We start from the raw sequence: 72,089 nt of genomic DNA on the forward strand, positions 1-72,089 counted from the left end.
AAATTATGGGGTTTTATGTATACGTTTATATGACTAAATACATTATAACCATTATTCATTTATAGTATTTACTGAAAATTATAATAACAAACATACATTATATCATCTGTATTAATTTTTAGTAAAAAAAAAGTTTCTTAAATTTAGTAGTATGTTTAACAAAGAAAAAAAAAAGACAGTATGGTTTTTCAAACTCAAAAAACGAGTTTTCGGTTGGAAATAAGGTTATTTATTTATTTCAATAGCCTATTGGATCAAATAAGGTTTGATGACCGTAGAACCCTATTGTGCAGGCTTTCTAAATATTGATTGTAAAATTACAAGGTTATGCATCGAGTTTTTTCATATTTTTATAAATATTATATTCATATGTTTTATAAATTTTTATTGGTAAGATTATAATTTATAAATAAGTTTTGTAAAAAAATCCCTAACTGTTGATGTTTGGTTAGCCTTCTGGTTTGTAGGCATGTCAAATGTCAAATGTCAATTGTGTGACCAAAAACTTATTCAGAAAACTTCCTGTTGTGGATATTTGTTAATATTTTAGTTATTCAAGTTAATTATGTTTAAGCATGAAGTTAGGTAGAACTATATGCTTTGAAGATCCTTCATAGACCAAATAATTTTTGAGCGTACGTATGAATTACGTTAGCCCGATCACAAAGTAACAAAGAACATGTTTGATGTTCCTGTCCATTCTTAAAAAAAGCAAGCATAAAAATTTTATATAGTAACCAAATTTTCCTAGTAATTATAAAAATGATAACAAACTTTCGTTAATTAAAACAAAGCACATGATATGTGTCTTTTTTTTAAATCATGGAGTGGATTATGAATCCAATTGTGATAAACATACCAAATCTCCTCTCTCTGTTCTAATAAAAGAATAGGTTTAATCTCCTATTGACAAATGTCATACAATTAGAACACCTCATTAATGTTATATATTCATTATCATGCCACTTGTCAACCTATTAATTATTAATTTCAAATTTCAAATTTTAAATTTTTTCACTCTAATTATATTAAACTAATAATTGATTCTTTTATTTAAATTTCAAATTTTAAATTTTCCCACTCTAATTATATTAAATTAATAACATTAGATTGAAAAATAAAATAAATTTAATACATATTATAAGTTGATATAACTTCATGTATTTATTTAAATCAACGATTATAATTTTATATAACTAGAAAAATTTCTCTTAAATAATAATTTATTTAAAATAATTAATTAAATTTTGACTTTTTATATGAAAGTTTAATTAATTTTATAACCGTGGTTCTCACGGGTTATAAACTAGTATTAAATAAATAAATAAATAACCTTGTTTCGATGAAGCATTTTAATTGGTTTGGAAAATTAAATTAAATAAACTCTCAATCAAATTTGATCTTGACAAACATTGTATAGATTTGGATACCCTTTAGTGTGTTGTTTTAAAATCACTTAAGGATGACTACCTTTCATAAAAAGTGTTTTGAGGCTGTGAATCTTACGATTTTTTGGACGATTTGAAAGTTTTACGACATAATTTTTGAAATGACTAAACGAGAAAATACAACGATTTTTTATCTACAATTACGTATTCTTATTTTGGTTTTACAGCAGGAGTAACAATTTAGACTCAAAATTAATTGGGTATGGCTTCAAAACTTAATATTATTATAAGTTTTATGTAATTATCATGTTGTGCCTATCATCTTGCTAGGCTTTTAATGTAATTATATTGTGCCTAATGCCTATCATCTTGCTATGCTTTTAATGTAACTCTCCTGTTCCAAAAAAACTAAAAAAAGTATGCATTAATGTTTTGAGCTTTTTCTAGAATATGAAACTACATTATTTTTTGTGACATTCATTAAATAACTATATCTTGTAACACTATATCAGAAAATAACCATATTTTTTTATAACATAAATGGCCACCAAATTGGACAATATGAGTTGTCAAACTCAATTATTATTTTCACAATTCAACCACAATTTTGGAAATCTTGTTCCAAATTTCTTTGTGTATTCCATGTAAACTCTTCTCATACAAATGACATGTTGCCCTCGATGGGAATCTAATTATACCTTTGAATAAGACAAAACTGTAAAATTGGTCCCTTTGGTATTCAAAAATCTTTGGATATGGTCCAAAAAGCTTTCAACTTGCATGGATGGTCCAAAATCAAGAGTTTGCTTTGGTTTTGGTCCCAAAATCATGAATTTCCTGTGAATTTGGTCCATAAAGCACTTGTAATGACCGTTTTGCCCTTCTAATTTCTTTTTGTATTTTTCCATATTTATTTTTATACTTTAATTGAAAATAAAAAATGCTCACACACACATACACACACTCTCTCTCTCTCTCTCACACACACTCTCTCTCTCTCTCTCTCCCAATCGGATTTGGTCCCAACCCCATCTCTCATCATCTCCATTCACCGCACCTCCATTTTTCCAGTAACACCACAACCACCACCGATTATCACCTCTTGTACATTTCAAAGACAAATCTGGGTTTACCAACAATTCTTCCTATAACACCCCCCTTAAATTCAGGAATCACCAATCAAGACATGCTCAAGATAACACAATAATAGGTGATTCCAGGGAGGAATCATCAATTTCTGAAAAAATCCTAGGTGGGGAAAATGAAATTGAAACATAAATGAAAGGGCAGAGTAAGGAGAACGGGTGTAGATCAAATAAACAAATGACCAATGATCTAGAGTTTACCAGAGCTTCAATCGATGTCAGAGTACTTGAATCGGCGGCAGAGGAACTTTTTGTTAGGCTTAAGCAGCCTCTGAATCGGCTTTGTTGGTTATGGTTTCAAGAATCATCGATAAATAAGGCCCAGGTAAGATTTTAACAGTGACAGAACATAGAAATGCTTTGTGTGGATCTGATCGTTAAGGTTAGGAAGATACGGAGAAGGAAGCAGAGAACGAGCTAAAGGGCATGGTGGTGAATAAGGGGATTCCAGAGGGTGTTTGGTTATCAACAATGGAGTCATACTTACAGGTAGTAGGCACTTCTGGGACAAAGACAACAATGGTTGTGTTTCTTAGACTTCTAGGGAGGTCACACGTCAGTGTTGCCGCAACAATTAGGGTAGTTCAGAGAGTGGTCTGTGATTGTGTAAACGGAGAAGGAGCTAGGGTTAGGAATGCTTCGTGTGGATGAGAGATAGATAGATAGAGAGAAGAGAGAGAGAGAGAGAGAGGTTGTGGGGTTTATTTTATTTTCTATTTTTCTATAATTATTAAAATACTAAAACAAATAAAAAAATATAAAAAATAATATTAAGGGCAAAATAGTCCTTTCAATTTTTGCAGGACCAAAACCAAAGGAAATTCTTGATTTTGGACCATCCATGCAAGTTGAAATTTTTTTGGACCCTATCCAAAGTTTTTTGAATACCACAGGGACCAATTTTGCAGTTTTGTCTTTGAATAACAAGCAAGCTAATTGTAGGAAAATATATTACTAATGCACAAAAACAAACTAGAGATTAGAAATTATAAAAACTTAAAAACTTACAGCACAACTGTACTGATGGTTTCAGGTTAATTGGTTGCAAGATTTGATCCTATTTAAAAACTTACCAACCATCAACAAAACGAAGAAGAAGAAAAAGAAAATTAAGATCTAGTACAGATGTCAGAAAAAGAAGCAATGCCAAATAAAAAAATAAAAATAAAAGCAAGCTTCTTTTTTGTCATTGCCTTGCTCTTATGCTGCTTTAGCTGTAATACAAGCAATCGAGAGCTTTGAAAGCAGACCACATAGTTGAAGATATGAACCAACTCCCTCACAGATCCTCATATGTGCAAATCCAGTTTCCTGCAATTTTTTATAATTAATAAATAACGTTTTTTAACTTTTTTTTATTATAAAATTAAAGTTGTTACCTTCATGAATTCCAGTTTCAGATACTCTGCCATGTCATAATTCTTTATGATTCTGAAAAGGGTAGTGATGATATCAGTTGGTGAATATCCCAAATCATAAAGCTGCTTCAGACCAGAACAAGCATCATCAAATTTCCCTTCTACAACATTCCGGACCATATTTTTCACATGCAAAGGATGAGGCTGATCACACACCTGAAAACCCAATAAAAAAAAAAGGCGTTATTTTTAATTGACATTTTTAAAAAGCAGCAATAAATCATTATTTGAATTTGTGACCTTAAAAACATTTTCTTGATTCACAAATCGAAATCCAGTATAAGTTGCTTGTAAATTATTCAAAGCCTGTCGCATATCACCATCAGCAGTAAAAATAATCGCTTCAAGCCCTTCTGGGACATATGCCACCTACATTAGTAAAGTGATGATATCAGTAGGGGTAGAATTGGAAAAGATTTTTAAAGTAATATAAAGGGTTACCTACCTTTTCTGCATCAACCACAACCATGAGCCGACCAAGGATTTCTTGATCAGATAACCTGGAAAATCGCACAAGGGCACATCTACTCTGAATGGGTTCAATTATTTTTGCTGATGTGTTGCATGCAAGGGCAAAACGGGTAGAGTTTGAATATATTTCCATTGTTCTCCTCAGCGCTTGTTGTGCTCCAGATGTCATGCTGAATCAATGATCCCCAAATCGAAGGTTAAAATGAAACTTATGAGAGAATAATATAAAAAATGATGTTGAAAGATGAAACCCTAGAACAAGATACCTGTCAGCTTCATCCAAAATGATTACTTTGTGCCTTCCAGGGGGTAGAGTGACTTTCTTCTGTGCAAACATCTTAATTTTGTTTCTCACAACATCAATACCTCTGAAAGGAAAAAATAGAAAAGAATGGTGAGATTGAAAGATAGGCAAACAGATTGAAAAATAGGGATGTAAACCAGAATTAGCACAAAATGCAGACCTGTCATCTGATGCATTAAGCTCTAAAACTCCCTCTTTGTAATTTGGTCCAAGTAACTCATGAGCAAGAGCTAATATGCTTGTGGTCTTACCTGTTCCAGGAGGACCCTGAAAATGCATAAACGGAGTAATGCTCAAGAAAGTATATTACTCAATCAAGATAAACTATGCATGTGTCCACACTACACTATGTACAAATCACTCTACTATCAATCGTTAATGATTGGGTTTAGATAAATATATGACTGAAAAATCAATGTGGTATACTTCATAGCAATTGATTGTTTAAGAGAATAAAGTATGGCAGAAGAAAACCAGTCCATTGAAGGATCTCATAAGCATTAATTTTAAGAAACGCTGTTACTTGGATCAAAAAAGACAGCTTCTTTACTGGAAACATGAAACAAAACCACCAGCTAGGCATTATGATTCCAAATATAATCCATTTTGATATATTAGATTCAAACATATACACCAATGTCAAATTCGCCTTAAGGAAACCAGAGGTGAGTTGAAAGATTGGAAAAGAGAAAACGAAACAAGTTGAGGTGATGATAGATCTTTGATAAAAGCCCTAAAAGTGAATGTAAAGCTACTTAAGCGGATCAGTTTAAAATTTGTTATAAAACTTAGTGAATGAGTTCAATATTCCTAGCAACATACAGAAAACAAAAGAAAATGTAAATCGATTTTAACAACTCTTTCGTTCATGTGCATCTGTAAATGAGTCCACTGCAATAAGCAATTTGACCATAAGATTAGGGTTTTCTTACTTACAGCTAAGATGAGATTTGGCATGTTACCATCGTGCGCAATTACTTGAAGCCTGGAGACGGCATCTTCGTTCCCAACAATGTCTGCCACTTTTGTAGGTCTGAACTTCTCAACCCATGGAATTTCGTAGCCATGGCTTGATGACAAGGAAGCTGATGAAGAAGCCATAGAAATCTGTGGTCAGGGAAATCGGACCTCACTACTGTAAGAAACCCTAGAGAGTTCAAAATGGAGGGAAAATGGCAAGGAGAGGAAGTATAATATACCCTAACTTTTCTCCCCTTTCCTATTGAAACTTTTTAAGTTTTGGCACTCGTATTACGGTTGTGTTCTTTCCACCCCCTAATTCGATTTTAACTAAAAAAATAATAAATTGCAGAAATGGTCCCTATGGTTTGGTCTAATTTCTTAATTTTGGTCCTTAAATTTAAATTTTGATAGGTAATGTTAAGGTTGTAAACGAACTGAACGTTCGGCGAACCGTTCATAAACATTTTGGCAGGAAGTTCGTTTATGTTCATTTATTTAAAAATGAACGAACATGAACACAAATTCTCGTTCGTTTAGTTAAATGAACGAACATGAACAACGGTTTCGTTCATTCATAAATATTTGTTTATGTTGTTCGTTTACGTTCCTTTATGTTTGTTTGTTTAAGTTTTTTTTTTAAGTTCATATATCTTCAATTGTTTTTTATTACATTACTGTATTATAGTTCGTTTATGTTCATATATGTTCAATTGTGTTTGTTTATTTTTGTTCGTTTATGTTCGTTTAGCATGTTCACGAACATAAACGAACGAACATGAACAAGAAAACTCCGTTCGTTTATTTGTTCGTGTTCGTTCATTTGTTCGGCTAACTTAAACGAACGAACATGAACAAGTCTTTGTTCGTGTTCGTTCGGCTCGTTTATAGCCCTAGGTTACATCAATGCGGTTTGTGAAAATTGCACTTTAGTTTCTTGGTAAAAAAATCATTATATAATTTAAACGAACAAAACATTAAAAAAAATATTTAAATAAAACTTCAAAAATATTAAAAGATTTTTAAACCATAAAAACAAAGATAAATAAGTAAAGCAAAAAATAAAGAATAATAATAGTGGTATGATTTTATATAATTTAGATAATTGATTTAAAAAATAGAAACTAATTTTATAAATAATATATAATAATTCAATTAAAATAAAGATAAAAACAATTATTTATATATATATATATATATATATATATATATTGTTAAAGGAAAAAGAAAAAAGAAGAAAGGGTAATTTGGTCTTTTTATATGGAATATGACCTAAAATGCAATTTTCACAAACCACATGAATTTAGCCTATCAAATTTTAAACTTAGAGACCAAAATTAAAAATTCGACAAAACCACAAGGACCGTTTCTTTAATTGACTCATAGAAAAATAGGAGGTGTTAGTGTTTGGTTATTCCATAAGATTTTAATTTTAGGGTAAATTGTAAGGAAGTATAATAAAATTTTGATTTTGATACCGAACTTTTAATTTTTACAATTATGTCATTATATTTATAATTTTGTTGCAATATTAACTAAATGACCGGTTCTCCTTGTTCTCCTAGTAATCACTTTTCCCAAATTGCAACAGAGTCACTAAGTTTACCAAAATTTCAATTTTGACACCGAGTTTCAAATTGCAAGAAAATCACTATATTACCACCAAATTTCAGTTTTGACACCGATATTTTTTTTTTCTCATTTATGTCATTACATTTACAATTTTGTTGCAGTGTCAACCAGTTGAGCGATTCAGGAGATGTTATTGTGGTTTAGAAGCTCAATTTGTACAACAAATATATGAAGGTCGATCCAGAAGTTCAACTTCACTTACAAGTCAGGGAAAATGGCATAATCAGTATTCCAGGAGATGTTATTATGGTTTAGAAGCTCGATTTGTACAACAAATAAATGAAGACTCCTATAAGGTCGATTTAGTGGTTCAAACTAACTAAACATCTCTTGGATCGACCTTGTATGGTCATCATTTACTTGTTGTACAGATCGAGCTTCTAAACCACAATAACATGTCCTAAAAGGTTTAGTACGCACTTTGCACTGACTTTTAAATGAGTTTGAACCACTAGATTGACCTTAAAGAAATACTATATCGAATAAAACATTAAACATTATAATAATGTCACTAAGATGGTATTATAGTCTAGCATGAAGCTATGCACATACCCTCACTATACCGAACCATGTATATACCAAACCATGTACATACTGGACCAAGTGTATACCAAACTAAGGCATGTGTACCGAACCACAGAAAGTAACAACTAAAGTACAAGGTGTCATTACAAAAGTATTAAAGGCTATTTGAACCTAGAGTAATATAACATGTACCACGACGTGTGACTGATGGACCCTTTTACTATCAATAAACAATTGTCAAACGGCTAGTAAGTACACAAGAGTGTACCTTCAGGTATATGACCATTAATGTGACACGATGGAAAATCTGCTCGGTACATAAAGAGGTTACCACCTCCTAATATCGACTATAAATAGGTAACCAATACCACTTTACAAGGTATATGATCATACGTACTCACTCTATTGAGCTCCACATAACTTACGACATATTTTCTTAAGGTATTCACTAACTTTATCATCGAAGCGTTGGTCCAAGATCCCCTCCCTGCCAATCATCTTACGAGTTGTTTGTTATCTCTATGTTTATTGATTGTGAAGGAATCGTTAACTCGTATAATAGATGAAAGGTGAACCTGGGGGTACAACAATCACTTAGGCTAAAAGGGTGATTATGCCATTTTCGCTGACTTTTAAGTAAGTCCGAACCACTAGATTGACCTAAAAAGATAAGTGAAATTGGGTTCAATGCAAACCTTATATTTCATATATCTTTTTAGGGCAACCAAATAAATGAGCTAAAAGAAGAAAGGCTACAACCAAATCAATGACATGACAATATTGTGATGTGGAAGTCACGTAAGATCTTATGTGGTAGGATTGAGTTTCAAATATATGGTTTTGTATTGAACGCAATTTCACATATCTTTTTAGGCCGATAAAGTGGTTCAAACTCACTTAAAAGTCAGCACAAAGGGCGTACTCACCCTTTTAGGTGACATTTTTTATTATAATGTTTAATGTTTAATTCTTGTTAGAGTATTTCTTTAGGAATGACATCTAAGATCAATTTAGTTGTTCAAACTCACTTAAAAGTCATTGAAAAATACATACTCATATTTTCAGGAGATGCTATTATGGTTTAGAAGCTCAATATGTACAACAAGTAAATGAAGACCCCTACAAGTTTGATCCAGGAGATGTTTAGTTAGGTTAAACCACTAAATTGACCTTGAAAGGGTCTTCATTTATTTGTTGTACAGATCGAGTTTCTAAACCACAATAACATCTCTTGAAATTATGACTATGTCATTTTCGATGATTTGTAAGTGAGTTTGAACCGTTGGACCAAACTTTCAAGTATTTGTTGTACAAATCGAGCTTCTAAACCATACTAACATCTACTGAATCGCTCAATTAGTTGACATTGCAACATACTTGTAAATGTAATGACACAAATGAGAAAAAAAAAATCCGATGTCCAAATTGAAATTTTGTGGTAATATAGTGATTTTCTTGAAATTTGAAACTCGGTGCCAAAATTGAAAATTTGGTAAACTTAATGACTTTGTTGCAATTCGAAAAAAATAGTTACCAGGTGAACAGAGAGAACGAGTCATTTGGTTGCTATTGCAACAAAATCGTAAATATAATGATATAATTGTGAAAGTTAAAAATTCGATGTCAAAATCAAAATCATCATACTATATTATAAATGAAGCATTTTTTCTTTCACCACATTCATTTGAAACTCTCATGCATTTTTTCTTTCACCGCATTCATTTGAAACTCTCATGCATTTTTTCTTTCACCGCATTCATTTGAAACTCTCATGATTTTTCAATTTCTTTTTAATAATGATTATAAGTTGGTTAATAAGATTAAATAAATATCAAACCTAAAGTGTAATGATATATAAACTAAATTTCAATATTAAAAGAATATCTTTACTTCTACTTATAAAGTTATGTTTTTTTAACTTTTTATATATTATACTTAATTTATTAGTTTTAATATATTGTTGGATGTAAATCGTTATCATTTTAAAGCTATAACTATTGAAAAATTTATATAAATTATTTAAATTATAAACTTAAATATAAAATTACAGGACCAACTTAAATATAAATTTTAGTTTAAATTAAACAACCTAAAAAATATTTTGTAAATAGTTAAAAGATAAATTGTAGTGTATTTCTAATAATGATTATAGTTTGGTTAACAAGGTTAAATAAATATCAAACCTAAAGTGTAATCATAAATAAACTAAATTTTAATATTAAAATAATATATTTATTTCTACTTATAAAGTTATGTATTTAACTTTTAAGATATTATACTTAATTTATTAGATTTAATATGTTGTTTATGTAAACCATTATCAATTTGAAGCTATAACTTTGGAATAGTTTGGACAAAATACTTAAACTGTTAATTTAAATATAACATTACATTGTCAACTTAAATATAAATTTCAGTTCCACATAAAAAAAACTCAATGAATATTATGTGAATAGTTAAAAGTGATAAATTGTAATGCTAAATGCAAAAACTAATTTATAATATCAATTTAACTAAAATATTTCCTAAATATATTTGTATAATTGTTAAAAGTTTTCAAATAAGTAGCTTAAAATAACTTACAATAACAATAGCTAAAAATAACTCTATATAAATGATTATATTGTTACATTTAAAATCAAAAAACAATGCCTAATGTTTTAAATAATTATAGTGATAGAAATTAAAACGTTAAGAAAATAAATTAACAATAAGTCATATATTATATTTAATTTTATTCATGAGTTACTCGCGGATAGAAGTCATTCAAACGGTTGAGATTATACAGTTATAATAGATGTATATATTATCATATAATTCAAAATAATCAATATATTATATCAATTTAGTATACAAATTATGACTTTAACTTTTTAACATATTATAGTTAATTTATTAGTTTAAGTATGTTGTCGTATGTGAGCAATTATCATTTTAAAGTTACAACATTTGTATAATTTATAAGTTGATGCAAAATAGTTAAATTATTAATTTCAATATAATATTAAACAATTAACGTAAATCAAAATTTCAGTTAAACTTTGAAAAAAAATCGAGAGACTATTTTCTAAATAGTTAAAGATTATAAATTATAGTGTTAAACCTAAATTGTAATCCTAAATTAAAAATAAAAAAAAAAAAAAAAAAAAAAAAAAAAAAAAAAACTATTTTTTGTAATCATTAACAATTTTTAAATAAATAGCTTAAAAACTACTTACAATAATAATAGTTAAAAGTAATATTATATAAAAAAAACTATAATATTTTCTTTAAAAACAAAAACAATGTTTTTTGTTTTAAATAACTAGAATCATAGAAACTAACAATATTCATCAAATAAATTTTAAAAACATTAAATTTATGAAACCAAATTAAAATAATCAAGAGTTTCAAAATACGTTAATTTAAATAACTTAGAACTACAATAGTTAAAAATAAAATTATATACAAAAGTTATATTGTTGTCTTTAAAAACAAAATAATGTTTGATATTTTAAATAATTACAGTGATAGAAATTAAAATCTTGAGCAAATAAACTTTTTAAAATTAATTAATCATAACAACAACTATAAATATCATTAAATCATATATTATATTTAATTTTATTCATAAGTAACCTACAATTAGACGTCATTAAGACACTTAGGATTATACGATTTTAAAAGATATTTACATTATATAATTCAAAACAAACAATGTTTATATAAACTTATTATAAAATTTATTATATAAAAATTAATAACAATTTCATTGATATATTTAAAAAGCATATATTTTTAAAATTTTCAAATATATTGTTGTATTCTGTGCAACGCACGAGTATTCGACTTGTTATTTGTCCTTGGGCCAAAAATTGGAAATTGATTGATTTGGAATTCCAAAAACTAAAATCATACCGTATATAGGTTTAAAAAATAGACAAAATTGAAAAAATAGTCCCTGTGGTATGCAGTTTTTTGGATTAGTGGTCCTTTTGGCCATGTTTGTACGTAAATTTGGTCCCTCGTAAAATTGAAATGACTGAAATGCCCTTCTGATATATTGTTTTATGTTTTTTTACCTAATTTAAATGAAAAAGAAATCAATTAATTAATTTGGGCCCACATCTCTCTCTCTCTCTCTCTCCCCTTTGTTCTAATCAACCCTCTCAAATAAACCACTAAAAACGGAATGTTTTTGATGATCTCCACCCTTAAATAACCCCTCATTGTCGACGATTCTTCCTCCCCCCCCCCCTCTCACCACATGACTTTCGTCTACTTCCTCCTCCCGCACCGTCGCCGCCTGCTCCTTCCCTTCTTTGCCCTAACCCGTTTTCCCTCTCATCTTCGCCAATAGGCCTTCTCCTTCCCTTCTTTTCCCTAAATCCTCACATGAACTCACCGATTTCTCTCCATCAGGCACCAATGACAAACTTTAGAAAGCACAATTATTTTTGCTTGGAATTCATCAATATAGCTCCCGCAACCCGGTTCGTGTTCTTAACTCTTGTAAACAAACCCCAAATCCACTGCAACCTGGAGAAGTTTTTTGTTACGTTTTTTAGAACTTGAACAGAGAAGGGGAATCGATGCTTGACCCAGGACGTTCGGTGGGAGCACGTGATGACGCCATTACGGGTGCAGGTGTTGGAGCATTGTGCTTCTTTGACCGGAGACTAACCAATGTGGGTGGGGAACTCACCGACTCTACAACAAGTTTCATTTTGATTTTAGGCTAGAGCTGTGATGTTTCCCCTTTTTGTATATGGAAAAATCAATCCCAAAAGTGGTTTGTACAGGGGTGGGGAACTGTTGAGAGATGAAGGTGAAAGAATGGTGTGATGTGTCTGATCGTAAGTGCAACAGGTCGGTCCGGTGTTTGATATTTGGTTTCATCAGCATATATGTGTATGTGTGTTGAATCAAGTTCACCAGTCTGTGAAACCTCATAACAAGTTGAATCGATGTGTGCAGTTTGTTGAACGATGTGTTGTGCGATGAATATGATTTTGAGATCTGAGAACTTAGGATTTTTTTTTTCAGGGTTCATCAATGTATGTGTGATCAATGTATGTATGCTGAATAATAGTTCATCTTTGTGTCTTTTTAATCATGGCTTTTTCCTTGATCAGATTTCGACACTACCTCATCAGATTTGGGTTCATCAGTGTGGGATGATAACGGAGAGAGAGAGAGAGAGAGAGAGAGAGGTGACCCCACTTTTTTAATTATTAAAATAAATAGAAAACAATTAGATTTTAAAAGAATGAAAGAAAAATGAAAAATAAATACCCCAAGGGCATTACAGTCATTTCAGTTTACTAAGGGACAAAAAATGCAACGAAACTACCTCAAAAGGACCACCAATCCAAAAAAGTCGTGGTTTGGACTAAAACTCCAAAAAAATGCATACCACATGAACCATTTTTGCAATTTTGTCTAAAAAATAAGATGCGCATTCAATGCAACTGATTATATAAGAGTGAAGCAGATTACAAATTTGTCCTAGATGGACATTCAATGCGACTGATTATATAAGAGTGAAGCAGATTACAAATTTGTCCTTGTGGACTTTATTTCCACTTGGTATCCCACGAAGTGCCATTGCAAAATCAAAGAAAAAATGGATGTTAAGCCGATATGATAAAATCAAAGCTACAAACATAATTTGATAAATTGATTTCATGGAACCTAGAATTGAATTAAAACCAAATATTAAAAACACAAAGGTTGTTATTGCTTTTTGTAAACTAATTTTTAAGAATTTTTAAATTGCCAAAATAACCATTGTTATGTTTGAAAAATATAACAAACTTGTTGGTTTTATTATTATTATTATTATTATTATTATTATTATTATTATTATTATTATTATTATTTTACAGCTACCTTCTATCTAAGGTCATTTCCAATGCATTGAACTTATATAAGTTCAATAGATTGATACATGTATATTTCATTCACTATATACAACTTTACCTATTAAACTCCACAATTCATTAAACTCTATACAATTTAATGGATTGTCATATTATTTGTCATTTCTTTTTTACTTATTGTTCTTTTTAAACAGTTAATTAGCACGAAATTAAAATTAAAAAACTATAGTTAAAATTAACATTAATTAAAAATAAAAAAAATACAAATTTGAAATAAAAATTATATATATATATATATATATATATGTGTGTGTGTGTGTGTGTGTGTGAGAGAGAGAGAGAGAGAGAGAGAGAGAGAGTATGTGTGTGTGCGTGTGTGTTTGTGTAAGGAAAGAGAGTGTAGACTTTAAGGCTGAAGGGATTGGTGCCACAGAAACCACACTCCCTTCACTGTCATATATATGTGACATGTCATTTTCTACCATACAAGTGTGGTTTTTTGCCACACCCAAGGAGTGATACCACACTTTTATTTTCTTTATTTTTTTTTGTTTTTTAAATAATTTAATTTAATAAAACTTATTTTTTAATAAAAAAAACCTAATTTTTCATTACTTGAAATTAAAAAAACATTACATTGCATTACTAAAATAAAAAAAAACATACATGAATTAAAAAATCTTACAAACTTAGAAAAAAAATTACACAAATAAAATAACTAAACCATACTACATAAAGTCGTACCCCGAGAACTCGTCTTCTGAGTCATCCGGTGGATCCAAATTAAGATTAATGTTTTGAATCTCGTTAATGTGTTCCACCAAGTCCGTGCGAAGACTGTGAAATGTTTCAGTACAACGTATCTCTGCTCTCCGGTTCATATACTCTTCGCCATCAAATTCTATTGGTTATGTCCCGGGTGTGATTTCTTCCTCATCAAACGCACATATCGCTATTCTTTCATCTCCAATAATCATGTTATGCAATATGAGACATGTATACATGATTTCTTGAAGTTTTTCCTCGCCAAAATAAATTGCTAGTTTTTTCAATATGAACCAACATTTCTTAAGAACTCCAAAAGCACGCTCAACGTCCTTCTTAATTCTTTCATGAGCTCTCTTGAATTTTTTGTCTAGAACCATGTGGACACATAAATGATTTAACAAACACAACATACTCATGATAGATTCCATCGACTAAATAATAATCATACTTATATGGAGTTCCACGCACTTCAAAAGAAGAATCTGGTGCAAATCCATCGTATATGTTGTTAAATATAGGTGAACGATTAAGAACGTTGATGTCGTTAATCGAACCAGGATAACCAAAAAAAGCATGTCAAATCCACAGATCCTTTGATGCAACGGCTTCAAGTATGACCGTTGGATGACCATGATCACCTCGGGTAAATTGTCCATGGTGTGAGGTAGGGCAATTTTGCCATGCCTAATGGAGACAATCTAAACTTCCTAGCATTCCAGGAAACCTATGCACACTAGCATGATGAGCTTGCAATTGTAAGATGTCATTACATTTAGGCTTACGTAAAAATTTTGGACCATAAAACTGAATCATAGTTCTGCATAAATAGTGGAGATTATCTCGTGCGGTCCTAGCAGACATCCTAAGACTCTCGTCCAACGCATCAGGTGTAATGTCATATGCTAACTGACGAAGTGTAACATCCCAAATTTCGAGGCCAAAAATTTCATTTTTTTTTAATTTAACATGTAATAAAGCGTGTTACTAAAACATTGTCAAAGTTACATTAATTATAAAACATAAGGTTATGTCTCAAAACAATATCATCGGAAACAAGGAAAATCAGAGTACAATCCCAGAAAAATCCAGTGCGGAAACCATGCGTGTGATGCGCCGCTACGCCGCCGGCTCTTTCCCCGTTGACGAAGAGGTACCTGAAACCACAACTCAAATTGTAAGCACGAAGCTTAGTGAGTTCCCCCATCATACCACATAACATATAATATCATCAGTATCTTTCAACCGATAACAACCATCGGTATCTTTCAATCGGTAATCATCATCGGTATCTTTCAACCGGTAATCATCATCGGTATATTTCAACCAATATTGGGGACTATCTCACCCCCTATCGTTAGCATACAATAACGAGATATGAACATACAGTCTGGCATAACTGGGTACTGACCTACCCTACTGTCCCAGAGACCGATGTCAGGGAAAACTAATTCCTACTACACACAACATATCATAAAGGCATATCTCACAACCAAAGCACATAACCAAGCCAAGATAATTATCACGAAGACAATCATCTACTGGATACTCCTTTTTGGTGGGTTGGCATTGTGGCCTTAGACCCACTCCTACTGGAAGGTAACTCACCTCAAAAGGTTGGCTGTTGAAAAGCTGACCCACAAATGTCCGACTGCTGCTCCGGTGATCTTCCGGGTATATTTCCATAGAACACTTAATCAGACATTGATACTATTCCCAGGGTAAAATGACTATTTTACCCCTGACCGATTCCAAACCAATGTAAAGTCAAAGTCAAAGTCAACTTCCAGTTGACCCGGCTCGGCAAGTTGGCTTGCCAACTCGTCGAGTCCATATCCATTCAATCGTCCTTACTCCCGTCTCTACTCGTCGAGTTAGGCATTGACTCATCGAGTTCTCTTCCTAACTGATACTCAATGGTCCTTCATCCGACTCGCCGAGCTGTATGAACAACTCGTCGAGTTGGTCTTCATCCGATGAACACTCTAGACTGTGACTCGCCGAGTTGTATGAACAACTCGTCGAGTATGTTCTTGAGGCAAGAAGATTGTTGTGGACCCGCCGAGTCAGGGCATTGACTCGCCGAGTCCCTCCATTGCTGAGTCTGGATTCTGACTCACTGAGTCCACCTATGGCTCACTGCTCTACTCACATACTCGAAAGTGGAAAAATCGGGGACTCGCGACTCGACTCGCCGAGTCCGAAGAACAACTCGCCGAGTCGCATACATGCAATCTCTATATACTTGATTCTGCTTGAATCTAGTGCATTCCATTCATAGATATGGGTTCCTATGGCTCGATTAACACGTAAAGTTTCTAACTTTACGTGTATATAATCATCAATGTGGATTTTAGGGCTCAAAACACACTAAAAGGGGTAGATCTAGGGTTTTCATGCAATATGGGCCCATAAAAGGTATTAGATCTAGGCTCCTGGAACTCGAACATAGCCAGATCTAGTGGCTATTCAACCCATTAAGATCCGTATACTACTATCAATCTTGGAAATGGTTCAAAGATAGCTTTAATGGTGTTATAATGGATATTTGAGAATAGAAACAAAATAGCTCCGAATTGTACCTCAATGAACTCTGGATTAGGTCCTAGATCCTTGCTCTTCACCTTTTCTTTTGGTCTTTCCTTCCTTCTCTTCTTCAACCTTTAAGGAACAACCACAAAAACACTTCAAATCACAAAGGAGAGGGTTAGGGTTCGGTATAGGATGCTCTGAGGGTGAAGGAGACTAACTTGGGGCGCATAAGGGGGGTTTAAATAGGGTGCAAACCCCTGAAATTAGGGTTTCTTCCAGACTGGTGGACTCGCCGAGTCGCCAACTCAAACGTGCTCAATATCTCGTCCCTACTCGGCGAGTCTAGCCTACGACTCGCCGAGTCCAAGGCTAAAAATGTAAAATACTCAAATAAATCATACATACCAGGAACCAGTGCTACACGAAGTGCGGTCGTGCATTTTTGTAAGGGAGTGAAATCGTGTGTACCTCTAGCATTGTAACGTTGTTGGAAAAAATTGCACTCCCTCATTACATATTCAACTATACATTCGTATAGACGTTTGAACATTTTGAAGCGCATACGGAAATAGTACCCTTGATAAGTGACATTCTCTTGAAAGTAATCTTGTACCAAACGTTGATTGGCTTTTTCAAGATTTCTGCAAATATATCTTTGTGTTCTCCGTTGAGAACTTTCAGTTGTGTTATTGCATAAAGTATCATATGTTTGTTCCACCATTTAAGCAGACGCAACAGGGACATCAAAAATAACTTGAAATTCTTCAGAAGAAGAAGAAGATGACATTTTGAGAGAGAATGGTGAATTTTTTTATTAAATTTGAGAGAGAAGGGTGTTTTTTTGTTTGAAAAAAAATAAAGCGTATGTAGTATAATTTATAGGAAATAAAGGAAAAAAGAGAAAGAATATATATATATATATATATATATATATATATATATATATATATATATATATATATATATATATATATTAAACGGTCGAAATTTTGACGGTTCAACGATTCCATCCATCAACCAATCACATTGCACGGCGAGAAAGGCCACACTGCGGCCGAAACCGCAGGAAACCGCACCCAGGGGGAGGTGTTCGTGGTCCAGGTGGCAAAACCATGATTCCAAACCACGCCCACTCCGTATAGCCTAATGGGGATTGAACTCCCTATTTTATTGAATCCTAGTAATTTTCCCACAATGGAAATTTTGAATTTAATGAGATTAAACTCTCCATTAAACTTCCATTCGAGATGGCCTAAGGTTCAGTAGCCAACCTATTTTCCATGTTTTGCACTATTGGCCCATATTTCATAATTGATTATAAATTTGGTTAGAATTTAAAATTTTGTTACAAATTCATCCAAAATATAGTTTTTTTATAAATTTATTTTTGTACAATTTTTTTTTAAAATGGTTTGTAAGAGTTTTCGAACTTTAAATAAAAAATTACAACATTTTCTTAACTTTTTTTCTATCTTTTACATTGTCACATATACATCAACAAACCAACTTTTCTCGACGATTTGTACTGACACTTAGATTTGATGAAATAACAAATATGATTTAAAATTGGAGGAGATAATAAAATAACGATTAGCAGTGACAACAACGATAAAGACAACATGCAATAATAACGATTATTGGCTAAAGGTGCAACAACGGTCTATGTCGAAGGAGAAGAAATTTGTGGAAGATTGTATGTTTAACTATCTATAAGACTTGTTTTCTAAAACATATTATACCATAAGAGTTATAAATCGCTATAAGAAGAACATATAAGATAAAGCCTTGAGATGTTTTAATCTGAGAAATATTATTCAACAAAAGATAATTGAGAAATGTTGTAGTTCGTGTGATGTGGATTATGTGGATATAAAGTTTGTTGAAAACGAAGTCCGTATGAGAAAGTTATAGCTATTTGAAGTTTAGATGAAAGTAGGTTGTTATTTTGGAAAAGTCAAAATCAACGATCAATTTTTGACCATCATGACGTGAAAATATGTTTGTCACGGTGTGACAATAAGTGTGTCACGACGTGAAATATGATAAGTCAACGAGACACGTGTCTGGAGAGTGCAACACGTGGCGAAACTGGTGTTTAATAGGTTGTCACGACGTGGCACATCTATGGTCACGACGTGACCAACACAAATTATAAATATGTGCATTTTTGGTGTTATTTGGAGGATTTTGACACGTTTGAGTGAAGATGCTACCCGAGAGTCGTTTACGAGACATTATACTGGTGGAGTTATACCGATATATGTGAGATACGGGCTGAGTTACGAGATCGTAGAGGTATCTTTTACCCCGTTATTGAGTAATTATTATATGTGATAGTTATCAGGAATTGTTAGACCTTGGCATATGTTACGAGTGTTCGTGATATGATGTTATTACGAACCTGTTGGTAAGATTTGTGAATAAATCTTACAGTGAGATAGTCGGGATTGTAAGGGTTGTAAACCCTAATTTATTAAAGATGTTTGATGTGGTAGATTTAGTTAACGGCTTACGAGTTAAGCCTATTGTGGTTATATTATTGTGTTAATGGGTTTGGTGACAAATAGTCACAAAGTATTGTTAATAGTGAGTTATGGCAAGTTCTTAAGAACTTGATAATTGTTGCTTAGGTATTGGCATGTGGTGAGTTAGATATGTGACATCCCCAAAATCACAGCCAGAAAAGACTGATTTTGTTTAAAAATCAGAGTAACATTTTAAATAAAAGTGTTGCGGAATTTGTCCCAAAACAAAATATGATAAATATTTATCAAAAGCATTTCCATAGAAATGTATTTCATTAAAAGACTTGGGATGTCATGTTCGTACAGATCAAAAGCATAAACAGTACAATATAAGCCTTACTACATTATTTCATATCTACATTCCTATATCCGTAATCACTCGTCCAAACATCATATCTATGCTCAAGCGCCACTACCTGTAATACATAAAACTGAGTGGGTCAGGCTTGGGAGCCTGGTGAGCACATAGGGTTTTCAACCCACAATAAATAAGTTTATTAATTTCATCAATCAACAATAACCCGATTACCCGTTCCCGTTATCCTCACTTTACGTCCCTAAACACTTATCATAAGAGACCTAGCCTAAGGATCATTATCGGGACGGACACTACTGCTAAGGGGATTCCTCAGCAATAAATGTCCTAAAGGCAACCATGTGGGGGATGGAGTACACCGGTGAACACATCGTTCACAAACACCTACAGGTTGCGAGCCTGCTAGTGTTCCAATGGACTGTCTAGAAGAGTCCGTGGTTGTCATACATACTCCGCTGGATGACAGAATCAACAACACCAACATCGAGACCTCTCATCATTTTATCACACATCACCTATTACATCTACACATGTTTTACCCCAACATTTTCGTAGATATAAAATACATATACAGTTTAAATCATTAAAAACATGTATAACAATGTTCATCCGGCATAGATAGCAAGTATTCAGATAATATGCACATATAGCACGTAATTTATATAAAATACTTCATATCTATGTGTAAGCTGAAAGTAACTATGCACCCACTTGTTAAAGTGATGATTCCAAAATCGGGCAGCGCTTGCTTCTAACGGTTCTATTTTCCTTCGACGAAACCTAGCATTATTATCGCTAAATTTTAGTCAAATATTTACCGTGACCAACTATTAGTCTTAGTATTATTATTATATAAGCGTTAAACAATATTTTCCAACCACTATGTACAGACAGGGGCCAGACATAAAACATCGGAGGGCAGGACTATTTTGGCATATAGCACTTATGAAATCCAACAACCCTATGCGGCCCTTTAAACCAGATTTCCCGTACCGCGAGTAGTTAAAAAAAATATTATAACGACACTTATATAAGTTATAATAATAGCTCAAATATTTATTATAAGTTCATAATAACAATACTAATTTTAAATATAAGCTATATTAAAATAAGGTAAGCATAACTTACTTACAAGAGGGTTTTAGCTAGGAGTTGGGCTCTGCAGGGGCAGAACTTCGTCGCTGAATCTTTCTAAGAAAGATTCGTGCAGCGCTTCAGCGCTCACCTTACTATACTAAACTATAGAAAGAGAAGTCGAATCACGAGGGACCGAAATGCTCGGGGGATAAGGAGAGAAAGACTATTGAATCAAGAGAATGGTGCAAGAAATATGAGAGCCCAATGCTCTTATTTATACTAATTGAATTTTCAAAAACTACCCTCCATAATTACTTAATGACCTTTTAGTTATATAAACAACTAAACACCCCTCTATAAATACTATTTTAAATAGATTTAATGATATTTGTACTAAACTAATGTCGAAAGAACTCAACATTAGTCTTATAATGACCGCATCGTCGATACCTTTCTAATGATAAATACATATGTATATATATGTGTACGTATACATGATTTATACTTTATTTTAATACGTAAATATGCTATTATAATTTGTAACTCGTTCATACGAACTCCGTTTTTGACGTTCTTTATATCCACACGTAGGTGGAGACGTACTCTACAACTTTCGTTTAGACTCCGTCGGCTAATTTTGACTTTATTTTTAAAGTTATATTTTTAACAGGCCGAGACAGGATTGGTCTGTTTAAAATCTCATAACTTCTTCATACGAAGTCAGATTTGGGCGTTCTTTTTATGGACACTCTCAGTTTAACATATTCTACGACTTTCATTTAGATTTCTAAGGCTAAAAGCCGCTCTATCGTAAGTTCACTATTTACGCTTCCCGGTGTCGCGCCGGTTCCGTCGTGAAACTTCGACGGGTCATAACTTCTTCGTTATAACTCGGGTTTCGGCATTCCTTATATCCCCGAAATCCTTGTTTCGACCACTACAACTTTATGTAAAGATATCGGGCTTATCTCACACTTGAATTTTGACGCTTATTTTTATTCTTTATTAATTATACATTTATAATTAAATAATAAGCACATAAATACACATAATTCACATAATACTTAAATATTTCATCTTTATCACTTCAAAAAGAGTTACAATAGTTGACATAGACTATTACATTGTCAAAAATGCTTAGCCCCGAAACCCGGGCGTTACAAGATAGCAGAGTAAGTCAAGGACCGAAGTTGATATTGCTAGCTAACTAGATGAGTAATGCTGCTCTAACACCTGTTGTTTGTGATAATTGTGCGTTACAATATATGAATTATATTGTAGCATATATGATTAAATATCATATTCGTTGATGTTATGGTGTTATAGAAATACATATGTACCACATGATGGTATATTTATATGTACAAGTGAATCAAATGAGAAAGTGGTGTTGTTGATGTGTCACGACTGACACATTGATATTCTCTGATGTGTCACAGATTGACACGATGTTATTCGTTGACGTGTCCCGCACTGACATGATTTTATTCATTGACGTGTCGCAGGGCTGACACCATTGTTATTCATTAATGTGTCACAGGCTAACACTGTTGTTATTCGTTGATGTGTCACAAGATGATACTATTGATATTCATTGATATGTTACGAGCCGACGAGACGGTCTTTGTGGTTATCGATGGATAACATTTTATAGTTTGCCTGTAAAGTTATTTGATACTTTGTAAGATCTCTTATGATAGATTTTCGTGATTTTAATGGTTGATGGTTTGTTTGATATAAGCATGTGTTATTTATGTGGTTATGTGATACATGATATTGTTAGTTATTGGGACTCTGTTTCTTGGATCGAAAAACTTGTTCCTGAATCGAATAATCTGTAAGGAAAATGTTAGAAACAAACGCGACACGGTGGCTGAGACTTGATTTCCTTAACCCGATTCACCGTCTATTCCCAGGGTGCAACAACTGTAACAGATTATACTGCTGGATATGACTAGTTGCCTGAAAAAGTCATCGGAAAGAGTTGCAGAGAAATGAGTATTTGCATATGTGTGTCGAAGGAGGTAGCAATGGCAAGAAAGTTACAGTTTAGCAAAAATGTGGGTTGCCTGTAAATCTTTGTGGTTATCGATGGATAACATTTTATAGTTGCCTGTAAAGTTATTTGATACTTTGTTAGATCTCTTATGATAGATTTTCATGATTTTAATGGTTGATGGTTTGTTTGATATAAGCATGTGTTATTTATGTGGTTATGTGATATATATCTTATAAAGCTAGCATTTTTTCTTTCACCACATTCATTTGAAACTTCCATTCATTTTTCCTTTCACCACATTCATTTGAAACTCCCATAACTTTTCAATTTCTTCCTAATAATGGTTATAAGTTGGTTAATAAGATTAAATAAATATCAAACATATAGTGTAATAATATATACACTAAATTTCAATATTAAAAGAATATATTTACTTCTACTTATAAAGTTATGTTTTTTAACTTTTAACATATTATACTTAATTTATTAGTTTTAATATATTATTGGGTGTAAACCATTATCATTTTAAAGCTACAACTTTTGAACAATTTGTATAAAATACTTAAATTATAAATTTAAATATAACACTTCATGATCTACTTAAATATAAATTTAGTTTAACTTAAATAACCCAAACAATATTTTATAAATAGTTAAAACCGATAAATTATAGTGTCTTTCTAATAATGATTATAAGTTGGTTAATAAGGTTAAATTAATATCAAACCTAAAGTGTAATCATAAATAAACTAAATTTTAATATTAAAATAACATCTTACTTCTACTTATAAAGTTATGTCTTTAATTTTGAACATATTATACTTAATTTATTAGATTAAGATGTTGTCGTATGTAAACCATTATCAATTTAAAGTTATAATTTTTGAATACTTTGGATAAAATACTTAAATTGTTAATTTGTAATATAACATTACAGTGTCAACTTAAATATAAATTTCAGATCCACTTAAAAAACCCAATGAATATTTTGTGAATAGTTAAAAGTGATAAATTGTAGTGCTAAATGTGAAAACTAAATTATAATCTCAATTTAACTAAAATATTTCCTAAAGATATTTGTATAATCGTTAAAAGTTTTCAAATAAGTAGCTTAAAATAACTTACAATTACAATAGTTAAATATAACTCTATATAAATGATTATATTGTTACCTTTAAAATCAAAAGACAATGTTTGATGTTTTAAATAATTATAACGATAGAAATTAAAACATTAAGCAAATAAATTTCAAAAAATTAATTAACAATAACAACAACTATAAATAACATTAAACCATATATTATATTTAATTTTATTCATGAGTATCTCGCGTGTAGAAGTCATTCAAACGGGTGAGATTATGCAGTTATAATAGATGTATATATTATCATATAATTCAAACTAATCAATATATTATATCAATTTAGTATACGAATTATTATATCAAATTTAATAACAGCGTTATTATTATATCTAAAAAAAACATATATTTGTAAAGATTTTGACTATATAGGTGTTTCTGCGCAACGCGCGGGCATTCGCCTAGTTGTTAGTTATTGGGACTCCGTTTCTTGAATCGAAAAATTTGTTTCTGAATCGAATAATCTATAAGGAAAATGTTAGAAACAAACGCGACACGGTGGCTGAAACTTGATTCCCTTAACCCGATTCGCCGTCTATTCCCAGGGTGCAACAACTATAACAAATTGTACTGCTGGATATGGCTACTTGCCTGAAAAAGTCACCGGAAAGAGTTGCAGAGAAAATGAGTATTTGCATATATGTGTTGAAGGAGGTAGTAATGGCAAGAAAGTTACAGTTTAGCGAAAATGTAGGTTGAGTCGTAAAATCCAAGATTCACACCCCCCTGTGTGCGGGTAAGAGTTGGAGTAAAACCATAGACACAAGTTTGTAAGCATATCATACATCCAAGCTTATAAACTCACTTGAGTATGGTCTTCCTACCAATGTGGGATTCATTCCCACATTCACCTCTTTTGATAACTTCTATTCTCAAATACCTAATTTTTAGTATTGATATCTCATTCACATATACTCCATTATTGACATACAATATATCGTTTCAAAGCTCTCATGGAGTAGAATACAAACCGACTTAGAGTTAATTATATATATATATATATATATATATATATATATATATATATATATATATATATATATATATATATATATATCCAAAGTTAGTAAAAATACACATATTTATCCTAAAATTTCCAACAGTTATCATAGTTGTTATTCACTAAGCCGTGAGACTTATTGTGTTTGTTTGTGGTTGTTTTGCAAGTTAGATGTGTTAGCGTCCGGTTCGGATCATATATTTGTGACCAGTACAATCCCTAGGGATAACTTCTTGTGCTATAGGGGTACCATTATACCTGGTATGAAAATCTATGAAAATCTGGGAGTTACAATCATAACAAATCAGGTTAGGAACTTCACAACATTGTACTGAATGAATAATAGTATAATACACGATCTACATTGTAATGTAATAAGCTAGTTATCTATAAACTCAAACCCTAAATGTCCATCTACACATTAGGATCGGGATAATTGTACTAGATTTGATAAAACCAACCTATAAATTTTGTAAATTATATCAACCGAAAAAAATCGGTAAGTTTATATTTTCTTTTATAAAAGTGTAAATGCTCCCAACGTTTTATCACCTAACTTTTGTTAGATAGGATGTCTCAATCTCGTTATTAAGTCATGAAAAGAAAATCTTCCCATATATGTATATGAAAAGGAAAAATCATCAGATGCCATAATTAAGAAGGTATTATAAGTCAAGTCAATCTAAAAATTAAATAATTAAGTGCTTCATATTTATGTACAACAAATCAATAATCAATCATGAATGTTTAAATGTTTTATCACTAGTTCCCTATCATAAAGTTGAAAGATTTGACAATAGAAATACAAGATATTTTTATAATTATATCAGTTGATACAATATACATATTAACTATAAAAAGTAGAACCGTTCAATTTGATACGTCTTTATGATTGCATATAAGCTATATGTAAAATAATAGTATAATTAATTGATTATATTAAATGCTTGAAAATAATAATAGTAGTAAAATGAATAGAATTGAAGAATAAAGTTGAATTGCTTCTAACGCCAAAAAGGTGCATCCATTCCATCGGCCAACCATAATTCACGAGCCACATGCAAGCGTAGAAGAATACATGTATAGATGATGTACCAATACTGGAGTCTGGACACCGGTTCTTGTTTACCCGCAAAATCAGTTCTTGTTTTCAGGTAGGGACACCCACACATCACATACCAATCAATCACTGTTCACACAACAAACAGTCAAAACTTTGGAAAATCCCTTTTATTTCGAATCTAATCCGACCCTAAAACCCCCAATTCTGTTATACAATTCTGCTGACAACTTCTCCGATTTGTTCGTAAATCAACACCCAACGGTTCAATAACGATGAACTGATCTGAACTTTGAAGGAATCAAATTCACGATTTAGGGTTTAATCCGTTACTGAAAAATGTTGGCTCCAAGTCCATCTGGCAACATCCCCGGTACGACTCCGCTGCTTTACTCCGTGGAAGATGATCGAGGCCGCCGGTCACTCAGGCGACAGAGTTTACGTGATGCCGCTCGGTTTTTACGGCGAGCAAGTAGCCGGCGGATGATGAGGGAGCCGTCGATGCTCGTTAGGGAAACGGCAGCCGAGCAGCTGGAGGAGAGGCAAAGCGACTGGGCTTATTCGAAGCCGGTGGTGATACTTGATCTCGTATGGAACCTGGCGTTTGTTGTTGTGGCTGCTGTCGTTTTGGTTTTGAGCCAGGATGAGTCGCCGACGGCGTGGTTGAGGTTGTGGATTGTAGGGTATGCTGTGCAGTGTATTGTTCATATGGTGTGTGTTTGGAGTGAGTATAAGAACAGGCGTGAGCATCGGTGGGCTGGTGGTGGAGAATCCGGTGAGAGCAGCGACAGCGTCAATGGGTCCAGAGGAAATGGCAGCCAGTATGTTACATTAGCCAATTTGACCAATAACGACAACAGGTATGTACTTTCTATCTGCAAATTCAACAATACGAATGATCTTCTTGTCTTGATTCAGTTTTAAATCATGAATCGGCTGTTTGTAGTAAGTATTGATGTCGTATCATTCTGATCCGATTGAAATGAATGATCCGTTTTGCAGTGGGGTGGCTAAGTATTTGGAATCTGCAAATACAATGTTTTCATTTGTATGGTGGATCCTTGGGTTCTATTGGGTTTCCTCAGGTGGGCAAGCATTGGCACAGGATTCCCCTAAGCTTTACTGGTAAAATTGACCTGTTTTTTTTTTTTTTTCTTGTTTATATATTTGTTAACTCAACTGCAGATGATTGATTGATTGATATTTGGAAACGCATTGCAGGCTTTGTGTAATATTCTTGGCATTTGATGTGTTTTTTGTTGTTTTCTGCGTTGCACTGGCATGTGTCATTGGTATAGCAGTTTGCTGTTGTCTTCCATGTATAATTGCTGTCTTGTATGCTGTTGCTGATCAGGTATAAATCAGTGTGTACTTCTGAATGAAGCATCATTTGGGTCTTAAAAGTAAATTAAGTTTGTTGCTGTTATAAAATATAAAGCAGGAAGGAGCAAGCAAAGAGGACATTGAGCTGCTGCCAAAGTTCACATTCAGGCGGGAAGGTGGGAAAAGTGATGATGAAATACAAGGAGGAGGAGGGGGGCTTTGTGGAGGAGTAATGATTGAACATGCTACAGAAACACCCATTCAACATCTTCTCTCACCTGAGGATGCTGTAAGTTTTTTTTTTTTTTTTGTCATTTCCTTGACTTTTATTTAACTTATATATATGAATGTTTCTTTTTGACTTAGTGTATATCAGGAAAATGACACTTTAATTAAGGTGTACTTGATTTGAGATGTGATGTGATGTGAAATGGTTAATGGTAAAAATGCAGGAGTGTTGTATCTGTCTATCTGCATATGAAGATGGAGCAGAGCTACGTGAGCTTCCATGTTGTCACCATTTTCATTGCAGCTGCATAGACAAGTGGCTCTACATCAACGCCACCTGTCCTCTTTGCAAATACAACATTGTCAAGAATCGCACCAGTGCTTGTGAGGAGGTCTAGTCTAGTAGTAGTAACAACATAATATTAAATATCATTTTCACTTGTATCAACAACGCCTGTTTCTTGCATGTTTGCTTTCATTTTGGCTCATAAATTATCATTCATGAAAACCCAATGTATGTGTGTGTGTGTGGTTTTCCCATTATAACATTTTTATGATATCCGCTATGTTTCAATCATGCACTCATAATTACGTTATTGGGACCGGTTACCAAACTCTTGACCCGAACCTGTCCTAAAAATTTGGACCCGATTGGAGTTGGGTCAGGTTTGGGTTCTTGATTTATAGGTAAAATCAGCTGCAAAAGATCTTCTTGAGTTTAGAATATGGATGTAGCCTAAGGTGTTGTTTGATGGAATGATGGCCTTTTAATTTTTCAATTAAGAGAAAGACTCCTTAACTTTTAGATTCAAAGCGTTTGATAGCCTCTTATTTATTAAGGGTGAGCATAATAACCGAAAAACCGAACCATAACCAAATTAACCAATATAACCGAACCATAATAACCAAACTGTTTTAAAAACCGTTTGTTCGGTTTCTAATTTTTGTTAACCAATAACAAATTGTTTGGTTATGGTTTTATAGGTTAACCGAACCATTATTAATCGAACCGCTAATTTTATATTTTAATACATAAAAATTGTGGATTATATATAAAATAATATAGTCAAACTTATTTAAGACACATTAAAATTTCAAAATATAATTCATTAATTCTCACTTATCAGGAGACGAACGTGCAATCAAACCATCAAAGGATGATCACGCAGATCATGCAGACACACACAATTTTCCAATCATGTATTGAGTTAGATTATTGATTAATGTGATAATTCTTAATCAGCTAATTCTATAATTCGTAAATATTATTCACAATTACTTTAACCTCCACACTCATAATCCTAATCGGAGGCTTCTCACACCGTTAATCCTAACTAAAGATTGTTTTGACTTTATAGTTTTATTCGAAGGATTTTTTTAATTTATAATCAAAAGTTCTAGGTAAGTTAAGTTTTTGATTCTTCTTCACTTTGTGATATATTAAGAATGTATTTTTTTTAAAAAAATTCTTTTTTTATTTACTGTATTTGATTTAATCACATTGAATGTATATGAGTGATTGGTTTTTTTTATATCCATATAACACGTAATATAAATGTTTAGTTATTTTATTTTATAGTTTTTTATTTAATCGCATTGAACGTGTATGAATGTTTGATTTTATTTTAATGTTAATATCGATTATCAATATATGAAGTTATTAATGTCAATTTTTTTTTTAATGTTTTATACTTTTTTTTTAATGTTTTTGATTTTGAATGTGATTATGTGTTATCTCACTTTAAGTATCAGATACACATTTTATTATATTGGCGCTGATGACTTTTTGTATTATTTTTTCATTTTTTATGCCACTATACTTTCGTCATTTATATTATTTTGAACATTATGGTTAACCAATATTAACCATTAACCAAAACCGTTAACCGACAAAAACCATTAATAATAACCAATATTAACCATACCCAGTGATTACCAAAATGCATTAACCAATCATAATGGTTATGGTTCGGTTTTGACCAATAACCGAACCAAACCGTCCCATACACACCCCTATTATTTATTGTCTCTTAATTGTTCAACAATCTCTTATCTTTTAAAAGAAAATGTTGTATCTGAATTAAAAAAAGAATTGTATTTTGGAAATATTTTAATTTTTTAACAACTTTTTTCCCTATTATTTTTTTTTTTTTGTATTTCAAACGACCGTCTCCCTTTCCCCTCCCGGTTCATCTTTTAAAAATGTAGGATCTGGACCAAACAGATTTTAATATTTTCATTATATGGTGACAACATTATATAAACTATATTCTTGTTGTATATTTGTCTTATATAATGATAAAGTTGGTTGTAAGCTTGTAAGAGTTGTAGATGCATTTAGTTAAATTAGGTGTTTCAAAATAAAATTTTGATATTTTTGAACTCGTTAATATAAAATAAACTACTTTAAACCAAAAAAAGAAAAGAAAAAAAATATAGTCAAATATTTATGAAAGTAATTTATATATAATTTTTTTATTTGTGTACAACATTTTATGCATATTGTATAACTTCTCTAAAAACATACAGATTTTAAATTGTATTGAGTTATTGACTATCTCTTATTGTATTACTATATTTGAAGTAAATTGGGGCATTTGGGATTTTGTACTATTAAAATATAAAACGTGGGCTTTAGAAATATTGAGATATATATATATATATATATATATATATATATATATATATATATATATATATATATATATATATATATATATATATATATATATATATATATATATATCCTTATTCTAATAAAAGAATAGTTTTAATATCTTTTTGATATGTGTTATCATATTAGGTCTCCTAATTAATACACATTTTTTTTTGCCATGTGTTACCCTATTAAACATCTTAATTAATGCATTCCACTTGTCAACCTATTAATTCTCTATTTTAAATTTTAAAATTTTCACTTTAATTACAATAAACTATTTGTGAGACCCGTATATTATACGGGTTGATTAAAACAAAATGTTAAATAGAAACGATTAAATAAGAAGTTTATTTGAATTTGAAATTTGAACTAAATAAAAATTATGAGAAAAAAACATGCAAAAATTAAATAAATTAAAATTATTGTTTAGTTATCAGATCCGTATACTAAACAGGTTAATTATAACAAAATGTTAAACACAAATGTTTAAACTGTATATTTATTTGAAATTGAAATTGAAATTTAAAATTAAAAATTTGAAATTAATATCATTATGGTAGGTTTAATTTATGGAAACTAATTAATAATATATTAGAAATGGAAAATGAAATAAATGACAAGTGGAAAATAAATATATCTCTAAATTATGACAAAATGACATGTGGCAAATTGAATGAGAGAATGACATGTGGCAAAATTATTCTTATTTATTATGGTAGATTAATAACAATGCATTAAAAATTAAAATAAAATTAATACAAATTATAAGGTGATATAATTTCACATATTTATTTAAATTAACGATTATAATTGATTAATAATTTTGAGTTATAACTATTAAAGTTTAATTAATTTTGTAGCCGTGGTTTCACGGGTTATAATGAAATGGTGGTGGAAATTGAGAACTGAACCACATCATCTTTGGGCACAAGTAATATCAAGCCTGCATAATCTTAAAGAGAAACCTGATGGTATTTACTCGAAGAAATCATTAACTGGAGTTTGGAATAACATCGCTAGTATAAAGAAGGCCCTTGGTAAAATAGAAATCCCGATTGAATCCGTGTTATCCAAACAACACACAACTAATGGGGAAACTTGGAGATGTTGTCTGTCTTCGACGGGAACGTATGAGGTTCGTGACCTTGGACATAGATGGGATTACACGACATCTGTCATGGATGGTCAAATCAGTTGGCTTAAGGAAGTCCCTTTAAAAGTCAATTGCTTTATCTGGAGGGCGAAAATGGGAAGGATACCTGTTGCTGTGGAGTTAGCAAGGAGAGGGGTCGTTCTGGAAAATTTGACTTGCCCCATGTGTAATGAATACGAAGAAGACTCTAATCATGTCCTGGTGGAATACAGATATGCTAGGAGTGTATGTAAAGGGGTATCAAGATGGTGTAATGTTCAATTGGGACCTCTCCACACAGTCAAGGATGTATTGGGTTCCATTTCTCAATGGGGGGGGGGGGGGTATGCAAAAAAAGGAGAAGGATAATCTTAGCAATCTATTATGGAACTTTATGGAGTCTTTGGAAGGCAAGGAATGAAATGGTCTTCAAGAAAAACCGGCTGTCACCAGATAAAGTTACTGATATCATCAAATCAGTGGTTTACCTGTGGGTGAAGAATAGGGGGAACAACGACAAGATAAATTGGGCATCATGGTCTCATTGCCCTTTGCTTTTCTGAATTTTTCTTTGTTTTGTTTTACAATTCATGTTTCTTTTCATTTCATTGTATTTTGAACTCTTGTTTGCCACTAGCTGTGGCTTTCTTTTTTCCTCTATATAAATCATTGGCCGGTTCCAAAAAAAAAAAAAAATATAAACTAATATATATATATATATATATAAATGACATGTATTTTTATATTTTAATACACATGTATAACGTCCCAAATCTAAAACCAAATTTTCATTTTCAAAATAAAGTATAATATTAAACTTCGTTTCCAAAAGTAATATAAAACTCACTTGTTCAACATTGTAAAAACATGGTTTCCAAAACATGCTAATAACATAAAATCAACGGAAGTCTAGGTCATGAAAATCTATCGATGCGAATGTACATTCATGTCGCATTGTTCCCTTTTGTACATGAACAATATGAAAAGCATACAACTTAACAACGCAAGCACACAACTTAATAAAATTTCTAATATACCACATATCACATCACATATACCATACATATAAAAACAAGGCTCTCAGCTCTAGTGTTGATCCACCTGATCAAGGAAGACTAATGACACTAGTGTCGTCTAATCATCAACGACGACTAATAGCTTCGGTGCATGTTTAGTCATCAACAACGACTAATAGCTCTTGTACGTGTCTAGTCATCAACAACGACTAACAACGTTAGTGCTTGTCTAGTCATCAATGACGACTAACAACTCTGGTGCTCGTATAGTCATCAACAATAAGTATTCTAGGCTCACAACTCTAGTATTGTTCCACCATCAACCCTCAACATAGCATATCAACATATCATACAATTAAGTAATCATCATGCAAAAGACTATACCAGCCTACTTGCATACTATTCAATTCTTCTCGCCTTTATCAGGTTAGCATCAACCAATAACACAAAAATAAAAAAGAAAACTAAAATTTCACCATCAAAATCCATATGTGACTTGTTAAATATAGCATGGAAATTGTTAACATATACTGCATACCACTTAACATGTCAATTGCATACCACATAAACATGTATGTTGCATAACATATAAATTCATAATATAACATCCAAAATTCATCTAAAAAACGTCCATAAGTCATCCCCTTAGACTTTAAGGATATTGTGTTATTATCATATATTATTTAATTAATTATATTACAAAAATAATTAAATATTAAATTCATGTTTAACCGTTGATTGTTGATAGTTGCAAATTTTTGGTTTTAGCAAGTTTTAACTATTATAAATACCAAATCAATTGTAGAATTATGTTCGGCTCTTTTTCACCCAAAATTGGGTTTCCCTCTTATGTTTTCTTTACACTTCATAATAGAAATGCATTTGATTTTACACATTCAAGTTAGATTGATAGTTATATTATCTATTAGGCATGGAAATTGCATTCGATTCGGTGGGGAATCCGGTTGACCCATCCCAATTGGGGACAAATATTCCCTGCAAAAACGAGTACCAGGTATGGAGCTGAGGATCCCCGTTATGTTAAAACTGGGGATGGGATCGGTATATATATACATATATATATATATATATATATATATATATACATATATATATATATACATATATATATATATATATATATATATATATATATATATATATATTACTATATTGATAGTTTATTGATTATGAAATAAGTCCACTGATAATGAATTGATTTGTATTGGACTGAGAGTCCGTATACCAAATTATGTTCCTAGTTCCAAGAGTTCTTAAATCCTTATTTTGTTCGAGGGTCCATATACCAAATCACTACTTCTTGTTTTGATGCTTGTTAGACTTTATGATTGATGTAAACATAATCTGATTATGGCCTCTATTTTGTATCACTTTAATAAACTTGAATTTTTTGTGTAATTTTTTGATAGGTCGGGGATGGGTCGGGGAAAACCCATTTTAAAGGGGATGGGATTCGATTCCCCGCATCTGTCGGGATGAGGACAATGTTAGACACTCGGGGATGGGGACAATGATGATCAACCCCGCCCAATACCAACCTATTTCCATCCCTATTATCTATACAAACATTATATTTTATTTCTCATTCTTAAGCCACTACGTATTACATATCGTTGTCGGCCTCAATACTAAACAATTTTGTTATTTGAAATTGTTGTCAAGCACATAAGTGATTTTTATATATTATATATCTATGTAATATCACAATTGAAAGTAAAGAATATATATATATATATATATATATATATATATATATATATATATATATATATATATATATATATATAGAGAGAGAGAGAGAGAGCGAGTAAGAGGTTCAAGTATTCTAACTAATTATTGTGTGGATGTAGGAATTAATGTGGACCAATTGTAACGCTCGTGTTTCTAGGCTACCCATTAGTATGATGATGTAATAGTCAATGTCAACCATTGTAACTCATTGTGAAGTAATAAAGATGAATAACTTGAATATTATGTGATTTTATGTACTTATATACTTGTCTATAAATATATAATAAATCAAGAATGAGAATAAGCGTCAAAAATAAAATGTTAGATAAACCCGATATCTATGAAGAAAGTTGTAGTGGTCGTGACAAGGATTCCGGACATATAAAGAACGCCGAAATCCGAGTTATAACGAAGAATTTATGACTTGTCGAAGTTTTACGGCTAAACCGGCATGACACCGCGTAATGTAAAAAGTGAATTTTGACAAAAATACTTTTTAGCCTTATAGATCTAAATGAAATTTGTAGTATACGTTAAACCGAGAGTGTGCACAAAAAGAACGCCCAAATCCGACTTCGTACGAGGAAGTTATGATTTTTCTAAACTTTGGCATAACAGTACACAACCTAAAATTCAAATTTTAGATAGATCAATTTTTAGCCGACACAACCTAAATGAGAATTGAATATCTCATTAATAAGAGTTCAACGATAAAAAGACAGACGAAAACGAAGTCTGTAGTATGTAGAAGTTATGAATTTTACATGGTCGTTAAACAGTGTAACATTCTCATACTGTTAAATTTAAAATTGGTCGAGAATTAGTCATTGGAGTCAAAAGGAGAGTTGTAGATCTTGTCAATACCTACGCGTGGATATAAAGAACGTCAAAAACGGAGCTCATATGAAGTTACGAGGTTTAGAAGTCGGCAGGGTGGTGCTACGAAGGGGGTGACGTAACTGAATCTGGGCCATTGCTTTCTTCCCAAGCCTTGACACCTGATGGTGACATGTGGCACAAACTCGACGAGTTTGAGGCCAAAAATCGACGAGTTGAGCTGTGTTTCAGCCTATAAATACCTTGCGAGACTACCTTCATTTCTCACACTAAAACCTACTTCCCTCTCACTCTAACTTCTCTCTAAACCTCCCAAAACCCCTCTAAAGCCCTAGTAACCTCAAGGTGCTAGAGGAAAGCCTCAGAGCACCCGAAGGCTCCAAGAAAAAAGTTTTTTGGCTCAGAAGCTCTGCTCCAGCGGATCCCAGTTTTTTAGCAAAACTCATTGTAAGTGAGATACGCCTACCCTACTTTAAATATAGCTTATATTTACATATAATATTGTTATTGTGAACCTATAAGCACTACAAGAAAATGACCCTTTTACGATGTGCAAACCACGACACTCATTAATTTATGTTACGCAAAAGAGAGTGACATTAAAAAAGTGTTGTCTCTTCAAAAAATTTAAAGACTTAGGTCACGCATTATTGTGTGCCCTTAAATTAGTGTCTAAAAAAACACGGAGGACACCTATAATAAAATGTGTGTCATCTAAGGCTGACGCTTTATAAATTTTAATGGAACGCGCGCTCCATCCTTTAATAGCAGGGGGGAAATGAGATCCTAAAAAATTAAAAACCCCGCGTTTCATCCGTCTTTTAGGGTTTCCATGTAAACCTTAGACCTCATTTACAGGTTTCGTTCGTTCTCTGATCAAGTTGTTGCTGTTCGGGAAGAAATAACAAATTTATCCTCTTCACCAACCAACAACCTTCACTATCTCCTTTTCCTTTTCTCTGTAAACCCTAATCCGCCTCCACCACTACCGAATACCTTTTTTTTATCCTAAATAAATAACACAAACAAGCTCGTATCTCATATCAATTACTCTGGCGTGGAGTTAACCTGCTTCAGGCTCACATCCTCGCTGACGTGCATCACGTGATATTCCAGACCACCGCGGTTTGATCGACTTGACGGCTCCACTCGGAGGCTGGAGCAGCGGCTCGTGTCCATGAAAATCGGAGGAGGTGGTGAAGGATGGTGGTTGGAGGAGGCGATGAATAACATGACCGAGGAGATCTATGGTCGCTTCCACATCTCACAAGCTTCCTGATCCTCTCCTCTACTTCGATCTTATTTCCAATCTTATTTCCTCCATTCACAACGAGCCCAAGGTCTGCGATTGTCTACATTTCTTTATGATACGTATGATTTGTTTTAGTTAACTTTTAATATGATTATTTTGTTCGGTTTACATCACTAAAACATATTGATTGTGAAATTGATGACAAACTACACCCAGTTATTTGAATTCCTTTGGACTAATTCTTAAAACCAAAACTTTATGCTATCTAAAGCTTGAATCTGGGAAGTAGGGTTTGAATCTCATAAGTTAATTGTGGAATCCTTAATTAAGAATTAAGGGATTAGGAGTTTATGATGGAAGTTTCCACATCTGAATAATTAATTTGAAATTATCAGGAGTCTGTACTTCTATGGCAAAGGAAATGTGAGGATGCACTCTTTTCTCTGCAAGTTCTTGGTGCAAGGCGCCCTGTGCGTCATCTGGAGTTGGAGAGCTTGATGATTCCCAGGCCTCTTACTGTGTCAAGGTACCACTTTCTTAGTTACTCTGTGTATCTTGTTGCATGAGGTTAGACTTGAAGAAGTTGACCTCTACGAAGGAGATGACTCTAGATAGGACGGTGTGGAGGCTTAAAATCAGGGTAGTTAGTAGTGGATGTAATGCCCGTAGATCAGGGCTAGTCAATTTAGAGACGATAAGCGTCAAAAATGACTTTTTGATAGAATATTATTTAGAATGAATAATCTTAAATAAGTTGTAGTATATGTTACAAGGATTCCGTACATATAAAGAACGCCAAAATCCGAGTTATAACGAATAAGTGATGACCTGTCGAAGTTTCGCGACAGAACCGGCACGACACAGCGCGACGTAAAAAGTGAATTTACGTTAGAGCGGTATTTAGCCTTATCAATCTAAATTAAAGTCGTAGAATACGTTAAACCATGAGCGTGCATAAAAAGAACGTCCAAATCTGACTTCGTATGAGGAAGTTATGATTTTTCTAAGTTTCGACTTAGCAGTATGCAGCCCGAATACTCGATTTGAGACCGAACGGTTTTTAGCCGAAACAATCTAAACGAGAATCGAAGATCTCGTTAATTGTAGTGAAACGATAAAAAGATAGGCGAAAACGGACGTCGGATGAAGAAGTTATGAATTTATAACAGAGTTTTCCTGTCCCTGCTACTAAAAATAAATAATAAAAATAAATTCAAAATTAGCCGACAGAGTCTAAACGAAAGTTGTAGAGCGTAGTCTCACCTACGCGGGGATATAAAGAACGTCGAAAACGGAGTTCGTATGAGGAAGATATAAATTTTTGAAGTTTATTAAATATTTTCGATATTAAATTTAAATATAAATTTTCGATATTATCCAAGGGGACCGGGCTTATCCAGGTTACGCCCAGCGTAACCTAAGATTACGCCCAACGTAAATCGTGAATCCATACCCTATAAAAGGAGTCGAGTGCAGCCGATTCATTTGCTCATTTCTCTTCTTTCTCTCGCGTTTTTGCATCGTTTTTCGTGCAAGAATTATCCCGAAGCCCCGATATCATCCCGAGCCCCGAAGCAAGTCCCAAGGCCCCGAAGATCCCGAGAAGTGAAATTCCCGAGCCGAAGCTCTGCCCACGAGGAGCCCGGTTTTTGTGAAGATCTTCCAGATCTACCGAAGAATACTACTTTTACAAGCCGTAGTGTTGTCCGATCATCTTCTGATCAAGTGAGTGTATAGTTACTTTCTTCTAACACATAAATATAAAGTATTAGCTATGAAATACGTGCTATGTGTTATATATTATTTTTCTATTTGAGATGGGCTTAGAATTGATGTTTTTATACGGGTGTTAAATGATTTAAATTGTGCTTGTATTTATATCTACAAAAATGTTGGGTAGAACATGGGTAGATGGAATAGTTGGTGACGATGCGACTTTGTGCCTATTAAGTAAAGCTTTGGTGACGATGCGACTTCGTGCCTATTGAGTAAGCTTTGGTGACGACGCGACTTCGTTCCTGTTTGATAAACCTTGGTGACGATGTGACTTCGTGTTTGTTGTGTAAACCTTGGTGACTATGAGACGTAGTGCCTATTGTATGAACCCTGGTGACTATGTGACGTAGTGCCTGTTGTATAAACCGTGTTAGCAAATGGACCTTGTGCCAATTCCTTAGGTAAATCCTTAGGAATGAATGAATGAAGGATATTGGATTCTTAGGGTAAACCCTTGAGAAAATAAAGGACAAATGGGGATGGGTATTTGGGTTGATTGTTTGATAATTGAATATAATAAATGTATTATTGTGGGTTGAAAACCCTATATGCTCACCAGGCTCCCAAGCCTGGCCCACTCAGTTTTATTTGCATTACAGGTAATGGCACAAGGGTGTAAGTTGGTGGACTTGACGAGAGATTTTGGATTGTAGATCAGTAGTTATAAATAACTATTGTAAGGTTTATTTTATATTGTTTATGCTTTTGGTCTGTATCGAACATGACATCCCGAGGTTTTATTATTTAATGAAAATACAGTCTCTTTGAGAAATGTTTTGATAAATGGTTATCATATTTTTGTTTTTGGGAACAAATTCCGCAACAGTTTTCTTTAAACGATTACTCTGATTTTAAAAATAAAGCATAAACAAATCGGTCTTTTCTGGCCGTGAAATTTGGGGATGTCACAGTGGAGTAGCTTTAGGAGTAGTCTAGACCCTAGGTGTCTTTCTGTTAAAATTTGAACTCCATTGTATCGGTTTTTTTAGCATATATAATATTTTGATAGATGTATTAATTTTTGCAGCAAGTGGACCTCTTTCAAAGGATTTGCGAATAGGTACAACCTTGTCATGGGTGTTCTTCTTAGAGGTCAAATTTTGTCTCAATTACTAGTTTTTAGGATATTATCTGCAATATTCATCTCTACTTGTTGCTATTGGTTCTCATTTACCAGACCTTGTAAGCCTGATTGTTCAAAAATGTTCCAAAATGACGATTTTATCTACAATATTCATCTCCAATAGCGTCTCTCTCTTCCTGTCATCAGAGTTTTCTGTTGCCGGAAGACTCTCTCCGTCCGGTGCTCTACTGGAGAACCTTCTTCATCCTCATCTCCTTTGATTTCTGTTGGTTCTGATTTCGACGCCAAGGTTTTTCGACATAATTTGACCAGAAGCGAGAACTACAACCGGAAAGGATTCGGACACAAGAGGGAGACGCTTGACCTAATGAGTCAAGAGTATACCAGTAATAATCTTATCCGTTTAGCTTGTTTCAACTAGTTCTTTTTCCCGAATTTGAGATAATTGAGCATTGAGAATTTATAAATTTGTTGCGACTTTTGATGTTGTTCAAATTTACTTATCTCATGGGCTAATTGTCTACGACTGGAAAACTGATTGAGATCATTTTCTAGTCAACGGAGTTTCCAACACCGATGTTTATGTTAAATAATTGTTTCAACACGGTGTAAGCTATCTTATCGCCTAAAATTCTAATGATTGATATGTATTTTGTTTAAATTGAATTTTTATAGGTGACATAATAAAGACTTTGAAGGAGAATAACTATGAATATACATGGGGAAATGTTACTGTAAAGCTTGCAGAAGCTTATGGCTTTTGTTGGGGTGTTGAGCGTGCTGTCCGGATTGCTTATGAAGCCAGGAAACAATTCCCTGATAAGAAGATTTGGATCACTAACGAAATTATTCACAAACCGACTATTAATAAGGTATTAGTTTAGTTTCTTTGGGTAAAGTCTATAGCATACAGTTTTCTGGTGATTTTCCTCTAATAATAAACATTTTTAAAGGTCTTTTATTTGTTCTGTTTTCAGTTGATCCTTGAATAGTGCTGTCATTTTTATAGATTTATGTTGATTCCTAAGTGAAAGTATTCTCTATTATTCCTACTTCCCTCATATGCATGTATCTTGTAAAAATTTACATTTTTCAACAAATGATCATTAAAGTTTTTAACTTTTGTAATGCTAGAGGCTAGAAGAGATGGAAGTTAAATATATCCCAATTGAGGAAGGAGAAAAACAATTTGATGTCGTTGATAAGGGTGATGTTGTAATTCTGCCTGCTTTTGGAGTTGCAGTAGACGAAATGTTGACTTTGAGTAACAAACAAGTACAATAGTTGATACAACATGCCCTTGGGTGTCTAAGGTGTGGAATACTGTTGAAAAGCACAAGAAGGGGGATTATACTTCAATCATTCATGGTAAGTATTCCCATGAAGAGATAGTGGCAACAACCGCTTTTGCAGGAAAGTATATCATTGTGAAGAACATGGATGAGGTATGCTTAATGGGCTTCTTCTTCTGAAGTGCAAAACACTTTTCCACATTGATATAATTATATTAAATAATATTTTATTACTTGATCCAGGCAACATATGTGTGTGATTACATTCTTGGTGGTGAACTTAATGGATCAAGCTCAACCAAAGAAGCTTTTCTGGAGGTGATTTGTTTAGTATAACATCTTACTTGAATAATTTTTTTCCTGTTTACAACATTGAACTTCAAAAATCTACCCAGTTATTTTTACTTGAATAAAGCTTTTCTGGAGGTGATTTGGTTATTTTTCAAAGTTGAATGTTCCAATAAGAAAAAAGTTGAAAGTACAATGTTGTAGTTTGGTAAAAATTTTAAAAGTAAATTGCTTTAATAGGGAAAAGATTGAAAGTAAAATGTTGTGATAAACTTTCAATTCTTGCAGAAATTTAAATTTGCAGTTTCCAAAGGTTTTGATCCAGATAAGGATATTGTGAAAGCTGGCGTGGCGAACCAAACTACAATGTTGAAAGGAGAAACAGAGGAGATAAGTCAGTTCTTTTTTTTTTTTTGCTTCAACATAATTCAGAACTCATGGTTCTTAATATATTTGTTTATCTGTTGAAATAAGGGAGGAAGTTGGAGGGGACAATTTTTTCCTTTCTGGAGCAAAAGCAGATGAAGTTCCCAAGCTCAGGAAAGATCAAGAAAATGGATTGGTGAATTTGGATCTACAGTCTTCATAGGAAATAGCATGCCCATACGCGATGCATATATGTATGGAAGTAGTCATGGAAAGGGTAGTTACGGTAAAATTACCAAATTACCCTCAGGTGTTCCATTAGAAATAGAGGTGCTAGTGGTATCGATGGTTTACTCAGTAATGCTATTGGTTTTGCTGTGGACCACAACAAAAAAAGTGAGTATTTGATAGAAATATTTTCTATATTCATTTTTATATTTTTAATGTTTCTATAATTTGGGATTCAGGTTTTTTGTGTGATTGTAGATGTTTCCTTTTTACATGATACTAATCGATTAGCACTTCTAAAACAGGGGTACAAAATACAAATCCTATATTTCTCAGATTTTTATATTTATGTGTTTGCTAGATTTCTTGTTTTTGAAGGATTTCAAGAAAACAGATGACAATAATTGTGATCAACAACCATGGGGGTGCGATTTAAGACAATTTTCATGTCAAGTAGCAGATCCAGTGGCTTGGAGTTTATATGGGCTGCTAAAATCACAATAAAAAGATGTTAATGAACTTTTGAAACTTGATGAGTCATACAGATTCATGCTCTTCTCAAATGGTGACAAATGCTGGAATGGGCCTCAAAGAAGCTTAACTGTACCTATCTCAATATTTTAATCTTTACATTAATTAAAAATTACAGAAATTCCCCTTTGAACATATGATATTTACTCAACATTTTACAGGTGAGATTAAGGTGTGGTTCAAAAGTTGAAGTTGCTGATATAGATGAACCTAGCCGTTGCGAGTAACCCCCCCCCCCCCAAGAAAAAAAAATAATAATTTATTTATTTTTATTGTGAATTGTGAATAAAAAATTTAATTGGCGATACGCGACATTATTAACTACTCCAGCCCTTTGTCAAGAAGGAAGACTCAAGGTATACATGTTTTCACCATTTTGTCTGTGAAAAAGACGAAAATACCATTCTCACTGTAAAAGAATAAGCTGAGAAAGATTGTATGGAATGTTTCAGGAACTACAAGATAAATTAGAAGCAGTGAAAATGGAACAACCATAAGGTTATGATGAGCTTTAAATATTTTTTTAATACTATTTATTATGGAAAAAGCAAAAAAAAAAAAAAAAAAACAATGACTGATTTGTCCTTTTATTACAGTAAGGTTGAATGATGCAGTTACAAATGAGTGTGGGGTGAGTTTTGTGTATGATGATGGGGAAAAAGAAGAAGAATATGTGTTGGGTTATTACAAGTCATGGAATCACATCGTTGGTGGAGATCTTACCGGGTTTCAGTTAACAACAGGAGAATACATCCTAAGCAACCATCTAATTCTACAACCTATGTTTTTAAATTTTTTTTTATTTTCGTACAGCAGGTGCCACCTTTAAAGGTAAATTGTCATTCATATGTATTGCTTTTTACTTAAAGCACAATAAGTAAATGGTAGTGATTTTAGTGATATATATTTCAAGATTTGATTTTATGCAATCGTTCTGAAATCTTTTATCTATTTCTTTTCGGTAGTCGATCCAGTGTACTTCAGGGTAATAGTAATGTGGCCACCAAATTCCATGATAAATAATTCATGTTTTGATTTTATGTAAATCATTGCCAAATCTCTTATCTATTTCTTTTCATTAGTGTCAGATCATAACATAACATCTATGATCCATGTATAAAATATACATATGATTCACACAATACTAGATATTAGATACCTTATTCATTTATTGGAGCTTATATAAGTTGTTTTCATCCCATAAAATTAACCCATCCCTACAAATATGTCCTCTAGTTTAGACTTTAGATTCACTGTATTGACAGTAACATTGTTTTACATCTAATGGTTGCATTATTCAAATTTTTAGGTCTTTATGTGCATAGTGTTAAGCAAAGTAGCTCGAATGATGTCAAGGTGGGCAACAAGTTCTTATAGTTCAACTATTATTTGTTAATGACTTTAATTTCTTTCACATTTGATGTATTACATTTGTCTACTATCGGAATGATTATTTGTATGACATTAACTTTTTTGTAATGAATTGTATTTTTTGTATATGATATTTTATTTTCTATTATGAGACATGAAATGCAAATTTAATTTGAAAATTAGTAAATCTATAAATATTTAAAAAAAAATAAAATTAAAATTACGATACGGAAAAATGTGTGTCATCTTCATTTATGACATGGTCTTTCTTGATAGCGACTTTAATGATACACATTGCGTGTTATAAATGCGTGTCGTCTATAGACGACACACAAAAACGTGTCGCCTCTCGTTATGACAGGGTCTTCCTTGACACGCATTTGCGCGTCGTCTGAGCGTATTACGATACACAATGCGCGTCGTAAAAGGCTGTTTTTCTAGTAGTGAAATAAGATTTATCAGTGATTCAAAGTCGTTATACTGATTGAACTACTTACGAAAGAGGTGTCTAAAATGGTCACATTGGGTTTGGTTGTTGGATTTCAGAAAAGCTATATGCCGAAATGGTCTTGCCTTCCAACTATCCTGCCTGGTTGATCCTTAATCGATAGATCATGAAGTAGACTATAAGTTAATGATGAATCTAGACTAATAATTAGTCACAATGAATATTAGACTAAAATCTAATGGTAATTATACTAGGTTTCTCCGAAAGAAAATAAATTAAGCGAAGCGTTGTCTGAGTTCGGAATCACCACCTTAACATGCGAGTGCATAATTACTTTCATCTTACACATAAATATAAAGTATTTAATATAAATTACATGCTACGTGTGCATATTATTTGTGTTATTGATATCTATGTTGGATGAACGATTTATACATGTTTTAAATGATTTAAATTGTATACGTATTTTATATCTACAAAAATGTTAGGAATAACATAGGTTGATGAAATAGTTGATGTGTGATAAAATGATGAGAGGCCTCGGTCTTGACGATGATCCAGTCATCTAGCAGAGTATAGATGATGGCCACATATTATTCTAGACAGTCTAGTGGAATGCTAGCAGGCTCGCAACCTATATGTGTTTGTGAACGATGTGTTCACCGGTGTACTCCATCCTCCTCATGGTTGCCTTACAGAAAATTATTGTTGAGGAACTCCCTTTGCAGTAGTGTCCATCCAGATGAAAATCCTTAGGATAGGTCCCTTATGATAGATGTTTTAGGGACGTAAAGTGATGATAACGGGAAAGGGTAATTGGGTTGTTTGGTTTGATGAAATTAATAAAGTTATTTGTTGTGGGCTGAAAACTCTATGTACTCACCAGGCTCCAAAGCCTGACCCACTCAGTTTCTTGTATTACAGGTAATTGCACAAGATCATAGTTGGATGACATGATGAGTGATTACAGATTATAGGCCAGTAATATAAATAAATGTTGTAAGGCCTATGTTGTTGTGTTTATGCTTTTGATCTATATCGAACATGACATCCCGATGTTTTAATATAATGAAATACATTTCTTCGGAAATGATTTGATAAATCTTTATCATATTTATATTTTGGGAAAAAAATTCTGCAATACTTTTCTTTAAAATGTTACTATGATTTTAAAAAAAAAAAGCATTAACAACTCGGTCTTTTCTGGCCGTGAAAATGGGGATGTCACACCAATCATTTCAAAAACCTAGATAGGGCTAAAATAGTAATCTTAATTATTAACTAATTTCTTTAATTCAATAATTTAATGATTAAACCTTTAAATTAGGCAAATTAATGTTTCATGAACCAAATATAACAAACATCGACGTTCAAAAAACCCTAAATCTTTCGATAAGCGTTTCCCAATCGTTGGGATGATCGTGAACAAGAGGAGATGAGGTCGAAGATTGGGTACATAGCCGAAGATGATGGCATTGCAACCTACGAGGGAACCCATGTTCGATCAGACCATTACAACCTCTCTTTATGTCGCCTGCTTCCATTGCTTCAAACGATTGCCATTTGTCATCATCTTCCCGATTTTCATCGCGATCTTCGATTTCATGATCACTTGTAAGAAGGAGTCTGTTGAGGTATACTTCGCTTTAATGCCAGTTGTATTCAGAATCCTTTTGGCGAGTAACAACGAACCATTGTTTCATTTGTTTGGATTTTTTATGTGTGTGGGATCAACTGTTGGTAGAGCGTTGAAGTCTGTGTTTCAAGGATTGTTGCTAACGCTAAGGCTGCTGTTGCAAAGGTGGTTTCTATAATGATTTTCAAAAATCCGGTGACGGCGATGGGGATGTCTGGTTTCGGGGTGACGATAATGGGAGTAGTTCTTTTCAACGAGGCAAGGAAAAGATCTAAAGTCACAGTTCACTGACAACAAAAAAGAAAATTCATTGGTGCACGTTCTTTTCCTCTTACTGTCATTTGGTCATTGATGCCTATTTAATTTCATTTCTTTCTCAACTTAATTGAAGGCAATGAACATCACACGATTATATTGCATAGTATTTCTTATTACTGTATACCATTCATTTGCAGAACATTCCCTTGTTTTTGTTTGTACCTTTTTACATGTTATCAACAACATGAAGTTAGAATACAAATTTCCTGAATTGAAAGATTCTTAAAATGATAATATTTGCCTCTTTATAGTTATATGTATGTAGAAATTAATACGTACTCGATTTAGTTGAACATGGATATATGGTTATGCTATATAGACTATTGAGTGTGTTCCAATTCATCTTTGCCTTTAATATGAGAATAGGATAATACCATCGCTCTGAATGTTTGGACATATGTGGTTATGGATACTTTTGAAGTATGTGAAATAAGTTGTTTATTTTTATTTATTTTTTGTTTCTTTTTCATTGTTGGTTGCTATTGTTGTATGTGGTAGATTATTCGTGTCCTTTGACAGTGAAGGAAGTGAAGAACAAAGCTCCATTTGAAGTTATTGTTAAAAGATAATATGGACAAATGGACTCTTCGATTTTATCAAGGAAAAGAAGGACCTAGATTTGTTGCTATCTTAAGGTACTCTTTTTTTTTTCAATGGTAGTAACTTCTTATGGTTTTCTTTTTATGTAATAAGCAATTGCAAGATCCATGTCTCAACTTATGGATGGACACATCTATTCTGTCAGTTGGTATGTAGTGTATTCTATCGGAATGTATGTTATAAATGTATTCCGTCATAATGTGTTTATATGTATATAAATAATTTGTTAGTTATAATCTTCTAATTACAAACAAATTGGTTCACTTGTTCAGGATTTTTAAAGAAGACCAAGTGATGTGGATTTTTCTATTACGAGAATCAAATGAGCTTGCAAAAAAAAAATCAAGTGTATTTTGGATTCGAAACGAAGATCAAATGCATTTTGGATTCTGGAAGAAGATCAAGTGTATTATGGATTCCGGTAGAAGATGAAGTCGTTACAAGAAGGAGATGATGATTCTTACAACAATTTCAAGAATGTTATGATGATAATCAACAATTTCCGAAAAAATGTAATTTATATTCATAGTTGTATTCTTTAAGAATAATGTAATTAATGATTTTAGTAATATTAATAACATCGGAATAAAATGTTTTTTGTATGATAACCATAATCACATTCTGTTAGAATGTCCGAATTAATAGAAGAACAAATTACGCGAATGGTCCTTTAGGTTATGGATTTTCCCTAATGTAGTCCCTACGGTACTTTTTTCCCTCAAATAGTACCTATGGAACATAAGTTGCACGCATTTGGTCCCCGAGTTGGATGTCCGTCCATTCCAACGTTAAGTTGCCCCCATGTGACTTGCACATGAGGGTATTTATGTCATTTTAGCCTAAAGGACCTTTTTCTGAACATATAAATTAACGCTTATATGACTTCTTCTTGTTATTCCTCCTAATTCAATCGATCACTACTACTGTTAGAGAAAGAAAGTTGTGGAAAATGTCGATATGTGCTTGTGGAAATCATGATCTAGCCATCGTCACTTCCTGGTCAGATCGCAACCCTGGAAGGCAGGTCTTGTATTCGTAATGAGAGAATGTGTGGTTGGATTGGGTGGTTTGATGAGCCGATGTGCCCTAGATTGGTGGAAGTGATACCTGGGTTAATTAGGTCTATGAACAAGCTCCAAGAATCTCTTCAACAAGTCACATTGCAAGCTAGGATGTATAAGTTAATCATTCTCTTCAGTTGGAGTCTTTTTGCAATTCATTACTTGAAGCATGGTCGAAGTTGCCTCTGAATGTGGTGTCTGAATGCAAGAAGTAGTGTCGTAGTCATAGGGTTAATGTATTGGAGGTCTTATTTTGAGTCTGAAGACAGGAAATTGTAGCATGGTTTATGTAACGTTTGTGTCTTTTTTGAGTTTGACTGCAGTAAATTATGTTCTGGTTAATGTTGTCTTAATGTTATAGTCTTTTTGTAATCAAATGGTTTAATTTAAGAACAAGGTTATTGTGTCATGGCTTTGTGCAATCAAATATTATTGACAAGAACACTAATTCAACATGCATGACCATACACTTTGAATATCACAAATACTAGTTGACAAGAACAAGAATATAACAAAAATGCTATTGTATATCACAACAGCAGTTGACATTGTTTCATAGTTTACCTATGTGTACAATGATTCAAGGTCAACATGCATGACCATACAAAATAAGGAGCCCAAAGTAAGTATTGTTTGGTACATAAACATATGCGTTAACATAATCATAAAAGTAAAGTGCAAATTACATCAAAAGACCTAATGGTTCTCAACAACACCCCCATCCTCACTTCTATCCTCCGGTTTCTTCAGTTCTTTTGTCATTAGGGCCACCTTGACCTTTACAAGTTCTTGAATTATGCCCTTTGTTGTTGCACTTTCTACATGTGACAGTGGTCCACCTCTTGGACAGTTTATTCCCCTATGTAGTAGGTTCATCATATGCCCTCTTCCTTTTCTTCTTGGGCCTACCCACCTACAAATGTACATAAGATTAAATTGTTGTTCTTAAAAAAACTGCAGTTATATTGATATATGAAGACATACCTGAACAACATGTTTGGGTGGAAGCAACTTGGTTGGGCATTGTGATTTGGGCCACATCAATCTACCATTTATAGGTTCAATTTTGTGTTTGTACACTTATGCCCATGTAACTAGCCAGTAGCATGGGTGAACCCAATGCTCCAACTCAGGAACATTCTTTGCTCCATGTTTAATCTTGTCCCATATTGCACTTATTGCATATGAGCATAACATGCCTGTAATTTCCCAATGTCTACATGTGCATGTTTTTTCATCCAAATTCACAATAAACTGATCACCCCAATGAGTAGTGACTTGAGTTTTAACCCTATTGAAAATACACTTGTGCTTTTGTGCTTGTCTTTTCATTTGATTAAAAAGGCTAGTGGCAGTTGGTGTGAGAGGACCATGACATCTATCAATCTCTCTTTGTACATTGCAAATTCTCTTCATCAAATACTCTCTAATAAACTCCAAACAATAAATGATAGGTGTCACACCCCAAAACCAAGAACGGCGGAAACGTTCTGGGGCGGAGGACGTCATGTATAGTATCACAACACAGTAAATGTAAATAAGCAAACAACATCATCCATTGCATTAAATATATAGTTTTAATACAAGTATGTTCTGTACAGTTATAGACACCAAAAATAATGTAACACAAAATAAAATGAGATGAGTCTTGAATGCACTCCATCTTCTCAAAAGCTGACCTCGGTACCTGTCTACTGATGACCTGAGAATACAAGTTATTTTGAAAGAGTTTATCAGCATTAAGCTGGTGAGTTCATAAGTATTTTAGTGTCAATGTATCTTGTAAAAACGTTTGAACCTGTCTCAAAGTATAAGTTGTAAAAATGTAAGTAAATGTTTGAAAGTGTTTGTAAAAGTTTGAATCACTCAGAAAATCCTATATTTTCTATAAAAGTAACCTTCTACCAAGGCTAGACTGTTTTGTAAACTTTTCTGTTGTAAAAGTGTGTGATTACCCAAATATAACTATCATCTGTTAAAAATATAGTTTGTACATTAATGTTTAAGTGATGTTATCACTAAAATATGTAATGGGTAAATCATTGTAGTACTGTAGCTTTTTATAATAAGACTACTGCGGTACTAAATACTACCACCTTAAACCGGATTTATATTAAGGTATATTGTGATTAATTGCACCATGCTATCGACTGGTAATCAACGACATAATGAATGGTCGTAATAAAGAAATGACGTTTGGCACCCGCAGACCTGCAGGTCCGGCTGTAGCTAGCAGCAAGGTGTAGGATAGTCAATCCAGTATAGATCTATACGCAAACTCACGCTCTCCCTCCAAGAGAATTCTGGCTACAACTCGGGCCATGACATTTAAGGCATGCCCGATACAGTGGATCACAATTGTTAAGTATTCATGTATATGTAATGTTTCTCGTATATCTGTATATGTATTGTTTCTCGTATATCTGTATATGTATTGTTTCTCGTATATCTGTATATGTATTGTTTCTCGTATATCTGTATATGTATTGTTTCTCGTATATCTGTATATGTATTGTTTCTAGTATATCTGTATATGTATTGTTTCTCGTATATCTGTATATGTATTGTTTCTAGTATATCTGTATATGTATTGTTTCTCGTATATTTGTATATGTATTGTTTCTAGTATATCTGTATATGTATGATCCTGCGTTACCCCGATGGTAACCAGCTAATGATGTACTGATGAGTATGAATATGGAAGTACTTTTATGTCTATACATGTATATATGATATATAAGTAATATGGAAACGACCTTCGGATGGTCACCCGAAATCCCACCAGACCACATCCAAATCGAGGAAAAGGAAATAGGGCGGATGGCCTTCCTAAGCCCTTTGAACATTATTTATATATCTATACATATATGGACATGCAATTGGATATATAAGAGCATAATTAAGTTTTCCTAAAACATTTGAAGCAGAAATATAATTTCAAGAGAAGATCGACTTGATGTCGATTTATAAAACATTTTGAAGGCATAAGTTGATAAAACAGTTTAAGTATATGAAGCATTTGTTTGAATCACAGTCTATAAGTAAGTTTGGATAGTAAAACAGTTTGTAAAACATTTCAATAGTAAAGCAGTTTGAAAAACAGTTTGAACAGTGGTGAAAATCGTTGTTTTCCCAGTTATTAATCACATGTGATTAAATGCAATCACATGTGATTGAAGCAATAACTACAAGTATTTGACTTGTATTCCCCCCATAAAGTATTTAAAACACTTAAAATCATTTCAAAGGTTGATTCAAGGGGTATGAACTCACTTGTGGTGAGTCGTTTGGATTGCAGTGTCGGCTACCGTGCTAGGTGGCAAACGAAGACTGGTTTACACGCACGAGCCTAGTTATCATATAATAAGCATATATATAACTAATTAGACAAATAATAACTTAAATAAATAAGTTAAGACACTTAGAAAACATTTAAACACTTTTATGAGTGTTTAAGGTTCAAATGGTTGCATCTAAGTTGCTACGGGACAAGGCAAAAGGGTTTGAAACATCAAAGGGCCTTGTATAGGAGTTCACCACCCAACAAACCCCACACCTTGGAGTTTACGTGTCACACCCCCAAACCAAGGATGGCGGAAACGTCCAGGGGTGGAGGACTTCATGTACAGTATCACAACAACGTGTATAATAGTGCTCAAAGTAAATACAACCATCATAAATATAATTGAAAAAGTTACATCAATGTATATGTTTACATGTTTCAAAATCAATTACAATATGATGACAAAAATAAATTGTTGACGGTTTATCGTCCCATCCTCAAAGCGCTGAAGTTTTCCTGTTTCACTGATTTCCTGAGAATACAAGTAGTTTTGAAAAGTGTCAACAATTAAGTTGGTGAGTTCATAAGAGTTTTGTTTGGAGTAGAAACCGTTTTCCTTTTTTAAAATCGATGAAGTTTGATTTCCAGAAAATCCAATATTTTCTTAGTTAAGTGTAAACAGAATAATCCTAAGTGGTGCGTTGATGTATTCTAGATTTACCCGTAGATTTCCCCTATAATTGTCCAGCCTATATAAGTTATATAAGATTTAGATTAGATAAAACGTCGAATATAATGGGTCCGCCCTAGGTCCACAACCAAACAAGGAACAGGAGATGAGGCGGGCACCACCAATTCCAAGCCAATCCAGACTAAATTCTTGTATGACTCAAGCATATACGCTCAACGATTATAGTTGAAGTCTAACCATACGAAAATCTATTGTGATTATAACCTATACATATCATAGTTCACCGGGGAGTAATAGGGATTAGGGAACCTGAACTAAGCATATGGATAGCTTATCAAAAGTGTTGGTGATGGTGAGTGTAACCTATACATATCATAGTTCACCGGGGAGTGATAGGGATTAGTGAACCTGAACTATGCATATGAATAGCTTATCAAAAGTGGTGATGATGGTGAGTGTAACCTATACATATCATAGTTCACCGGGGAGTGATAGGGATTAGTGAACCTGAACTATGCATATGAATAGCTTATCGAAAGTGGTGATGATGGTGAGTGTAACCTATACATATCATAGTTCATCGGGGAGTGATAGGGATTAGTGAACCTGAACTATGCATATGAATAGCTTATCGAAAGTGGTGATGATGGTGAGTGTAACCTATACATATCATAGTTCACCGGGGAGTGATAGGGATTAGTGAACCTGAACTATGCATATGAATAGCTTATCGAAAGTGGTGATGATGGTGAGTGTAACCTATACATATCATAGTTCACCGGGGAGTGATAGGGATTAGTGAACCTGAACTATGCATATGAATAGCTTATCGAAAGTGGTGATGATGGTGAGTGTAACCTATACATATCATAGTTCACCGGGGAGTGATAGGGATTAGTGAACCTGAACTATGCATATGAATAGCTTATCGAAAGTGGTGATGATGGTGAGTGTAACCTATACATATCATAGTTCACCGGGGAGTGATAGGGATTAGTGAACCTGAACTATGCATATGGATAGCTTATCAAAAGTGATGGTGAATTCCTTTCTTGTAATTAAGTTCCTAGGGTAGATGAAACATAAACTATACCTATTATAGTTTATTACTTTGTTTGTAATATGTATTTACCATAACTATACCGTTTATAACTAACGCGTTCGTTTGTGGGGGGGTATAATGGCTTAACTATACTTATTATAGATTATCTTAATCGTCCATAGCGGCAATAACTCTTTTGTAAGTGTAAGACCTTTAATATTGTGTTTGTTATATGAATAACCCTAAACTATACCTATTATAGTTTATCGATTGATTTCGTGGGAAAATGAGCATAGGCCTTACTTGCCATAATTTATCAATGTTTATATTTTAATGGATATAGCCTCGTAATATCGTATATATATATATATATATATATATATATATATATATATATATATATATATATATATATATATTTGTCATACTTATGAAGGTGTAAATCCATTTGTTTTCTGATGTATGTCTATGTAAGAATACAAAATTTGTCATATATTGCAACTACACATAATCACATAACGATGTATACCTTGCTCAACATGTTACAAGGTGAAATGAAATTTATTGTGTTTTTCTGTTAATAACATTTTCTGTAACTGTTGTTGGAAAAATTGTAGAAAAATCATAAAATGTCCAAATCAGGTTCTGTAACTTCTGAGAGTTTGGAAAATGAGTCTAGTTTGTTCATAATTTTTATTATAATTTTTAATGACCTCTAACTTGGGTGAAAAAGTCCATAATCACATACTGGTCCGGATTGATGTTTGAAATGATAGGCAGTTTTGTAAAAATCACCATAAATTGTAGAAAAATCGTATGGAGATGTGCAAGTAGTCATTTTAAAGCTAAGAAGTGGAACTACATACACCTAAAACAGTTTTGAAAACAAAAATATTTAAGATGTCCAAAACAGTCCGTGAACGGAGTGAAACTTTTCTGATGAAAGCTGTTAGAAAAGTTTAGATGTGTTCTTGATGTTTTGACTTGTATTCCCCCCCTAAAAACTTGAGAAAACATGAAAATGTAGGGGTATGAACTCACCTTGTGTGATTTCAATAGATAAGTGTTGAAGAAGAGAAGTGTTCAACCCAAGAACACTAGAAGAACCGTTTGAAGATTCGAAGCTCTAACACAAATATAATGGAGTTTGTGTAAGATATCCATGATTTGAGTGGAAATAATTGAGGTAATCATAAAGGAAATGGATTATGCTTACCAAAGGTGGAGGAAACTCTCAAGATCAGCCCTTGAATCTCGGATTTCTAGAGAGAGAAAGTGAGAGAGAAAGGAGTTTGATCTTCTTGTGAAATGAGAACAAATGAAAGAAAATGAGGAGAGAGGATGATTATCCAGCTCTCAAAGGCATGGGGATGGCTTGTGAGGGAGGTAAAAGGTACAAGGTATGGTGGAAAGGAGTGTGGGTGGTCATGGAGTGGGTATGGAGGTTGCTTGTGTCATAAAATAAGGTAAAGTCAACACTCTACCTTTGTACTTTACCTAATCTTATTTGGATAAGATTTTACCCTTAAAATATGATTAAATTATTAATTTCGGGGTTTTATATTTTAAAATAAAGTTTTGGGTGAAAATCCCATGTTAAAATAATTAAAATGGGTTTAAAACGCAAAAATACGCAAAAACAGGGTGAAAAACGAATTTTCCAGCGGAATCCTTCGGACCTAGGCCGAAGTTCGGTCCCTAGGCCGAAGTTCGGTCGGATGGTGCATGTTTCGGAGGCGAGGGGCGCGAGCCGGAGGGAAGAAGCGAAGCGAGGGCTGGTCCGAGGCTCGGTCCGAAGTGAAGGCGAGAAGCGAAGGCGGGTGGTTCGGTCCGAAGGGAAGCCAGAACCGAAGGTACTGTAGTGAACAGTAATGAACAGTAACTTCGGTTCGGACCTTCCTTCCAAGCTGGGTTCGGTTCGGATGAACAGTGGCTTCGGTTCGGACCCTCATGAACAGTGACTTCGGTTCGGACCCTCATGAATAGTACCTTCGGTTCGGAGGGTTCGTTTCCTTAAGTCCGTTTTTCGCGTAGACTTCCGTTTTTGGGCTATTTTTCGCCAAATTCGAGGGTCGGAATGCCCCGAGTGATTATAGAAAGTTGGGGAGAGATTTCGAGAGAGATTTGAGAGAGATTCCACATACTCAGAGAGATTTGGGAGAGATTTGACATTCTTGGAGAGATTTCACATACAAAGAGATATGTGGGAGAGATTTCACATACTTAGAGAGATTTGGGAGAGATTTGACATACTTGGAGAGATTTCACATACAGAGAGATATGTGGGAGAGATTTCACATACTTAGAGAGATTTGGGAGAGATTTGACATACTTGGAGAGATTTCGCATACAAAGAGATATATGGGAGAGATTTCACATACTTAGAGAGATTTGGGAGAGATTTGACATACTTGGAGAGATTTCACATACAAAGAGATATGTGGGAGAGATTTCACATACTTAGAGAGATTTGGGAGAGATTTGACATACTTGGAGAGATTCTTATCATAAGCTCTAGCACTTATGGCCAGATGAGTGGACCGGCTTGACTTGTTGACTTTCGTCGACTTTGACTTGACTGGAAATTGACGGTTGTCACATCATCCCCCCGTTAGAGGGAATTTCGTCCCGAAATTCGAAATCAGGCAAGGAGTTTGAAATGACTAAGGTCGGCTCTACATTATTTTGATTCTGACTAAGAGACGAGTTATCATACATGAAACTTAGCTTATACACATTACGATATAACCAATACTGGGCGGATAGTAAAATGTGTGATTCTATTTCAGTTTCACATCCCAACGAGGAAAAGAAACTAAGTCAGAATTCTCACATTTTATTATCTACCAGGTATTTGTTATATATAACTGGGGAATGTATAAGCGAGGAAATCATAACAAATAACTTAGCAATTCTTCTTAATGAATTAGAGTTCCTAGTCAGGGCTAACATTGAACCTAGATGTATTTTAACCGCTCACCTATAAAGTAGAAGCATGTTCTCGAAAGTTTGACCTACATCCCTATGATGCCGTCCCATTGCGGAGTCGAAGCAAATTCCTAGAATGGTCTTATGACGGCCTTGGAATTCCCTATTGCTTATGCTCCCAGTTTAATCTTTGGCATTACTACTATGCATGCTTAAATCGATGTTAGACTTAATTAAATAAAGAAATTTGGAATTTAAACGTCGGTGTTAGAAACACGTACTAATATTTGCAGGCAGTTCCGGGGTGGTCTCTCCTTCGGTGATCGCAAGTACCCTTCCACCACCACTGGCATCCCTTGCTCTTGGGAAGTTCCTTTTAAAGTGGCCTGTTTCTCCACATTTGTAACAGGCTGGGCTTACTCCAGAGCCGGGGAACTGGTTGATGGGTCGTACTGGTGCCTTACAGAAACGGGTAGTGTGCCCTTTTCTATTGCAGTTCATGCAATGCAATTCTCTACAAGCCCCAGTGTGATGGAAGCTACACTTGTTACATTTCGGGAGGGTTCCAGCATATTGCTTTATGGGAGTGGGTGTGGTGAGGGTTGTGGCAGCATGAATCGCGACAATTGGCGTGGTTGTCGAAGTGTCACGGCTGGCTCGATGGTCGATGAGTTGTTGTGCCAACTCCTTGGCGCTGTCGAAGGTAGTTGGTCTTGAGGCCAATACACTATCATGAATCTGGGATGATAGCCCCCAAAGGTATCGTTCTATCTTCTTCTCCTCTGGGGTGACCATTGCAGGACAGAGGAGTGCTAGGTCATTAAATCGGGCAGTATAAGCTTCAAGATCCATTCCCGACATTTTGAGGTTCCATAGTTCCTCTTCTAGTTTTTGCACTTCGCCTCTTGGGCAATACTCTTTTAGCATTAAAGCTTTTAGATCCTCCCAGCTTATAGAGTTAGCCACTGCAGGAGTAAGTGACTTAACTCGGCTATTCCACCAAGTAAGAGCTTTTCTTGTAAAAGTGAATGCCGCATACTTGACTTTGCTCGCTTCGGGACAAGCGCAGATTTCAAAGACTGCTTCGGTCCTTTCAAACCATTGCATCAGCGCGATGACGCCCCCGCTTCCGTCGAAAGAATCGGGTTTGCCATTTGTGAAGTCTTTGTAAGAACACTCCTTAGTGCGTCCTGTGCTGTCCCCCTGATTCGAGTTAGTATTCCCGGATCCGAAGCCGCCGGATCCATTTGTACCTATTTGCGACATTGCTGCCCGCCACTGCTGCTGTTACGGCAGCTTGAAACATTATGGGATCAAACTGCGGAGGGGGCGGTGCTGTGCTCCCGGAGGGTCTAGACTTTTTCTTTGGCGGCATAGTCCTGGCATAAGTTGGTAGAGACGTACAAACGATAAGTTTTTGATAATAGTGACAAGTCAGAAGTTATCAAGCCAGACTTGTCTGTATCATGTTCTGTCTTAAAAGTATTTTGTATGTAATTCGCAACAAAGTCCTTGTGAATGAATTTTAGTGGTGGTGACTTAAATGCAACTAGTGATTTGTTTCGCCTGATCCCTTTCTAAAATTACTTGATATATATTAAGAATTTCTTAGAGTTACCATATGTATATTGTTTGTAGTATAGGGTTCGAGGATAATAGGTCTACATCTCATTAACGTAAGGAAGATTTTGGGCAATGCTACGGTTCCCTTGAATAGTGTAGTCTCCGGATTCTGAAGGATTCGAATGTCTCCACTTAACAACCTAGGTTGGTCGTGTTCTTCTTTCCAGGTTTCCAAGCACTCTACCCAAGGAGGCGTTGGGCCTTGAATAACCGGACGAGGGTTAGGATTTGGAACAAGGGCTATCAGGGTAGGTTTTCCACTTCAGGGTTGGGGTCAGGACCATCAGCAAAGCCTTCAGCTTGGTGACCATCCAAAGGGATTCGGTACTCATTCTATGGCTCCTCTCCGAGCCATTCAATATTGTCGTGGTTAGGGTAGTACGGGTCGTCGTGGAGAAGAAATTCAGCCATAATATCTTTGCGAGAAATGGGGATATAAGAAATAACTAAGTAGACGTACTAATTAGATAATTATAAGGTGATCTTTATCAAGTCCTTCAATATATTATTTAGTGTATACTAGTCACATGTATTTGGGACAGGATAGACCTTCGAATAAGCGATCCTAACTCTAAATCCCCAATCCAACGAGAACAGGAAGTAAAGCAAAGATTCACAGATTCTAAGCCTATGACGTCCTGGATACATATAGTTTTATTGTATCCTCTAGGCAGTTATTGACCTATTGATAAAAATCTATTTAGTTCTCAAATAAGTAATTATAATAATTCCAAATACCCCTATGGTATTTCATTATGGTAGTGTTGGTAAGTTTTTAGACTTGTTGCAACTCCTACGACCATTCCTGGGCATATGGTAATCATTTCTGGGTGAGACATAGTTGATCAGGCTATGTCATTCCCAGTCCTGACTATACATCCCCCAAGCCTACTCGTATTGTTCAACAATTACTACTTTTGTCCCATCCCATCGTGATACTGACCCTAGTGTGTGTGTGCACATGCTCCTACTTTTACCGAAGAATTATTTGTTTCTAAAAGTATAGTTGTTTTGAAAACTTTAAATCAGAGACTTTCGGTCCCAATGTATTTATAGTTTGTATATCTTATGTGGTTCGATATACTGAGTTCACTATAAACAATGCTCTGATACCAATCTGTCACACCCCCAAACCAAGGATGGCGGAAACGTCCAGGGGTGGAGGACTTCATGTACAGTATCACAACAACGTGTATAATAGTGCTCAAAGTAAATACAACCATCATAAATATAATTGAAAAAGTTACATCAATGTATATGTTTACATGTTTCAAAATCAATTACAATATGATGACAAAAATAAATTGTTGACGGTTTATCGTCCCATCCTCAAAGCGCTGAAGTTTTCATGTTTCACTGATTTCCTGAGAATACAAGTAGTTTTGAAAAGTGTCAACAATTAAGTTGGTGAGTTCATAAGAGTTTTGTTTGGAGTAGAAACCGTTTTCCTTTTTTAAAATAGATGAAGTTTGATTTCCAGAAAATCCAATATTTTCTTAGTTAAGTGTAAACAGAATAATCCTAAGTGATGCGTTGATGTATTCTAGATTTACCCGTAGATTTCCCCTATAATTGTCCAGCCTATATAAGTTATATAAGATTTAGATTAGATAAAACGTCGAATATAATGGGTCCGCCCTAGGTCCACAACCAAACAAGGAACAGGAGATGAGGCGGGCACCACCAATTCCAAGCCAATCCAGACTAAATTCTTGTATGACTCAAGCATATACGCTCAACGATTATAGTTGAAGTCTAACCATACGAAAATCTATTGTGATTATAACCTATACATATCATAGTTCACCGGGGAGTAATAGGGATTAGGGAACCTGAACTAAGCATATGGATAGCTTATCAAAAGTGTTGGTGATGGTGAGTGTAACCTATACATATCATAGTTCACCGGGGAGTGATAGGGATTAGTGAACCTGAACTATGCATATGAATAGCTTATCAAAAGTGGTGATGATGGTGAGTGTAACCTATACATATCATAGTTCACCGGGGAGTGATAGGGATTAGTGAACCTGAACTATGCATATGAATAGCTTATCGAAAGTGGTGATGATGGTGAGTGTAACCTATACATATCATAGTTCACCGGGGAGTGATAGGGATTAGTGAACCTGAACTATGCATATGAATAGCTTATCGAAAGTGGTGATGATGGTGAGTGTAACCTATACATATCATAGTTCACCGGGGAGTGATAGGGATTAGTGAACCTGAACTATGCATATGAATAGCTTATCGAAAGTGGTGATGATGGTGAGTGTAACCTATACATATCATAGTTCACCGGGGAGTGATAGGGATTAGTGAACCTGAACTATGCATATGAATAGCTTATCGAAAGTGGTGATGATGGTGAGTGTAACCTATACATATCATAGTTCACCGGGGAGTGATAGGGATTAGTGAACCTGAACTATGCATATGAATAGCTTATCGAAAGTGGTGATGATGGTGAGTGTAACCTATACATATCATAGTTCACCGGGGAGTGATAGGGATTAGTGAACCTGAACTATGCATATGGATAGCTTATCAAAAGTGATGGTGAATTCCTTTCTTGTAATTAAGTTCCTAGGGTAGATGAAACATAAACTATACCTATTATAGTTTATTACTCTGTTTGTAATATGTATTTACCATAACTATACCGTTTATAACTAACGCGTTCGTTTGTGGGGGGTATAATGGCTTAACTATACTTATTATAGATTATCTTAATCGTCCATAGCGGCAATAACTCTTTTGTAAGTGTAAGACCTTTAATATTGTGTTTGTTATATGAATAACCCTAAACTATACCTATTATAGTTTATCGATTGATTTCGTGGGAAAATGAGCATAGGCCTTACTTGCCATAATTTATCAATGTTTATATTTTAATGGATATAGCCTCGTAATATCGTATATATATATATATATATATATATATATATATATATATATATATATATATATATATATATATTTGTCATACTTATGAAGGTGTAAATCCATTTGTTTTCTGATGTATGTCTATGTAAGAATACAAAATTTGTCATATATTGCAACTACACATAATCACATAACGATGTATACCTTGCTCAACATGTTACAAGGTGAAATGAAATTTATTGTGTTTTTCTGTTAATAACATTTTCTGTAACTGTTGTTGGAAAAATTGTAGAAAAATCATAAAATGTCCAAATCAGGTTCTGTAACTTCTGAGAGTTTGGAAAATGAGTCTAGTTTGTTCATAATTTTTATTATAATTTTTAATGACCTCTAACTTGGGTGAAAAAGTCCATAATCACATACTGGTCCGGATTGATGTTTGAAATGATAGGCAGTTTTGTAAAAATCACCATAAATTGTAGAAAAATCGTATGGAGATGTGCAAGTAGTCATTTTAAAGCTAAGAAGTGGAACTACATACACCTAAAACAGTTTTGAAAACAAAAATATTTAAGATGTCCAAAACAGTCCGTGAACGGAGTGAAACTTTTCTGATGAAAGCTGTTAGAAAAGTTTAGATGTGTTCTTGATGTTTTGACTTGTATTCCCCCCCTAAAAACTTGAGAAAACATGAAAATGTAGGGGTATGAACTCACCTTGTGTGATTTCAATAGATAAGTGTTGAAGAAGAGAAGTGTTCAACCCAAGAACACTAGAAGAACCGTTTGAAGATTCGAAGCTCTAACACAAATATAATGGAGTTTGTGTAAGATATCCATGATTTGAGTGGAAATAATTGAGGTAATCATAAAGGAAATGGATTATGCTTACCAAAGGTGGAGGAAACTCTCAAGATCAGCCCTTGAATCTCGGATTTCTAGAGAGAGAAAGTGAGAGAGAAAGGAGTTTGATCTTCTTGTGAAATGAGAACAAATGAAAGAAAATGAGGAGAGAGGATGATTATCCAGCTCTCAAAGGCATGGGGATGGCTTGTGAGGGAGGTAAAAGGTACAAGGTATGGTGGAAAGGAGTGTGGGTGGTCATGGAGTGGGTATGGAGGTTGCTTGTGTCATAAAATAAGGTAAAGTCAACACTCTACCTTTGTACTTTACCTAATCTTATTTGGATAAGATTTTACCCTTAAAATATGATTAAATTATTAATTTCGGGGTTTTATATTTTAAAATAAAGTTTTGGGTGAAAATCCCATGTTAAAATAATTAAAAATGGGTTTAAAACGCAAAAATACGCAAAAACGGGGTGAAAAACGAATTTTCCAGCGGAATCCTTCGGACCTAGGCCGAAGTTCGGTCCCTAGGCCGAAGTTCGGTCGGATGGTGCATGTTTCGGAGGCGAGGGGCGCGAGCCGGAGGGAAGAAGCGAAGCGAGGGCTGGTCCGAGGCTCGGTCCGAAGTGAAGGCGAGAAGCGAAGGCGGGTGGTTCGGTCCGAAGGGAAGCCAGAACCGAAGGTACTGTAGTGAACAGTAATGAACAGTAACTTCGGTTCGGACCTTCCTTCCAAGCTGGGTTCGGTTCGGATCTTCCTTCCAAGCTGGGTTCGGTTCGGATGAACAGTTGCTTCGGTTCGGACCCTCATGAACAGTGACTTCGGTTCGGACCCTCATGAATAGTACCTTCGGTTCGGAGGGTTCGTTTCCTTAAGTCCGTTTTTCGCGTAGACTTCCGTTTTTGGGCTATTTTTCGCCAAATTCGAGGGTCGGAATGCCCCGAGTGATTATAGAAAGTTGGGGAGAGATTTCGAGAGAGATTTGAGAGAGATTCCACATACTCAGAGAGATTTGGGAGAGATTTGACATTCTTGGAGAGATTTCACATACAAAGAGATATGTGGGAGAGATTTCACATACTTAGAGAGATTTGGGAGAGATTTGACATACTTGGAGAGATTTCACATACAGAGAGATATGTGGGAGAGATTTCACATACTTAGAGAGATTTGGGAGAGATTTGACATACTTGGAGAGATTTCGCATACAAAGAGATATGTGGGAGAGATTTCACATACTTAGAGAGATTTGGGAGAGATTTGACATACTTGGAGAGATTTCACATACAAAGAGATATGTGGGAGAGATTTCACATACTTAGAGAGATTTAGGAGAGATTTGACATACTTGGAGAGATTCTTATCATAAGCTCTAGCACTTATGGCCAGATGAGTGGACCGGCTTGACTTGTTGACTTTCGTCGACTTTGACTTGACTGGAAATTGACGGTTGTCACATTACGGCCGTAAACTCCTCAAAGGGTGGTTTTGGGTGTTTTGTGGTGCTATCTTGATCCTAGAACACTCCTAGCTTTATTGGAATAACACATGAAGTAGTTTAAGGCTTTAGAACACTCCATATGGGAGTTTACGGCCTAAAGTCATTCACCCTAGAGTTTACGGCCGTAAACTCTTGGATTTTAATTGTTTTGAGGCACTTAAATATCAAGGATGGCTTCCATGAATTTATCTAAGGCTAATGGGGACAAGAGGCACACTTTGGTGCCTTCACTTGGAGTTTACGACCCAAGACATGTTCCTTGGCCGTAAACTCCTTTCAAGGAGTGATTATTTTGTGTTCTACTCTCCATTCTAGTCCCAAGGGTTCAAGGTAAATTGTCTTAAGGCCTTAGGTGTGCTTGGAGTGACTTTTGCCCTACAAAAAGGGGTTTACGGCCCAAGAGGAGTTCTTGGCCGTAAACTCCTACTAATTTATGGTTTTGAAGGGTTTTTGATGTTCTAAATAAGCACAAGCAATTGAGGATTAAAGTCCTTAAGCATTTGGGGGAGTTTAGGGCACTAATTGCCCTTGAAAAGGGGTTTACGGCCCAAGGGAGTTCCTTGGCCGTAAACTCCAAGAACTTGTGTTTCTTGGTTGCTTTTTGATCCATAAAGGTCATACCCTAACTCCTAAACAAGTTGTCTAACAAGGAATCGGGACTAGGAAGCCATCATGTTCCATTTTGGAGTTTACTCCCCAAGAACGTTCTTGGGCGGTAAACTCCCGGATCTTGTAATCTAAGCATGCAATTGATGTTAATAAACACCTAACAAGTATTGAATCACATATAGAAAAGTAGACTCACAATCTGGGACGAAAACCCGAAGATCCGTCAGAGAGAATATGGCTTTTCTCTATTTGGAATTGTGAATAATGAATTAATTTAATTCAGAAAACTATTTATAGTCCTGGAATATTTTGGCAGAAAATATTTTTATTCTTGATGTTGGACTTTAACATTATGAAACTTGAAATGCCCAAATTTCACAAAATCAGGAGCATCCACTCTCCTGATATTACCTAAAACATAAACCCTAAAGTACACAAACTTGTTCGGAAAAGCTTGAAAATCACTGAAACTGAACTAGCTTCTATTGAATAGATGATGTTCGTACAATGGAAATTTCGGGTTGTCACATCATCCCCCTGCTAGAGGGAATTTCGTCCCGAAATTAGAATTTAAGCAAATAAAACTTACAAACAATTAAGCGAAAAGATGAGGGTATTTCAACTTCATCTGATCCTCGCGTTCCCAAGTGAATTCCGGTCCTCGCTTGGCGTTCCAGCGAACCTTCACGATAGGGATACGGCTTTGTTTCGTCTGCTTGACCTCACGGTCCATGATCTCTACAGGTTCTTCCACGAAGTTGAGGCTCTCGTTGATCTCGATCTCGTCGAGTGGGACTACGAGAGTCTCGTCGGACAGACACTTTTTCAAGTTAGATACGTGGAATGTAGAATGTATGTTACGCAGTGTGTCGGGTAGATCAAGTTTGTAAGCTACGGGGTCGACTCTGGCAAGAATCTCGAAAGGCCCCATGTACCTCGGATTAAGCTTCCCACGCTTGCCGAAGCGTATCAAGCCTTTCCAGGGTGAGACTTTGAGAAGGACTCGGTCTCCCACCTGAAATTCCAAAGGTTTTCTTTGTTTATCGGCGTAGCTCTTCTGTCGGTCTCTAGAGGCTTTCAATCGTTCACGGATTTGAACGATTTTCTCTGTTGTTTCCCGAATGATTTCTGGACCAATGAGAGTACTGTCGGAAGCTTGCCCTCTTGCTAATTGGGTATCACCAACCTCAGCCCAACACAGAGGGGATCTGCACTTGCGGCCGTAGAGAGCTTCGAATGGAGCAGCCTTGATGCTGGTGTGATAACTGTTATTATAGGAAAATTCGACAAGGGGTAAATGAGTATCCCATGCCTTTCCAAAATCAATCACACAGGCTCGCAACATATCTTCCAATGTTTGGATGGTCCTCTCACTCTGTCCGTCGGTCTGTGGATGGTAGGCTGTGCTCATGTCCAGCCTTGTTCCTAGGGAATGTTGTAGGGATTGCCAAAATCTTGAGGTGAACCTACTATCTCTATCGGAGATAATGGAAATAGGTACACCATGCAACCGTACGATTTCCCTAATGTATGTTCTCGTAAGTTTCTCCATCTTGTTGGTTTCTTTGATAGGCAGGAAGTGTGCAGACTTGGTCAATCTATCAACGATGACCCATATGGTGTCAAGTCCACCCGTTGTCTTGGGCAACTTGGTTATGAAATCCATAGTGATCCGCTCCCACTTCCATTCTGGAATCTCTGGTTGTTGCAGTAAACCAGAGGGCTTCTGGTACTCGACCTTAACCTTTGCGCAAGTAAGGCATTTACTTACGAAGGTAGCAATCTCTGCTTTCATATTAGGCCACCAGTATAGCTTTTTAAGATCCAGATACATCTTATCTGAACCTGGGTGGACGGAATACCGAATGTTGTGTGCCTCGGTCATGACCAAGTCTCGGAAACCACCGTGTTTCGGTGTCCAGATCCGGTTCATGAAATATAACGCTCTGTCACCTTTGGCTTCAAAGTTCTTGTCCATTCCCCTAAGGGATTCACTCGACACATTTTCAGGTTTCATGGCCTCAAGTTGAGCCGCCTGAATTTGCTTAGTCAGGTGTGAATGGATGGTTATTGTTAATGACTTGACCTTGCGGCCAACATATTCTTTCCGACTTAGGGCGTTTGCTACTACGTTGGCTTTACCCGGATGATAACGAATATCGCATTCGTAGTCACTGTAACAATCGATCTTCACATTAGTACTTGGGTTTCTTTCCATCAACTCTAGTCCATAGTCCCTCAAAATAGCATATTGTTTCTGAAAACCCCTAACGACATGCTTCTGAGCCAATTCCTTTGCCCAATGTACCTTCATTCTTGACATGTTCATCTCGAATTTTTGGATGAGATCTTCTTGAAGTGCATTGACTGGAATGGTTGGATTACTCTCAATTTGCTTCACAATGTTTGCTGCAATGAATTTGTAGTTGCAAGCTTTAATGGTTCTTGATTGCACACACTAATGTTCACTAACTATGGTGTTCACTACATAGCCAATCTGTCTCTTTAGGTCTAGACACTAGTACAACCCAAAGACATTTACCCTCTTTCATATTTACTGTTTTGTCCTTGAATCCAGTCCTTGACTTTGTCCATGGACCTCTTTCACATTTTTCTTTGTTTTGAACTTCTGTCCTAATGTGAAAGCCTTTTGATGAACTACATCCTCAGAACAACTTTTTTACTTTCTTATGTCTTTCAACATCCTCTCTCTGTTGTTATCTTCATCTATAATAGGTGACTCAAACGATTTTGGGTCTATGACCTCCAAATCTTCACCTTCAGTAAAGTCAACACCACTACCACTTGCTTCTTTAGTGGTTTTTTGAACCCACTCAACATCTTCATCAACATGTATATGAAATTCTTTCATATCAACATCCACATCATCTACAATATTTTCTAAATCCACAAAGAAGTCTTCGTCCTCACTCTCATCATCTATCATATTACCCTCACTCCTACTACCCTCACTCCAAGGACCCTCACTAACACTTTCATTGCTTCCACTGTATTCATCCTCAAAAAACTCAACATCATGTAAATTTCCCCCCCACCATATTCTGCGTCCACATCCCCCATTACCTCATAATCATCTACTGGATCAGCATCCCCTTTTGGTTGGTGCTCATCCCCTGTGTCAACATTTTTTTTACCATAGTTATCCTCAAATTGTACCCCCTAAAGAGATCACTCTCTCGATCAACTGAGTGTTTTTTTTGTTGATTACAGGTTCATAGGGTACAATTAACTTTGACAAATCAGTGGACTCATTCAAATCCAACTTCTTACTACATGACCCAATTGATTTCCTTTTCATTCTAACCCTATTCATTTCAGGAGAATCATTCCCTTCAACTTCCTCAATACGAACCTTCAATGGGGACTTAAAGTAAGGGACTACTCTAGTATTTCCATGCTCGATGTACAAATTAATTTCCTTATGATTAAGCACATACCTTGCCAGCTGAATGACTTCCTGATCGGTGCCAAGGGGTAACAATCCACTATCCAAGTCTATCTCTGGGATCATGAAATGGTAAAACATTATACCTCCATCATTGTACCTTAAAACTGCCATCATATCATCTAACTCGTGGACTGAAAACACATCCATGTCCACAAAATCAAAGTGATCAACAAGCCCATCTATGTATGACCTTCCAGATACCGTATTTGTGAACGAACCTCCATGATTTATCTTGAATGTGCAAAAGCTTGAAATAGAACCTGTGAACATTCAAGAACAATAAAATGTTAATGATGGAGGAAAGAAAAATTACATTTCGTCAAAACCTAACATTACAAGGTCCGTGCTTACCATATTCTTTACGTAGGTCAGGTGGTTGGGTGTAGCGTGGACGTAAATATCATAATGTGAGCACCATTTTCCTCGATACACCCTTCAATCAGTTGAACTGTAACGGCCGACGACGATAAGAACTCACGATTGAAGAAGACGGGATGATCAAAAGGTTTTCTTGGGGAAAGAGATAGAGTGTAAAGTCAATGTCTGAAACTAAACCCCACCACCTTAATGGATATAGCTGTTATTTTATATGTTCAGAAAAGGTCCTTTAGGCTAAAATGACATAAATACCCTCATGTGCAAGTCACATGGAGCAACTTAACGTTGGAATGGACGAACATCCAACTTGGGGACCAAACGCGTGCAACTTATGTTCCATAGGTACTATTTGAGGGAAAAAAGTACCGTAGGGACTACATTAGGGAAAAATCCAAAACCTAAAGGACCATTCGCGTAATTTGTTCTTAATAGAATTATTATAAAAAAAAAATCAGATTTTTAAAGTTTAGAGAATTATTTATTCCATAAAATCTGCAATTTTTTTTTAAACTTTATTTTAATTGACTAAAATACCCTTATCATGAAATTAGATGTTATTTTTCGTTTATCTTTAATTCAATAATATATATTAATCACTTTCTTAAAATAACTAAAATGATTGGTCTATAATCAATCCTACATCCATACAATAATTAATTAGAATACAATAACCTCTCTCTCTCTCTCTCTCTCTCTCTATATATATATATATATATATATATATATATATATATATATATAGATTGAAATTATAAAATCACACTCTTTAAATGTTCATAATTCATATTATGGCACGTTTAGTCTTTCATAACAAACTTCCCATCTAGTAGGCAACAATTGTTTTAGTAGTCACAATATCATCATGACACACATGATATAAATTATATTGTTTTTTCTATGCCATTCAACTCAAGATTCAATTATATTAGATGGAAGACAAAATGTCTAACAAAATATGGTGTAAAATTCTTTATAATAGAAAAACTAAATCTTTTAAAATTACAAACATAAATTTAAGGTTCTAATATATGATATTTTGGACTCTATTGAGGAGCTTCATAATTTTTGATGTTAGGAAACAAAAAATATCAAATACAAATAGTATAAACACGTACTGATTATCTATGCATACTTTCTCATGTTTTATCAATATACATGATACACCGTTTAAGACAATTTGTCCATATCGAAATCCTTATTTCCCAAGTCCACAAAAGGTCACAATCCATCCAAAAACCAAAAAGATAGTCAATAATAACAAATGTTTTTTTTTCATAGAAACCCTAATACAACAAATATCCCAAATGCTATGGTTAAAATAAATATTTTGAGTAGTCGTGAGGGGAGAAGACTAGCAAATGTTTCCACATTCAATCTCTTTCATTTTAGTACTTCATAAAATTGTTAACAATTATTTAGTATCTAGTCTACCTTAATAAATCAAGATCTTTTTGCCACATGTCATATTTTTATTCATTTTGCTACATACAATTTTATGGTTATTTTAAATTAATTTTTATCCACATGTCATTTTATGGGTTTTTATTTTTTATTTTATTGAATTCCACATATTATTTAAATCTAATAATAAATGCATATAAATTTCATTAACGGACTTTCATTCTATTTTTAAAATTACTAAATTAAAGTTTCATTAATTTCCTTTGTTTATTTATCTAAATTATTTGTTTAAATTGAAAAAAGAAAAAACACTTTAATTTATAATTCAATATTTTTTTTTACTTTTCTTATAAATTCAAACTTTTTAAATATTTTGGATTTTTTATTTAAATTTTCCTTTAAATGAATACACGTCATACATTAGTCTCATATCTAGTAAAATCATAAATTATATAGTCTGCACTCCAAACAATATATTTTTTTGTTTACTTACCAAATTCCATAACAAAAACTAATTTTTTAATAAATAGAAAACATAATGATTCAATTATTAAAAAACAATTAAATAGGTAAATTAGTAATTAAAATAAATTAAAAATACCCTATCTTTTTTGGTATATTACCTATTATTTTAAGTGGTATAATTATTAATAATTATTGTAAGCTGACCGTTCAAAGAGAGAGAAAGGGATAAAAAAGGAAAAGAGAAAAGAAGCCTGAAAAAGGTCAAGGAATCCGGCCGTACCCAATTACCAATTACCCCCGCCGTTTGTTATTTGTTATCTTCGCGCGTCTCCAAATTTTTTCTTTCCCCTTTGCATCATTTGGTTGTACACTCCGAACATGTGAGCGGAGAATCCCAAATTACTCTCAAAATATGGAGTCTCCTCTGCTACAGCGCTACCGTCGCGATCGCCGGAAGCTCCTTAACTTCATAGTCTCTTCAGAGCTGATCACGGATATTCGAAAGTTTCCTGGTTCCGCCATCGATTTCGATGTTATCAGCGCCGATTATGTCCTCGAATGCATAAAATCCGGTGGTAGTTTCTTATTTTCTTACCTAGTTAGCTTTTGTTATTTTATTAAGTAGTTTTTGTTTGTTTTAATGACCGAGGAAGCTGTTGCTGTAAGCTAAAGTGAAGGCAAAGTAATTGTATGAGTCAATGGTTTTGATTTTCAACGTAATCGAAAGCTCCTTAAATTTCATGCTTGTTGACTCGTCATACCATGTCATGCCAATCACTTGAAAAAGAAATGATATGTTTTTTGTTTCATATAACACCGAATTTATATATTTATGGCAATCTTTTCATGTGTAAAATTTAGCGCGGTTAGCATTTTGTCTTTTAGAATATATTGAATCAATATCACTTTTGCAGCTAAAAGTAAAGTGGTTGATAACTGAAGTTCAAAAATCATATCTGCTTGTGGAACCGAAGTGGGGACACTATAATAAGTTAATAACCAATGAACTATATTGATAATCAGTGAACATAAGTTGTTGGGAGTATTGTTTCTGGTATCTATTAGGGTTTGGTCAAAGATGTAGAGGTCAATGGGATTCCCTTGTAAAGTAGTCTGTTCATTCCGCCCAAGATTAAACATAATACATATCAAATTAGAACTTTATACGAAGATATTTAACTTTTTAGAACCCCAAATCTCCATTTTGCAGCATTCTATACTATTTTTAGTCTTTAAAGCAGTTTTTATCATGTAGCTTACTGTAGTTATGATATTTTCTTGTAATCAGGTGGAGTGTTTGATGTTTCTAAAGCAACCACAAAGCACACTGATGAATCTATGTTCCCGCCAATGGTAAGGCTTCAATATGCTGTTTCTGGGGTTGCAAGAAATTAGATAGGACTAAGGATTTCTTAATTGGTAATATGATATCAGTACCATTATGCATGGTTGCAGATGTTGTGAATTTTGTGACAGTTTATTTGGGATTTTCTGCAGATACAGTCCCAATCAGGGGATTCTTTTTTTCTTGTGTCTGCACCAGAATCTGCTGGATCTCCACCTAGACGAGTGCCACCCCCAGTTGAGATCAACAGTGCTAGACAACATTCATCTATTCCCCATGTTTCTTCTAATGATTCAGAAGCAACTACTTCTGGGGTGAATGATCCATATATGGTACCCTCAAGTTCTAAGTCTGCAAAAAATATGGATGTACCTTCTTTAGGACTCCCTGTTTTAAGAACAGGTATTTGCTGTCCTTCTTCTTCAATTCTATAACCAGATGCTGTGGTTTTCTTTTTGAGTGACTGATACATAGTTTTAGTAACTTTTAAGGATTATCGGATGATGACTTGCGGGAATCTGCCTATGAAGTACTGCTTTCATGCATTTCATTTTCTGGGTACTCTCTCATTCTCACTCTATATTTTACTTTTTGACTTTGAGCTTTCATATGTATGGAAAAAAGATTGATAAAAATCTAATATGATAGTGCCCTTTTGGAATTTTACTTTTTTTTATAAATAGATAATCATATGTGAATATCTGATCTTTTTTTTTTTTGAATATTAGGATCACAATTCATTCTTTGGAGAACCCGAAGAAAGATAAGGGTTCTAAATTTCTAACCGGGTTAAAAAATAGGAGAGATAGAAGACATATGAGGTCCCACTCTGTTGAAAACCAATTTGAGCACATCGACACCGTTCGTGCTCAGATGCAGGTGAACCATTTCCCATTCATCACTATCATCATCAAAAGAGAAATATAAAAAAAGAAAAAGAATAATCTAACACATGTCATAACAATGTTTGTTCACTGGTTTAATTAGATATCAGAGGCAATGGATGAACGCATTAGGCAAAAGTTGATGCAGTTTTCTATGAGAAAGCCACATGTACCACTTGATATTCCTCAAATCTCAATTGAGCTCTTAAGTGGCATACAACTGAATGATTTTCTGGTTGAAAGATCATACACACAATGGAGGAAACGCCAGGTATGGCCAATGTCATGTTATGGTTTAAAATTTAAATAATTTCTTGTTGCTGTAACTTAATATATTTCATATAGGCAAATGTTCTAGAAGAACTCTTTGCATCCGTCAATTATCCTGAAATGCAAGAACTTGGGATTTTACTTGACAAGATCAGAAGTCCAGAGGTAATTAATATTTCCATCTCTCACTTTGTGTATTCTGACAATTCTGAGTTTAGTGCTGTTCATGAGAACTAGTTATTTGACAACTGTAGGAATGGAACATCATCATGACTCCTGCTGATCGTACTGAAGTGCTACTAGCTATTAGACAGGTGGCATCCTCTCTGTCATCCATGAGGGGGAGTTCTCATACATCTTACTGGAATGCTGGTTATCACTTAAACATAAGACTCTATGAGAAGTTACTGTTTGGAGTATTTGACATTCTGGATGAAGGACAGCTCATCGAGGTGTATTTCTTGTTGTTGCTATGTTTATTTCTATTGGTCTGATTCTTGATATTTATAATTTGATCTTGTAATAGGAACATGCGGATTATTTAAAGCTTATCAAGTTGACTTGGGGTACATTAGGCATAACTCAGAAGATGCATGATGCGTTATATGGATGGGTGCTTTTCCAACAGGTAAAAAATTCTTCCTTTTAGTGAGAATTTCCACTTTTAGTTTTGATTTAATGAACTTTTTTTTTATGATTACTGAAGTTCATCGAGACAAAAGAAATGGTACTACTAGATCAAGCAAACCTTCAAGTGCAGAAAGTTTTATCCGCCAATCATATAGATGAAAATGAGGAACAATGTATTGACAAAGTAATTTGTACTATTGACAACAATGGTGTCAAAACCAGATGCAATTTGGTGCAAGCAGTATTCTGTTCAATAAACCTTTGGTTTGACAACAGGCTGCAAGATTATCACCTGCATTTCAGTGAGGTTATTTCCTTTTTCTTTTGTCTGATTCTGTTTTTTTGTTGATTTTAGTTTTAGTACTTAACTAATCATTCCCTTTTTGTTATATTTCCTCTTCAGAAGCCAGCTTTTTTCCGGAAGCTAGTTTCTATGGGATTGGCTGTTGCAACAGATAATTCTGCTGCAATTAGGGTTAGGGTTTATGTTGAAAGATCTGTTGAAGCTACATGCAGG

The 72,089-nt window shown here is 34.2% G+C and overlaps 3 protein-coding genes across 6 annotated transcripts in view; 2 read left to right on the forward strand and 1 right to left on the reverse strand.

The window, feature by feature from the left end:
- Positions 1 to 3,488: 3,488 nt before the first annotated feature.
- On the reverse strand, positions 3,489 to 5,960 carry LOC111920799 (replication factor C subunit 2). Its single transcript, XM_023916360.3, has 7 exons — positions 5,663 to 5,960; positions 4,887 to 4,993; positions 4,689 to 4,790; positions 4,397 to 4,592; positions 4,192 to 4,320; positions 3,913 to 4,107; positions 3,489 to 3,844 (listed from the first exon to the last, which is right to left on the reverse strand). Exons 1-7 carry the CDS (start codon positions 5,825 to 5,827, stop codon positions 3,734 to 3,736), a joined length of 1,005 nt encoding a protein of 334 aa, XP_023772128.1. The 5' UTR covers positions 5,828 to 5,960; the 3' UTR covers positions 3,489 to 3,733.
- Positions 5,961 to 26,103: 20,143 nt separating this feature from the next.
- LOC111920800 (E3 ubiquitin-protein ligase At1g12760) lies at positions 26,104 to 28,247 on the forward strand. Of its 2 annotated transcripts, none has more exons than XM_023916361.3 (5): positions 26,104 to 26,979; positions 27,122 to 27,244; positions 27,341 to 27,473; positions 27,558 to 27,731; positions 27,895 to 28,247. In XM_023916361.3, exons 1-5 carry the CDS (start codon positions 26,459 to 26,461, stop codon positions 28,066 to 28,068), a joined length of 1,125 nt encoding a protein of 374 aa, XP_023772129.1. In that variant the 5' UTR covers positions 26,104 to 26,458; the 3' UTR covers positions 28,069 to 28,247. The 2 variants fall into 2 exon arrangements, with proteins under 2 accessions (XP_023772129.1, XP_023772130.1); XM_023916362.3 differs by having other exon boundaries at positions 26,108 to 26,979; positions 27,561 to 27,731.
- A 40,471-nt stretch (positions 28,248 to 68,718) lies between these two features.
- The window catches only part of LOC111920801 (protein unc-13 homolog), a 6,788-nt gene continuing 3,417 nt past the window's right edge, over positions 68,719 to 72,089 (forward strand). The window contains exons 1-11 of one of the 3 annotated variants that reach the window (XM_023916364.3): positions 68,719 to 69,015; positions 69,732 to 69,796; positions 69,941 to 70,190; positions 70,280 to 70,346; positions 70,517 to 70,667; positions 70,776 to 70,943; positions 71,018 to 71,107; positions 71,197 to 71,394; positions 71,469 to 71,570; positions 71,649 to 71,879; positions 71,976 to 72,089. The exon at positions 71,976 to 72,089 is cut by the window's right edge and continues 189 nt beyond it. In XM_023916364.3, the coding sequence (XP_023772132.1) occupies positions 68,856 to 69,015; positions 69,732 to 69,796; positions 69,941 to 70,190; positions 70,280 to 70,346; positions 70,517 to 70,667; positions 70,776 to 70,943; positions 71,018 to 71,107; positions 71,197 to 71,394; positions 71,469 to 71,570; positions 71,649 to 71,879; positions 71,976 to 72,089 (1,596 nt within the window). In that variant the 5' untranslated portion in view covers positions 68,719 to 68,855. Of the gene's footprint in view, positions 69,019 to 69,731; positions 69,797 to 69,940; positions 70,191 to 70,268; positions 70,347 to 70,516; positions 70,668 to 70,775; positions 70,944 to 71,017; positions 71,108 to 71,196; positions 71,395 to 71,468; positions 71,571 to 71,648; positions 71,880 to 71,975 lie in introns of those variants that run through there. The other 2 variants (XM_023916363.3, XM_023916366.3) reach the window with 2 other exon arrangements.

The sequence above is a fragment of the Lactuca sativa genome, chromosome 3 (assembly GCF_002870075.4).
Source record: "Lactuca sativa cultivar Salinas chromosome 3, Lsat_Salinas_v11, whole genome shotgun sequence".
NCBI classification, from domain to species: domain Eukaryota; kingdom Viridiplantae; phylum Streptophyta; class Magnoliopsida; order Asterales; family Asteraceae; genus Lactuca; species Lactuca sativa.

Coding starts and splice junctions, on each gene's coding strand:
- LOC111920799 (XM_023916360.3), bottom strand. CDS start 5,827: ATGGCTTCTTCATCAGCTTCCTTGTCATCAAGCCATGGCTACGAAATT. Junction 4,321..4,396: donor TTGTGGTTGATGCAGAAAAG/GTAGGTAACCCT, acceptor TTACTAATGTAG/GTGGCATATGTCCCAGAAGG. Junction 4,108..4,191: donor ATCAAGAAAATGTTTTTAAG/GTCACAAATTCA, acceptor TTGGGTTTTCAG/GTGTGTGATCAGCCTCATCC.
- LOC111920800 (XM_023916361.3), top strand. CDS start 26,459: ATGTTGGCTCCAAGTCCATCTGGCAACATCCCCGGTACGACTCCGCTG. Junction 27,245..27,340: donor GATTCCCCTAAGCTTTACTG/GTAAAATTGACC, acceptor AACGCATTGCAG/GCTTTGTGTAATATTCTTGG. Junction 27,474..27,557: donor TGTATGCTGTTGCTGATCAG/GTATAAATCAGT, acceptor TAAAATATAAAG/CAGGAAGGAGCAAGCAAAGA.